This window comes from Drosophila santomea, chromosome 2L (genome assembly GCF_016746245.2).
Source record: "Drosophila santomea strain STO CAGO 1482 chromosome 2L, Prin_Dsan_1.1, whole genome shotgun sequence".
Lineage (NCBI taxonomy): Eukaryota > Metazoa > Arthropoda > Insecta > Diptera > Drosophilidae > Drosophila > Drosophila santomea.
This window is the reverse complement of record NC_053016.2, coordinates 23,170,564-23,239,061: the sequence shown is the minus strand read 5'-3', so window position 1 is coordinate 23,239,061 and position 68,498 is coordinate 23,170,564. Positions and strand designations below refer to the sequence as shown.

Here is a 68,498-nt window from a genome sequence, read left to right as displayed (position 1 = left end):
GCCCCTGATTCCATCTCGGATTCCTATTCTGATAATTACAATATGGTCTTTGATAATTTGGGGTCTCTCCTTGATTGAAGTTACCTGCCCTAAATGGATTTCCCATCATCGGGTATGAGAACCCAAATCCAGGCCAACCATTCATATTTGGCATAGTAAATGGCATCGGAAACGGAGGTTGGTTGTTTCCTCCCCACTGGTGCTGCGACCAAACGCCTGCTTCCCTATGGGTTTCAACTGTCCGGGACCCTTCTTTCCCACTTGTTTCTGAACTTCCTCAGTAGCCTTATCTTTTGACTCCGTTGACTCCTGTGCTTTCTGATCAGAGTTGGTTTCTGCCAAGGCTACCAAGTTATTTTTCCTGCAAGCTTTTTCATAAGCTTTCGCTATGTTTAGCCCCTGCATATTCCTAACGGTCACCCCTATCGGGCCTTTTAACGCGGACACAAAGGCATTTAACACCATTTCCTCATACCATTTAATCTTCTCTTCTTTCAATAGTATATTATGCTCGCTAGACTTAACAAGGCTCACCAGCGCCTTTTTCAATGTCATGACCTTGTTATACAAGGCCTCCACTTCCAACTTCCTTTTCTTAATATGAGGCAACTCCATTATCAGGTCTTGCTCCGACCTCTTGTCTTTAAAATGAGAAACTAATGTCCTCTTAATCTGGTCCCAATTCAATTTCGTTTCATCTAGATCTAAGACCCTATCCGCTGCTCCTATTATCTTGCTCCTAACTGCTCTGAGCGCTATAAGTCTTATATTCGACCTTTCTTCTCCTTTGATCAAGCCTAATACCTGCTCCACCACAGCTATAAATCCGTCTAGCTTACCTCCTTCGCCATCATACTTGGGAATAATCTCTACCAAATAGATCAAGGTGATCGCTTCTAGTACACCAGTAGTTGCCATTTTCTGCTAACCTAGCTACCTTTCTGCCTGCCTATATATTTCTTCGAGTGTGTTTGTTGTGTGTGTGTTACTTAATCTAATATTGTGTCTTATTAATATTTAGTAATAGTAAAAAAAAATGTGTATTTGCCAAAACCGGATCTCCGTGTATATATATGTATGCCAGTTATTGGAATAAATTATATTGTGCGTGTATATTGTGTTCGTGTGCGAAATGGAGTTTCTGTAAATAATTATCATGAAGAACTCCTCAATATTCAACATTACTTTAACAAAATGGGGTTTCAAAATAAGGGTCGCTTCTTTTTTTTTGTTTTATTATTGGGTGTTATTTCACTCTTTGTTATTATTTTCCCTTCCGATACCTTATTCCTTAAAATACCCTGCATGCTGAAGCTAGCTGTTTAGCTGTGCCATACATCTTCACAACCAATTGCGGACAGTCATTGCTAAGGCATCGCCGTTTATCTAGTCCACCTTGCATGCTCAAGCTAGCTCGTCAGCTGTGCGATACAGCCTCGGAACCAAATGCGGACAGTCATTGCACCTTGGTGTTTCTATTTTCTCTCACATACTGCGTAGTTTCTTCAACCCCCCACCTTTTTTTATTAATATTTTTTCTTCTTCATATCCAGTAATTTTTATTTTTTTTTCATTTCGATATTTATTTTCCTCTATTTAAAATTTTAATTTTTCTCTATATACGAATATCCATTCCTATGCTAAGCAGCCGCCCCGTGCGTTACAGCGCGCCGCTTAATACATGTGAATGTCTATCCTATTCCTAATTATCCACTTTTGGTCTCGTCCTCACGCTAAGCAGCCACCCTGTTTGCACAGCGTCCTGCCCAATACATGCGAACGAGCCCCTAATTTATTAATTTCCCTACTTCAGGCCCCGCGGTGTTTTCCGATCCGCCCCTGTACTTGTATGCAACGTTCGCTTCCATGGAACCGTTACCTACCGACCGTTCTCCTACCGCCTCATACCATCGAACTTTTTGTTGCACTGAACCTCGATCTCCGACCGCCCGAACCGACCAGCCTGACGTCGACCGACGACCGTTCGCTCGGCGAACTTCTCGTTGCGTCGAACCGCCGACAACCATTGTCGCTTGCCGACGGTCGTTCGTCTGCTTGAGCCGTTCGACGCGAACCGCCTGCCAACACCAACATCCGCCACCGACCATTCGTTCAATCGAACCGAACTTCTTAACCGTGCATTTTATTTTCGATCGTAACTTTAAATTGATTTATTGTTTTTTTTAACAAATTTTATTTTGTGTTTTTATTTCTTCAACAAAGAATTCTGCTTTTTCCAATTTCTCGTCATATTTAAATTTCTAAATTACTTCGCTTTTACTTGTCATTTTAACTTAATTTTTCCATTACTTCTTATTATTTTTTATAGCGAACTTTTTCTTGCATTTGTCTTTTTTCCTCCTTTCCACATCTATAACATTTGTATTATTTTTATACCCGTTACTCGTAGAGTAAAAGGGTATACTAGATTCGTTGAAAAGTATGTAACAGGCAGAAGGAAGCGTTTCCGACCATATAAAGTATATATATTCTTGATCAGGACCAATAGCCGAGTCGATCTGGCCATGTCCGTCTGTCCGTCTTTTTTTTTTTTGTATTAGTTTTTTTATTTTCTATCGATTTACCAAAAAACTTTTTGCCACGCCCACAAACCGCCCAAAGCTGCTACGCCCACACTTTTGAAAAATGTTTTGATATTTTTTCATTTTTGTGTTGGTCTTGTAAATTTCTATCGATTTGCCAAAAAACTTTCTGCCACGCCCACTATCACGCCCACAAACCGCCAAAAACTGTGTTTAAGACTCTCCTTCTCCCTTCCACTAGCTGAGTAACGGGTATCAGATAGTCGGGGAACTCGACTATAGCGTTCTCTCTTGTTTTTATTTTGATTTTTCTATTTTTTATTTCTCCCTGCATTTGTTTGTTTTCTTCTTTTCATTTGCGTTACTATCTTTTTAATTGCGATTTATTATTTGCTTAAAACCTCCATTTCACTCAGAAAACTCTACTAACGGTTTTTTCCTGTTCTTCCTTACAATGCTATTGTTAAAATAATTTTCCACATCTTTGGTCGTCACGAATCCTTCCTTCCTGTTGAATCCGTCCTTAGGCCAAAGGACTACCGACTGCGCCAGTTATGAATAGTAGGTTTTTGTGGGTTGAGTTTGGATTTTAGTTTTGGATTTTATTTTACAGAAAAACTGAACGTCCGCTCGTTTTGCCTTCGATTTTCAGAATGAATCTTTATTTCTATTCTCTAGTTATTCTCAACTCGGTTTGTATATGTATTTATTTACTTAAAGTGCTGATCTGGCCGAAAATTGGAATTAGAGCGGATGCAGTTCTGTGTGTCGTGGGGTATCGGGGGAACCCCAATGTTTGTAGCGACTCACCATTTCAAGTGCCGTTCGAAACCAAAGACTTGTGGATGTCATCTAAATCTCAATTTGCAAGAGGGGTCTCGGCGGGGACCGCCCAGTGTAATTGTTGAAGTGACACTTAACTCTCTGGCTGACGAGGGGGTTTCGGCGGGGGGCCGCCGAGAGTGTATGCTGAGGCGGTAACTGACTTTAGGGTTTAAAGGTTTATTAAAATAATTTAAAAATTGCCAATATAGGGAAAGCTACAATCTAACATTTACAAATATTATTAAACACGTCCTAAATACAACACATACCTCCACAATTTATTCAAAACAGTACCCACTTGCTTAAATGCATGAAATTGAAGTCGAAAACAAGTTCAGGAATTACTTAATCAGGGATGAGTTAGGGAAAATAATTCACCATACAATAGTCCAACCTGGGTAGTACAAAAAATCGAACGCTTCTCGAAAAATGAAGTATAGAGTAATAATGGATTATTTAAATCTCAATGAAATAACTATTCCCGACAGATATCCAAAACCAAAAATGGACGAAATCCTTGGTAAATTGGAAAAATATTAGTATTTCACAACTATCGATTTCCATCATTTTGAAATGAACACAGAATCAATATCAAAAACTTTATTTTCCACAAAAAGCGGTAATTACGAATATCTTCGAATGTCTTCAGTAATATACTTCGACCGTTGCTTAACAAACACAGTTCTGTGTATCTGGATGATATTACAGTTTTTTTTCTCATCCCTTACACTTAAATGCATTACAACAAGTTATTTAAAAACTTGCAGAAGCAAATCTAAAATTGCAGCTAGTTAAATGTGAATTCCTCAAAAAAGAAGATCGTTTTCTTGGGCCCATCGTAAGCCCTAATGGCATAAAACCAAACCCTCTTAGAGTTAAAGCCATAGATTCATAACTCATTTCGAAAAGGTAAAAGAAATCAGAGCTCTCCTTGGATTAACAGGTTATTATTATAAATTTATACCAAATTGGGCAGACATAGCAAAGCTAACGACCAAATGTTTAACTTAATGAACTCGAGTTAAATTACAGTGCTATTGAAAAAGAAATACTCGACATAGTTTACTAGGATGACAATTTCTAATTTCTAGGGACCATAAACCTCTTAGATGGCTGCATACCTTACAGGAACCGAATGCTGAGTTACCGCAACCATCATACTTTGATTCATGGCTCGGCGAAGCGAGTGTCGACAGGCGTGCTCGACCATTAGTCTCATGCGAGGTATCTATAATTACCCACAATCAACCGCTAGCTCGCAAAGGTCATCACTTTGGTAGCGAGCCTCCCGCAGAAAACAACTTAACGCACAATACCCTGTTGCCAACCATCCTTGCTGACGTCATTGTAATCTGGGGCAATACTACAACCTAAAGGATCAACACTGGATCTACAATAACCTTGGCATCGGAATCATTTGTTCAGCGAGTAGGCGAATTCTCTCACGAATTTCTCTTCTTGGTCTCGCCGGCAACAGCACGGGCGTTACCCGAGGACGCATGTCAAGCTGCGCTTTTGTCATTCGTGTCAAACTATCGAATTGGTCTCGTTTATACTCAACTCGCTGCCGTCATCACTCCCAGCCCAAGTTAGGAAGACATTTTTTGGTAACGACTTTCCCATCGCGCTCAATACTGTTTTTGGTTGGATTATTGCAGGTTCTTTTCTGCCTGCGATGATCATCCTACTACTGCTATTACTCATCGAGCAGACCTAGAACAATGGTTCGTTTTTTCATGGAAATGGACAGCATTCAATCCAACCATGCTCTCTTGGACGCTATCGATCCTACAGAGCGTCATTTTACTGCCACCCATAAGCGCTCGACGGACGGGGCTTATGTCGTCGAATACCCTTTTAAAGAGAAGGCACCGCCTATTGAATCGACCTTGCCACAGGCAAACAATCGCCTGTTCTCGCTGGAATGGAAATTTCGTCGGTCTTGTTACGTCGGCGTAAAAGTGCCCGTGTCTTGGGTAAGGAGTAAGGCCGAGGGAGGGGGTTGCCAGCGTAAGCCCGACGATTTGGGTCGTGGGGTCTTGGTAAGCCCCTCACCTCTCAAACATAACGAGAATACATTTTATGTGCCTGTAAAAGTTCGTACCGTTCGTCAGTCAGCAGTCCTCAGTGCCCCCCAAGCTTTAGCTTGATCGTAAAACGATCGGGAAAATTTTCGGCCACATTCCCACCCCTTCATTCGTCCGCATGCCTGATGGATCGTCGCGGGCCGCGCTATACGATGCGAAGTTGACTATAATTGTTTTTAGCGGAGAGTATTGAATTCTTCACCGGACATCGGTGCGCACGTCAACAAAAATTGTTGGCGATTCACGACTACAAACGTCGCTCTAAGAGCTCTTGTCTTTGCAAATTAAAAACTTTCCGCTGAAAAGTTATTTTTCTTTAAACAATGTTGAACATTGAACATTTAATGTCTACTAATGAAATATATTGCCAGGAAGAGGCTAACCTAAAAAGATTTTTTTTATACCGTCCTTCCGTTATTATTACAAAAACATACATAAATTTTCTAATCGTATAAAAATAATATTGGCACAGGAATGTATGCATATATAAGAATATAGAGAAAACACGAAATCAGTGTTCCGTCAAACTTACCCCACTTCAATCCGGAGCGATAAGATCTCGACACGTTGGATCCTGGCTGCTGCTATATATACTGATGGAATTATATATACATATACATTCGTGCACCAATATTTGTAAACCGAACAGTAACGTAATATACACAAAAAAACAAGAGAGAACGCTATAGTCGAGTTCCCCGACTATCAGATAGCCGTTACTCAGCTAGTGGAAGGGAGAAGGAGAGTCTTAAACACTGGCAGTTTTAGGCGGCTTGTGGGCGTATGAGTGGGAGTGGCAAAAAGTTTTTTGGCAAATAGATAGAAATTTACAAGACTAATACAAAAAAAAAAATATCAAAACATTTTTCAAAAGTGTGGGCGTAGCAGCTTTGGGCGGTTTGTGGGCGTTAGAGTAGGCGTGGTAAAAAGTTTTTTGGCAAATCGATAGAAATTTACAAGACTAATACAAAAATGAAAAATTATCAAAACATTTTTCAAAAGTGTGGGCGTGGCGTTTTGGGCGGTTTGTGGACGTTAGAGTGGGCGTGGCAACATGAATCGACAATCGACAAACATAACCCACCAACACTACCTAAATCCAAATCCAATAATAGTTTGCCCTTTTTGCCAAGGAGATCTTTCAATAGGCCACATAATGAACTCATGTGCATCCCTTATACAAACCAAGCAAGCCATATTTGGCAACGCTAACCCCCTAGACCTTCTTAGTAAGCCCAACCCAGAAAACATACAAAAAATCATACGTTTCCTAAAAAAAACAGAATTATACCACCAAATTAAAAAAAAAAACAAATTTACAACAACAAACACAGTAATCATTTAACCAATTAGCCATTAATTAGATACAAAAAAAAAAATTAAATAAAAGTTTCAAACCAACATAGCCATAGGTCCTGCAACCAGTGCTATATTACTTAAGTTAGTTTAGTTGTGTAAAGTGCTCTATCTATTATAATAAATAAATAAATAATTCAATATATATCATCAGATCAAGAGTTAACCGATTCAGATTCAAGCACTAGCATACCAGAAATAAAACACGACACAATGGAAGATCAAGTAATTGCCCAACGGGCTTACATAAAATACATCTCAAATGCCATTCCAGAATTCAATGGGGAAAAGATCCAATTGAAAAGATTTGTTACTGCGCTAAGACTGGTCAATTCAACAAAAGGACCTTACGAAGCCGTAGCAGTTGAAGTAATAAAATCTAAAGCTGTAAGAGAAACTCAAAATACAAAATGAAACTACAAACGACGCAATAATAAAGAAATTGCAGGATACTGTTGTCGGAGAAACATCAGAACCATCAAAAGCAAAATTACGAAAAATAACCCAGAAGGGAAAAACAGCAGACAAATTCCCATCTGAGATAGATGGCTTAAGAAAATGGCTTGAAGCATCGTACATCGATAAAGGTTTAACAGCCAAACACAAATGCAGTACCAAGGAAGTTATTAACACAATACTAAAAAACAAGAGAGAACGCTATAGTCGAGTTCCCCGACTATCTGATACCCGTTACTCAGCTAGTAGAAGTGCAGGTTTGTGGGCGTTAGAGTGGGCGTGGCAAAAAGTTTTTTGGCAGATCGATAGAAATTTAGACGACTAATACAAAAATGAAAAAATATCTAAACATTTTTCAAAAGTGTGGGCGTGGCAGCTTTGGGCGGTTTGTGGGCGTTAGAGTGGGCGTGGCAAAACGGTTTTTGGCAAATTGATAGAAATTTACAAGACCAATACAAAAATGAAAAAATATCAAAACATTTTTCAAAAGTGTGGGCGTGGCAGTATTGGGCGGTTTGTGGGCGTTAGAGTGGGCGTGGCAACATGAATCGACAAACTTGCGCTGCGTCTATGTCCCTGGAGTCTGTATACTTAATCTCAACTTTCTAGCTTTTGTAGTTCCTGAGATCTCGACGTTCATACGGACAGACGGACAGACGGACAGACGGACAGACAGACGGAAGGACAGACGGACATGGCCAGATCGACTCGGCTACTGATCCTGATCAAGAATATATATACTTTATATGGTCGGAAACGCTTCCTTCTGCCTGTTACATACTTTTCAACGAATCTAGTATACCCTTTTACTCTACGAGTAACGGGTATAAATACTAAAAAGTTATACATATTATTAGTTGATACAGGTGCAGAAATTTCTTTAAAAAGAAAATTCGGATTCATTCAGAAACATAGATAACAGAGAAATTTGTCAAATATATGGCATTGGTGAAGGAACAACAAGTTCAAAAGGATAAGTATCAATATAACTTCTTTCTTTAAGCTATGCACCATTTTCACTTAGTAGAACCAAATTTCCTGCGATGGCATAATAGGCATAGACATCACGAAAAAATATAACTGTCAAATATACTTAAATCCAGAAAACGACGAATAATATCCATCACACAATAAAAATACCAATACACCAAAACCTTCAAAATAATTCAACTGTTCTACCAGAAAGATCCGAAGTTGTGCGAAAAATTTCAATACAATACGACATAAAGTTCATTGTTATGCCAAACCAAGAAATACAAAACTGAATATTCATTGGAAACGCTATTTCAGATTCCAAAAATACCTTCGTCAAAATTCTTAACACAACAAATAAAAACAGAATCATTGAATTAAATAAAATTAAAGTTGAGGGGTTCTAGATTACGAAATTATTATACCCGTTACTCGTAGAGTAAAAGGGTATACTAGATTCGTTGAAAAGTATGTAACAGGCAGAAGGAAGCGTTTCCGACCATATAAAGTATATATATTCTTGATCAGGGTCAATAGCCGAGTCGATCTGGCCATGTCCGTCTGTCCGTCCGTCTGTCCATCCGTCTGTCCGTCCGTATGAACGTCGAGATCTCAGGAATTACGAAAGCTAGAAAGTTGAGATTAAGCATACAGACTCCAGAGACATAGAAGCAGAGCAAGTTTGTCGATTCATGTTGCCACGCCCACTCTAACGCCCACAAACCGCCCAAAACTGCTACGCCCACACTTTTGAAAAAAGTTTTTGATATTTTTTCATAATTTTATTAGGCTTACAAATTTCTCTCGATTTGGCAAAAAACTTTTTGTCACGCCCACTCCAACGCCCACAGACTGCCCACAACTCTATTACATTTAAAGTTTTTAAGAATGTAAGATTTCAACAAGAGAGAACGCTATAGTCGAGTTCCCCGACTATCTGAAACCCGTTACTCAGCTATTGAAAGTGCGAAGGAGAGTTTTCGACACTGACAGTTTTTTCGCGGTTTGTGGGCGTTATAGTGGGCGTGGCAACAATTTTTTTGGCAAATCGATAGAAATTTACAAGACCAATACAAAAATGAAAAAATTTCAGAACATTTTTCAAAAGTGTGGGCGTGGTAGCTTTGGGCGGCTTGTGGGCGTTAGAGTAGGCGTGGGCAAAAGTTTTTTGGCAAATCGATAGAAATTAACAAGACTAATACAAAAATGAAAAAATATCAAAACATTTTTCAAAAGTGTGGGCGTGGCAGTTTTGGGCGGTTTGTGGGCGTTAGAGTGGGCGTGGCACACATGAATCGACAAACTTGCGCTGCGTCTATGTCTCTGGAGTCTGTATGTCGAATCTAAACTTTCTAGCTTTTGTAGTTCCTGAGATCTCAGCGTTCATACGGACGGACAGACGGACGGACATGGCCAGATCGACTCGGCTATTGACCCTGATCAAGAATATATATACTTTATATGGTCGGAAACGCTTCCTTCTGCCTGTTACATTCTTTTCAACGAATCTAGTATACCCTTTTACTCTACGAGTAACGGGTATAATGAGTAGCATCTTCTATGACGTCAGAGACAGCCAGCCGATGACGTAATAGATCGGTGCAGCGACTTTTTGGCAGACGCTAACAATATTTAAAACTGCAAAAATGCTTCAAGCGTTATGTTGTGCACAAATAAAATATTCGTATTATTAAATACACCCTTTGAAATATTATGGTTCTGCCTCCACGAAATAAGCCCAATATCAATATCTGTTCAAATATTATCTTATTATATATTTTGATCGGAGCAATGCTTAATCTGAGTAGCTAATATAATAATTTAATAAATAAATGAAATCATATGTTGTTTTGCTTTTCTTTCCCACTTCTCAATAATTCAATATATAATGATATAGTGTTGAAAAGAATTTTAGTGTTAAATCTCGCTCTTAGCTTCTCTCTCTCTTAGGGCGCTTTTCCACGTTTTTTACAAGTGCGTAGCAGGTGAATGTTAGAGAGAGAGGGATGTCTCTGTTGACACTTCAATATTTAGTGATCTAGTGTTGAAAAGAATTTTAGTGTTAAATCTCGCTCTTAGCTTCTCTCTCTCTTAGGGCGCTTTTCAACGTTATTTACAAGTGCGTGGCAGGTGAATGTTAGAGAGAGAGGGACGTCTCTGTTGACACTTTGAAAATAGAAATGGATGCGCACTCTTTATAAAGAGAGAAACTCGGGTTTTGAACAAACATATTATTATCAATATGTGCAATTTTTCCTTTCTAGCCTTTTATTTATCTTCTTTTACTATATGAAAATATATGTCTAAACTATTTCCTTTTGGTAAGATAAAAGTAAAATTCTAGAAGCTTAAAGTTTGTTTTTCTTATGAGCTGGCAGGCGCTACAATCATTAAGCCTTTAATCATAGGGCTGCAAACATAGTGCGCGCTGAGACGAAGACGAAGATGAAGACGAAGCTGAAGACGAATTGCTTGCGTTGCGAGTAAGCTAATAGGTAGCATAGTGCAAGATGAATTGGATGCGCTTTTGTTGTGTTAGTCCCAATGGATTTCTCATCGGATGATCTGCTAATTGAGCAGAGTTTATTTTTTAAATTAAAATTTAAAAAAGCAAATAAAAAAATGCATCCCATTAATTTGGGAAGAAAAGCATTTGGCGAATTTCATTTGTTCATGATGAGCTGCGCTAAGATGAGAAAAAATTTGTGGAGTACACCAGAATGAAAATGAGCACGTTTGATTATATTTAAAAAAAATTAAACCATTAATCATTAAAAATTGGACGAATTTTAATAAAACCCCAATTATGCCTGCTGAAAGGCTAATTGTGACGTTAAGGTAAACCAACGGTAAAATAGCAAGCGATTCGTCTTCAAAATCAGTACAGCAGCGTTTAAAGCTGATTGCTTGCGTTTCGTCTTCATCTTCGTCTTCGTCTCAGCACGCACTATGCTTGCGGGCGAGCGAATTCATATGATTTGTTCTGCACTGTTTTTCGTCTTCAGCTTCGTCTTCATCTTCGTCTTCGTCTCAGCGCGCACTATGTTTGCAGCCTAGGTTATGGTTACTTGGCTTTTCTCAGGTACTCTTCAATAACTGAATATATATTGATCTAGTGTTGAAAAGAATGCAATTTTAATAAGAGCATAGCTCTTAGAAAATGTTAAATCTAAATGGAAGAACTCGCTCTTAGCTTACGGTGCCTTCCCACGCTTTTCTTGAAAAAGTAAATAGTAAAAGAAAATAAAGAAGAAGGCAATCAGTCGAAGACTAAATTTTGGTATTACAACATCTTTTTAAAGCCGAGTGCGATTTATAATTGATTTTTCCAGTTCTTAACGTTTTTTTGACAACCAATAAGTGTTAAGCTCAACTTTTAACGTAAAGATTAAATTTTTTATTAAAAAGTGGCATACATTAACGTAAAATTATATTTGTTAATTACAACGCGGTCGTGAGTGCTGTTGCTGCTTCGATTGACGTCGCTGCCGTTTGGCCCGCTGCTGTCTCGTCGCTGCGCTCATTGCTAAGTGTCAAATTTGTAGTTGATTTTTATTTATTCTAACATCGCCCACGCTTTTTTACCCATATTAATATGAGAACTGAGCCTTTTTAAAGGCTTATTCTTACATTTTTATCCATATACGTATTCATCGTACGTATATAAACTTAATAGTACTAAAAGTTTAAGTATATTATTAATACTATAATATTTTATTATACTATATAATAACACTATATTGAAAAAATAATTATTTAAGACTTAAGTCTTTTTAAAGACTTCCTAACATATTATTATTTTTTTTTCACATTTAATCTTAATATATTCTTTAAATTTTCCTATTTTTAGAAGCTTACTCTTATATTTTTATTCATATATGTACGTACTCAACGTATATAATCTTAATAGTACTAAGAGTTTAAGTCTTTTTAAAGACTTGTACTTATAATACTATTAATTTAGTTAGGTTGGTTCTAATAATAATAATTTAAGCTTAAGTCTTTTCATAGACTTTTTCCTTATCTTAATATTATTTCGCTTTTTTCACAGTTAATTTTAATCTATTCTACAAATTCTATAAATTAATATAAATATAAGAATTATACTTTTTAAAAGAATAATTTTTATATTTTTATACATACATATTTTACATATTTATACGTATTTGTTTAATAGTGCTGCAAGCGTTAGTCTTTATAACGACTTATACTTCTAATACTATTATTTAAATTATATTGATATTTAAAATAATAAAATAAGCTTGAGTCTTTTTAAATACTCATTCTTATAATATTATTTTTCTGTTAAGTATTTTTTCTGTGTTCCATAAATTATAAGTTCAAAATATATATTTTATAAATATTTTATTAAGTCGTTTATATAATTCTGAGAAATGCCTCGTCTAAATAGACCCACTGCTTCTCAACGTGCAAGAAGGCAAATTTTGAGAAATAGGATAAATAGGGAAAATGAAGGATATGCAGAGGTGGAGAGAGTGGCAAATGCAGTATCTCAGCGTAAGCGTAGGGAAGACTCGTTAGTCAGGAATGCAGAACAGGGTGTCAATACAGTGTCGCAAAGGTTGAGACGCTTGAATCGTCCTGTTCGTGCGATTGAGCAAGAATCTAACTCTCAGTTTTGCTCTCAAAGGCGTCTAGAACCTGTAATTCGTGCAATTGAGCAAGCAGTCGATACTCGACGTCGTTCTGAACGGCGACAAAAAAGCGAGAATCGAGCTGTGGAGCAGGTTCAAAATACTGCAGGCCATAGAGAAAGGCGCTTGGATCCTGCTCTTCGCGCAGTTGAGCAAGCAGCCGATACTCGGCGTCGTTCTGAACGGCGACAAAAAAGCGAGAATCGAGCTGTGGAGCAGGTTCAAAATACTGCAGGCCATAGAGAAAGGCGCTTGGATCCTGCTCTTCGCGCAGTTGAGCAAGCAGCCGATACTCGGCGTCGTTCTGAACGGCGACAAAATAGCGAGAATCGAGCTGTGGAGCAGGTTCAAAATACTGCAGGCCATAGAGAAAGGCGCTTGGATCCTGCTCTTCGAGCAGTTGAGCAAGCAGCCGATACTCGACGTCGTTCTGAAAGGCGACAAAATATCGAGAATCGAGCTGTGGAGCAGGTTCAAAATACTGCTGGCCATAGGGAAAGGCGCTTGGATCCTGCTCTTCGCGCAGTTGAGCAAGCAGCCGATACTCGACGTCGTTCTGAACGGCGACAAAAAAGCGAGAATCGAGCTGTGGAGCAGGTTCAAAATACTGCAGGCCATAGAGAAAGGCGCTTGGATCCTGCTCTTCGAGCAGTTGAGCAAGCAGCCGATACTCGACGTCGTTCTGAAAGGCGACAAAATATCGAGAATCGAGCTGTGGAGCAGGTTCCAAATACTGCTGGCCATAGGGAAAGGCGCTTGGATCCTGCTCTTCGCGCAGTTGAGCAAGCAGCCGATACTCGACGTCGTTCTGAAAGGCGACAAAATAGCGAGAATCGAGCTGTGGAGCAGGTTCAAAATACTGCAGGCCATAGAGAAAGGCGCTTGGATCCTGCTCTTCGCGCAGTTGAGCAAGCAGCCGATACTCGGCGCCGTTCTGTAAGATGGCAAATCAGTGAGAAGCGAGCTGCTGAGCAAGCAGCCGATACTCGACGTCGTTCTGAAAGGCGACAAAATATACAGATTAGGGTTATGGAGCAGGAACAAAACACTGCCAACCGTAGAAGAAGGCGCTTGGATACCGTGTATCGCGCGGGTGAGCAAGAAGCAAATACCCTGCGTCGAGCACTGGCAAGAGATACACAGGAACGCTTATTAGAAAGAGAGCGTGATAGAGCTAACAGAGCTAGGGCTAGGGCCGGTAGGGATCGCAGGGCAGTCGAGCAGGCGAGAAATACGCTTGCTCGACGAAGTCAGTATAGAAGCCTTAGTGCTAATAGGGAATCAGAAAATCTTCGGAATGCACTTCGAAGTCAGGAGATTAGACTTGATATAGCTCAGGAAAATAGGACTATTAGAATCAGACCTATTGAAATAGAAGGTCACATAGCTACATTCAATAGGAATGTTAAGCTTGGCCCAGATCAGATTTGCTTTTGTTGCAAAGGATTGTGGTTCCCCAAGCAAATAAGTAAGCTTTCTAGGTCTTATTTGGAAGAACATTGCGAGTTCAGGGAAGAGATATACCAAAATGCAAGACATCTTGCTTTCAATGGTAATCTTTTCAAGTTTTGCAAAACTTGTCACAGCAACATTAAAGCCGGCCGAACGAAAGCCCAAAGGGGCCATTTCAAATGGCTTAGATTTCCCAGGAATTCATAACTCTTTGAGGGGCCTAACTCCCTTAGAAGAACGACTGATTTCACCTCGCCTTCAATTTATGATTATAAAGTCAATAGGTCATGAGCGTCAAATTGCTATTAAAGGAGCAGTTGTCAATGTCCCTATTCCAGTAAGCAACATCGTGACGTCTCTTCCAAGAGCTTTCAATGAGGCTGAGGTAATTCAGCTCCACCTCAAACGAAGAATGGAATATGGACATGATTTCATGGACATGATTTCATACGGCCTGCCAAAATTGCTGACGCTATTAGGTATTTAGTTAATACAGAGCTTTATAGAAAGCATAATGTGTCAGTTAACGAGCAGTGGATCTCTGACTTCACATCCGAAACTGTTCCATTCATAGCATCTCAAGCTGATGTAGCCTTTGTAGAGGGACAACTAGCCATCCAGCAGGAGGATGAAAACTCGGAGGCGCGTAATTCTGATCAGAATACAGAAGCGGAGAACTAAATCCTGGAGGACAAGAAACTTTGCTTGAGAATATCCAAACACATACTGTAGGAATGACGAGAATTACAATAGCTCCAGGTGAGGGCCAAAACCCTCTCGACGTAATTCTCGATGCTGATTCTGAAGAACTGGCATTCCCTAGCATATATGCTGGAATTAAAAGACCATCTTCAGAAAGTTACACAACCATAGTTAGATCAGACCTTAGGAATGTAGATAGACGAGGTTGTCGAACTGATAAGTTATTCTTTAATTATAAGAAGTTGGAATTAATACAAATTCGAAATAATATTTCAACTTGCTTACGTAAGCGGAGCGCCTCCAGTGCCATCACAGCTGCTAACGTACTTAATGAAGATTTTATGGGCAACCTTATTTGTCATGATGAGGGATATAGGATCCTTAGGGATATTCCCGCTATCAGGTTGTGGATAAGAAATCCTCTAAGCTGTAGACGGGTACAATCCGATTGGGGTACCGCCTCCATGGGGAAAGGAGCACCAAGGGGCACGCCGCAAGGCGGGGTCCTCTCGCCTCTCCTGTGGAATCTGGTGGTAGATGACCTGATCAAGACATTCGAAGGGAAGGCCCCATAGATAACAGCTTATGCTGACGACATAAGCATAATTATTATGGGAGTCTGTCCATCGACACTCAGCTCGATTATGGAATCAACGCTCAGGGAGATATGTGAGTGGGCGAAGAGGGTAGGACTCACCATAAACGCGGACAAGACGGACCTCATTCTCTTCACCAAAAGATACAAGGTGCCGCTATGGGTCCCCCCGAAGATTAACTCATCCATGTTAACCCCGAAGACACAAGACAAGTACCTTGGAATTGTGTTAGACAGCAAGCTGGCATGGAAGCCCAATGTACTAGAGAGAATGAAAAAGGCCACCATAGCGGTATATGCATCCAAGAAGATGCTTAGCAGCACATGGGGCCCCTCACCCGCTCTAATGCACTGGGTTTGCATCTCGGTGGTGCGTCCAATTCTGATGTATGGAGTCTTAGTGTGGTGGCAGGCTATGGAAAAGAAGACATACAACAAGCTCATGGAGAGAACCCAGCGGCAGGCACTGCTCTGCATTACAGGGGCGCTGAGCCCACAAAAGCACTCGAAACTATATTTGGAGTTGATCCCCTAGATATCCACGCGCAAATGATCGCGGGAAAGGCTGTACAACGCCTAGTTGCATCAGGGAATATGTCTCTACAAGGACTCGGGCACAGTTCAATTGGTCGAGACATGAGCAGCATATCTGACTACATAGTCACCAGGACGTGCCCGGATGTAAGAACAACGACATTCATGGGACCAGACGATTGGAAAACAGGTCAGGACCATGCCCAACACCTCAATATATACACGGACGGCTCCAAGATGGAAGGAGGAGTTGGAGCGGGCATATACTGTACAGACCCCGAAATGAGGCTGTCGTATAAGCTACCAAGCCAATGCAGCATATTCCAGGCGGAAGTATTCGCCATAGGGAAAGCAGCAGAGCTTGCGCTGAGCATTGACCGCCCACATGAGGCGGTCAACTTGTTCGTAGACAGTCAAGCGGCGATAAGATCCATGCAATCGTCAGCGGTCAGTTCCAAAAGTGTACTGGCAAGCAGGGAGGCACTAGATATCCTTAGCACGACCACGTCAGTGAGGATCTACTGGGTTCCCAGCCACCAGAGCATCGATGGTAATGAGACGGCAGACGAACTTGCAAAGGAAGGCGTTGGATCAGAAAACGTTCCTGTCTCCCTTAGGACGCGAACTGAAAAGACGGGCAGACGCACGAGCCAAAAGCAGATGGAGAAGAACTTCCACCACCTGCAAAATTTCAAAAATCATGTGCAATACTCAAAACGTAAAACTCAGTCACTACGTGCTGCATCTCCCAAGGAAAGACTGCAGACTGTTAGTGGGAATTCTTACAGGTCACTGCCTAGCTGCGGCACACGCAGTCAAACTGGGCATTACCGACAACGCCAGATGCCGGAAATGTGACGAATCCGAGGCAATTGAAACCTTGGAGCATCTCATTTGCAAGTGTCCGGCCCTAACAAGGGCAAGAATAAACTACCTAGGCGCTCCGGTTCTGGCATCGCTAGAAGATGCCTTAAGGAAGAAGCCAGGCGAATTACTTGCCTTTGCGAAAAATTCCTCGATCCTAGAATATTTCGATAACCGCGAAAACATTCTGTAGGTCTATAAAAGAAACATTCCGACAGCTATGGGCCATATTGGCCTATGCGCGGCCCCGTGAGGGACTTCCGACCTAACCTAACCTAACCTAACCTAATCTAACCTAACCTAACCTAACATAAATTAACCTTAATTAAAAATTATATAGCGGATGGCCTTTTCCGCACAAAAATTGAAGAAACCATGCAGGTAATCTAAAGAATCATTAGTAGTGAACAAAATAAAGAAGATAGATGTACAAGATTTCAAACAATCTTATATATCTATAATCACAAAACCAAACACAACACCACTAAAAGATCTCCGGGTATGAGTGCCCGTGTCCTGGGTAAGGACTAAGGCTTAAGAAGGGAGGGGCATCCGATGTTCAGGCACCAGGTTGCAGCGTAAGCCCGTCAATTTTGGGTCGTGGGTAAGCCCCTCACCTCTCCAACATAACGAGAATAAATATTAGAAGTGCCTGCAAAAGTTCGTACCGTTCGTTAGTCAGCAGTCCTCACTGCCCCCCAAGCAAAGCTGTAGCTTGATCGTAAAATGGTCGGGCAATGTTTCATCCACATTCCCTCCTCTTCATGCGTCCGCATACCTAAAGGATCGTCGCGGGACGCGCAATACGATCCCCTTTTATCAAGGTTGTCCGCCAAACGTTATGTCATCGTTTCTGACCTACTCCACTTCTCGCGTCAGCACCCCTTTTGGAAATGTTTACCAACTCATATTTTTGAAGTTAAATAAAAAACACACCTTTATTAATAAATAAATTGTTGGCTAGTGCAATGTGTAATAGAAAAATTAAAGGCTATCATAAAAAGATTATGCGAAGTTGACTATAATTGTTTTTAGCGGGGAGTATTGAATTCATCGCCGAACATCAGTGCGCACGTCAACAAAAATTTTTGGCTATTTACGACTACAAACGTCGCTCAAAGAGCTCTTGTCTTTGCAAATTAAAAACTTGCCGCAGAAAAGTTATTTTTATTTAAACATTATTGTACGTTGAACATTTAATGTCTACTAATGAAATATATTGCCAGGAAGAGGTTAACCCAAAAAGATTTTTTTTAAACTGTCCTTCGGTTATTATTACAAAAACATACATATCTTTACTAATCGTATAAAAATAATATTGGCACAGGAATGTATGCGTATATAAGAATATAGAGAAAACACGAAACCAGTGTTCCGTCAAACTTACCCCACTTCAATCCGATAAGATCTCGACACGTTGGATCCTGGCTGCTGCTATATATACTGATGGAATTATACATACATATACATTCGTGCACCAATAATTGTAAACCGAACAGTAACGTAATATACACAAAACAAAAAAGAATACACACTTCAGTAAAGGTCGTCTTTCTAAATATATATATAATATATACGTTGGTATGAATGCTTCGGCCGCTACCCTATTCTCAGATTACTTGAGTTATGAACTTGTTTGGAAAGTCACTGCTGTTACTTTTCCTTTTTTCACATCCACTTAAAAAAATGCACCGGTTCACTTATTCTTTGTTTATTTGTTTTGCCGGCTTTTATGTTATGTCCGATATTAGGCAAGTGAGTTTTCATTGACGGATTTTGCTCGATACGCTGCTCATATCTGCTGAGCGGACTCCGTTTCCCGCTCTATGCACTATTGTAGTTGAGGATTACTGGATACGATACTTTCCAGGGTAGTCCTGGTATCCTGGGGTTTGGATAGACCGCCCGAGGATAGACTTGCCGAGAAAAGAATCTCGAGAACGGAATCTTGAGAATTGAACTCCCGAGAATTGAATCTCGAGTATCGACTCTCGATAACTGAATCTTGACTATTTTCGGTGGGCTACGGTCTTTTTATACCGACTTATAGCTTTTTCTGAGCTACTCGAGCATCGGTCTTCTATGCGTCATATTTCTAGATTTCCCCTATTTTGGGAGTCAATATCCCCTTGGTGAACTGTGCCCGTAACTGGAGTAGGATTTCTCTGTGACCTATTGAGGCCGCTGAATTGTCGACTTGCATTTTCTTTGACGCGTTCCGGCTGACTCAACGAGATAGTAGTAGATAGTAGTAGATTCCTGACCGACCGAAGAAAGCAAAACAATGTCACATACTTTCCATATTACTTATCTGTATGATACTTCTTGTCACCATGGTGCAATGCAGTAATATAGAAGTAAGCCCGATCTCTCAAGTAGTTCCTTACCCAGATGAGCATGGTTACATTCCAACTGAGCAAATATTTGATAAGTTATATATTTTTAAAAATCAAGTACACCATATAGATACGGAGAATGTAATATTTGACAAGTGTATAGTTGGATTAATCAAACAAGAGTCGACTTATTGTAATACACAATTAGATAGAACCGAATATACTGATTTCCTGGAATCTACCAGAAACAGTTTTTAATCAGGTTTGCCCCAAACAAATTTTAATATCAGGAAATAACATTGTAAGGATTAAAAACTGTACAATCCAAATTGATGAATTTCTATTTTCAAACAACCTAGCAGATTTTACGCTAACGATTTATATCTCTAATAATGTTAAAAGATTATAACCATTTACAAACAAAAGAAATAATAAGCTCTTATGTAAAGCACTTCACTGTAATTAAATTATTTGCGTTACAACTTTCGTTTTTATGATAATCAGCTTAACTCTGTATCTAGCATATGAGTTCAAGAATATCCCTAAGAAACTTCTTGTTAAATATCCATTGGTTGGGGGAGCTTAGACTTAAGCACATGCGCATTTTTTGCCACCCTAATAACACTCAACAATTTTGAGTGTCGCGTGCCACTCACACCGGTCGTCGCGGGTACTTTCAAACACTTGCAAAAAATATTCGGGTGTCTGCAAACACTCTGGTGTCTGCGCACCCAAATCAATGCGGCACCCTACGTCGCGGGTGCCGATTACACTCGCCACTCATAACGAAGGGTAGAGAAGGCAAACAGGCAGAAAAAGGCAAGTACCTTTTGTCTCGGAAACAACCGGGTGTCTGCCAAAACACCTGGGTGTCTGCCAAAGCACCCGGGTGTCTTGGTAAACACCCGGTTGTCTGTTAGACACTCGACTGCCTGTGGTAACATAATTACTGAAAAACGAAATAGATTATGCCCAAAATCTGTAGACTTATGCATTCTTTTTACAGAAATTTAACCAACGCGAAATATACATTTCTTTTTTATATCTTATACTATTTGCTTTGTTAACATTTTTAGTATTTAATTACCATATTTAACTTTGTAAATGTATAATTTTTCTTTTTAAAATGATAAAAAAAACAAGCAAAAAAACAATATGAATAGAATTGTGTTGATTAAGTATAAATATTATTTAATAATGTATATAATATATTATTTAATAAAACATAAGTTTGTTTTTTGTTAAGGCATCAAAACGCAAAAACATGTGCACGACCTTTTTCTTTGGTGTTTCCATTCCCTCTTCATTTTTCGAACCGTCCCGCTTCCACCCATACAATTTTTATGCATACTGAAAAGTATTTGCGGCCAATCGTTGCTTGCGCGTCACTCACCCTAAACTTCATTGCACAGCAGGCACCCGAGTGTTTTTGTGCAAGTACAGAAAACACCCTGGTGGCAAAACATTGCTTAAAATAGAGTGTCTCCAAACACCCCGGTGCGGAAAGTCCGCATTATGAATATTGCGATCCTGAAATTATATATATATATATATGTTATGACCTTTAAAGCTCTAGGTCCATTCAGATCGACGAGATCTTATCTCCAATAATTAGAAAGGGGAAAGTTTAACGGAATAAGCGGACGGACAGACGGACGGATCAACAGACGGACATGTCCAGATCGACTCGGCTATTCTGATCAAGGATATATATACTTTAAATGGTCGAAACCGCTTTCTGAACTGTTGATGTTTTCAACTATTTCATGGGTCGCATCGAATAGGCGGGTATTGATTCTGTTGATTATTGTTTCTCACCTCTGCATCCTGTTCTTTCAAAATTGCGTTCCAGTCTGCGGCGTCCGGTGATCCAGTCACCCATTTCCAATCAATAGAACGCGGTTTCCTCGGCGACGCACTTGCTAATAATAATAATGAGCAACCAAGGCTTCTGTTTTTTGGTCATATCTCGACAATGGTCTATTGTATTTTATCAAGGTCGATAACGTGGGCCAGTTTGAAGACGCCATTGACGCACCAAATGCTGCTCTGTTGCATTAGTACGTTTATTGCTTGGGCCAGGGCTAAGCTTATAATTTTTGAATAGGGAAAGTTTTTACAATTAGGTTAGAACGAATGCTTAAAATGTCGGTCTGTGAGTACAACACTACAATAGCGTAGCCTGTTTGTTGGTGCTGGTCATACCATTTGAAATGTGTAATTCGTTTGGTACAATGTTTTTACGTGTGTTTATGTGTGGTTGTGAAAATGTTGTATGGATTCCATGTCTCCTTTCACTTTTTTCCTTATGTGGTACTTTTATTTCTATATATTTTTTTAATCTTTTTTTTATGTCTTTTGTTGGTTTTATTTGCTATAACCTTATTATTGTTTTTTCCCTTTTTAGCTGCTAAAATCGGATTTGTGGAATATTTTACCAGACTTGATCTTAACCGTTACTAGTCTGTCTTCGACCTTAAAATGTGGTTTTTCCTTTGTCTTAATCTGCTTGTTCTTTATAATATCTGTTTCCCCTACCCCGTATTCAAGGGACCTTTTCTTGTTAATATTCAAACTGACCAAAATCTTTTTGATTGATCGATCAAGCCCCTTACGTCTTCTACGGTTTTACGTTTGAAATAGGACAAACTCTGATAATTAATTCTTGATGTACGATCAAAGAATATGTATACTGGTATACTGGTTTCTTGTCAGTGACTGAATAAACAGACGTGTTGTACTTGTCTACAGCTATGGGGACCAGCTCTACGATCTTAAACTTGGGGTACTTGCACTTTAAGCAATGGTAAATTTCTAAAAAGGTGAAGTGTAACCTTTCTATCTGGACATTGATTTCGCTTTTCTGAGTCGGGGTGTAGTATAATTCAAAATGATGTTCCCGGAGGTGGTTCGAAACTGTTGGACAGACCCCTATCGTTGTCAGAAACAACAGCCCTTGGCACCGTGAAATAGTGCAGGGCCTCGAGCAATTTCTTATGTAGATGTATTGCAGATTTGGATGCCAACTGAGATACATTTTTTTCTCCAGTTTACACTGGAATGAAGTGTTCGCATAAATAGTTCGGGTCGGTTGGAAGGAAGGCTTATTGGAGTGTCGGTCGTATTTTAAGTTTTTCCACTACGGGCTTTGAGATGTTCATTTACAATAACATTTCATACAGTTTAAAATTCGCTAAGCAGCAGGTTTAAATATCCTGAAGATAAGACTCGGAGATCCTAATCCCGTTCAGGATTGAGGGCTGATAGGTCGGATATTGCCTGCTAGTGGGGATTTTATGCCATATTTTTACTCGGTCAGGCTGGGGTCGAATATTAATGGATTTTTGTAAGCATTGATAGGCGTTTCGACGTGTGGTATTAGTTAAGTAGCGTCTTCCAGGGCGCTATACAACGTCGCCGCGCGACTATCAAGGGCTCAAACAATCGCGAGCATTTCCTTCTCATTGTTGGCATAATTTTCTTCCGTCCTATTTAATGAACGGTCCTCCTGAGAAAGGACAGCCCCAATAGCGTAATTGAATGTGTCTGTTGTCAGGTGAAATGGCTTGGTAAAATCTGGGAAGACAAGCACTTGGGAAGACGAGAGGACCCTTCCTTGACTGATTAGCTTTGACTCTAGCGAATTCGCTTAGCGTCAGGTTCGTCAGGGGTTTTGCTATTTTTGCATAATCGCGAATGAACTTCCTATAATAAGAGGTCATTCCAGGAAACTCTTTAACGCTTTAACATTGGTAGGGGGTTTAATTTTATTTATAGCATCTATGTTTTTCCCATCTGCCTTAATCGCCGTCGGATGTAACCCTGTACCCGAGAAATTCGACTTGGGTGATAAAAACGGTGTTTTTTTTTTAGATTTACTTGGAGCTTTTCCCCCGTTAGCCCATCGAAGACCGTACGCAGATTGGCCCAATGGGTCACATAATCTCCGCTAAACACGATTATGTCGTCTATATAGACATAGCAGATCTTGCCGAGGGTCGTATGAACCCCCCGTCTAGGAGTTCCTCGACCTGACGGGCAAACTTATCTCTCATATTGGCTGCTTAAGGATAAGTTTTCGAATATACATAATCATCAGTAGTGATGCTTTCACGGTCGTTTCGACCGCATCCCCTGGTAACAAAGGTTCGAAGATCCGATCATATTTATTGACCAGTTGATTTAGTATCCGCTTTGCACCCTCTGGGTGCTCGGTGTCAAGGAGGGGGTACATATTCAGTAAACGCTTTGCAAATCGAAATTCTTGGTGTGACTATAAAACAATTATTATATCTATCTACCAAGCCTTTCAGAGATTTAAGGGTGTCGTTTCGACCGCATCCTCTGGTAACAAAGGTTCGAAGATACGATCATATTTATTGACCAGTTGATTTAGTATCCGCTTTGAACCCTCTGGGTGCTCGGCGTCAAGGAGGGGGTACATATTCAGTAAACGCTTTGCAAATCGAAATTCTTGGTGTGACTATAAAACAATTATTATATCTATCTACCAAGGCTTTCAGAGATTTAAGGGTGTCGTCCCCAATGATTCCGAGAAATAAAAGTAAACCGGGAAGCACAAAGGAGGTGAGTGATGAGTCGTTTCCCATGGGTTTAAAGAATTTCCTGGTCACCCGGAACGTGATTTTAGCGCTTCCAGTGGCGGACTGGACAGTGAAAGGATTGGGGAGAGGAGCGGAGCCAGCAGCGATTCTGGGGCTAATGAAGTTCTTATTTGCTCCGATGTCTATAAGAAATTGTAACTTATTAGCGGAAGCAGTGATAAAGAGGCCGGCCCTTTGACAAAAAAATAAAAAAATATCTCGACGTTGATTCGGACGGACGGACATGGCCAGATCGACTCGGCTATTGATCCTGATCAAGACGCTTCCTTCTGAATTCGTTTTACCTTTTACTCTACGAGTAACGGGTATTATTACTCAAAGCGGAACCAAAACAAAAACAATTTCGTGGGCGACTTGACATTCTTATCCGGCCTCACTCATTTATTGGATCGTAGCTCGTTTTTTCCTTTATTGGCACCGTCCTTTAAAAAAAAGGACGGTCCCTGTTTGGACGCCAGTTAAGTCGGTCCATATTGGGCAACTCTTTCTGGATGCCCGCGCCGATATTACCTTAGGGTGTGGAGCATATCCAGCGTTATCCTTGGATATTTCTTCAATTTAATGCCTTCAATACAGAGACTCGGTGAAATAGGTTTTTACAATAAAAAGTTTTATTCAGGTAAATTTCTTTATACGTTCACAGTTCAATCTTACCTACCTCCTGGATATTTGTACTATCCCAGTTGAAGTGGTTCAGCTAGCGCCAAATATGCTGATCAGCGGTTATCTTCTTCCGAGACTCATGAATTTCTGCAAAATATGTTGAGCACGAACTGTCGGAAAATAAAGTAATGGTGTTTAACGATTATAAGTACGATTCGTGTTTCGTATTGATCGGATTATTATGGATGCTATTCTTTGACATGTTGTTTTCCGAACTTAGGATTTTGTCCCAGTCATAATTACCCAGACACCGCAACCCACTTCCAGGCCGATGGATAGTGGACTTCGTGCTGTTTTGCTATCCATATCTTACCTATTAATTTTTCATGACCAGTAAACGGTAACTTATTAACATATTTAGAAAGTCACAAGCAGTCACATTTATTCTCTCAACGCACTCGCATTGCTCTCTTTTGCACTCGTACCGCGTTTACTGTCCAAGGCTCGAACAAATCAATTGTATATAAACACTACTGGCGATTCATTAATCGCCAGTAACGCGTTTGATATTTGAATGTGGGACCTAATTGAGGTTTTTGTAAGCGGTGATGTTTTTGTAAGCGGATGATGTTTGGGGAAACCCTGGCGACTACTTTGATGCTTATGAGAAGAAGCATTATTCTACATATGCCACTTAAGCAGTTCCCTTTTCTAGGAACTATGGGGGTAGGAACAATTTTTCGGACATGTTTACGCCATCGATTATAACCAATGCGAGCCTTGCGGGTTACGGGCACAGGACTGCGAATAACGACGCAGATGATCAGCTGTCATGCACTACGCTGATGCACCGCTAAGGCGGGAAGAGTTAAAATATACTCGTGCACGCAGGATAATCCGTTGGTTAGGTGTCAACAATTGTACCACACCGGGAATTGATGAATTTAAAAAAATCAATTGTCTCAGTCTCACGCATATGCCTGCATAATGTACATCAGAACACAGGTGTCGGACCTGCCGCCATAAGCATGACATGCTTGTTCATGGCTCAGCACAGCCAAGTAAAATTATATTGAAGCATTAAACTTAACATATGTGGATCGCTTTTGCTCCTGAAAATACCTTAAAATAATACACCCTTGAAACTCTTATAGTGGCAGCCTCGCAAGCACTTTTGCCAACATCCTTGCAGACGTCCTCGACGCCAGGGGTAATATTCCGACTTGCAGGATGTTACCAGACACTGAATCTAAAATAACACTGACATTAGAATCATTTGTCCAGGAGATATGCGTGCGTCAAATGCGCGCACGAATTTCCATTCTTGGTCTACCAGCCAACAGCGCTGGCGTTAGCCGGGGACGCGCAAACTTTAAGCTAAATTCTCTCAATTCAAACTTAACCCTCGAATAAAACTGTTTTATTTCGACGTCGATGACGTCATCACTTTCAATTAGCACTTCATTTTTTACGTGGAAGCAAATCTGCCAGTGGTCACAGTCGACAAGCAAGTTCAAAGTGCTTTACGGTATAAGAACCCGCCTTAAGCAAACGTGATTTTAAACGCTGCGTGAAATTTAACTATTTCTAAGGACGAAATAGTCGAAGAGTATGGCAAGTCGCACCGAAGTTGCACCCCGTGTTTGCTGCACGTTCACAGGTGGAAAAACTAGGATTGCACAATTCTTTTTTCGGTCAATTGTAAAATAAAAACAAGAGAGAACGCTATAGTCGAGTTCCCCGACTATCTGATACCCCTTACTCAGCTAGTGGATGTGCGAAGAAGAAATTTCAACACTGACAGTTTTTGGCGGTTTGTGGGCGTTAGAGAGGGCGTGGCAAAAAGTTTTTTTGCAAATTGATAGAAATTTACAATGCTAATACAAAAATGAAAAAATATCAAAACATTTTTCAAAAGTGTGGGCGTGGCAGCTTTGGGCGGTTTGTGGGCGTTATAGTGGGCGTGGCAAAAAGTTTTTTAGCAAATCGATAAAAATTTACAAGACTAATACAAAAATGAAAAAATATCAAAACATTTTTCAAAAGTGTGGGCGTGGCAGTTTTGGGCGGTTTGTGGGCGTTAGAGTGGGCGTGGCAACATGAATCGACAAAATTGCGCTGCTTCTATGTCTCTGGAGTCTGTATGCTCAATCTCAACTTTCTAGCTTTTTTAGTTCCTAGATCACAGCGTTCATACGGACGGACAGACGGACGGACAGACGGACGGACAGACGGACGGACAGACGGACATGGCCAGATCGACTCGGCTATTGATCCTGATCAAGAATATATATACTTTAAATGGTCGGAAACGCTTCCTTCTGCCTGTTACATACTTTTCAACGAATCTAGTATACCCTTTTACTCTACGAGTAACGGGTATAAAAATGAAAAAATATTAAAACATTTTTCAAAAGTGTGGGCGTGGAAGTTTTGGGCGGTTCGTGGGCGTTAGAGTGGGCGTGGCAACCTGAATCGATAAACTTGCGCTGCGTCTATGTCTCTGTAGTCTGTATGCCTAATCTAAACTTTATAGCTTTTGAAGTTCCTGAGATCTCAGCGTTCATACGGACGGACAGACAGACAGACGGACAGACAGACGGACAGACAGACGGACGGACGGACAGACGGACATGGCCAGATCGACTTGGCTATTGATCCTGATCAAGAATATATATACTTTATATGGTCGGAAACGCTTCCTTCTGCCTGTTACATACTTTTCAACGAATCTAGTATACCCTTTTACTCTACGAGTAACGGGTATAACAATATTGGCGAAAGGCCCGGCTGACTTAACAGCTGTAAGTGCTAGCAACCGATCGCGAAAAACGTGGAGGTGGCCTAGCCGATAGTGCCGCCAACCGATCGAACAAATAAAGTGGAGCTGCCAGAGCAACTGTGCTGCCTCACTTGCCCGTTTGGCGGCAAAAAGTGCAAGACGAGCGCCGACTCTTTCTACAATGGAACATTGCATACTTCACCGTCGTACTAGTTCAGTAATCTCGATATCTACTGCAACTGCACCTAAAATAACAACATCAACACTATGCTCAATACCAACAGCGGTCTACATTTCTGCTGAACCATGAAAACCCAAAGCAAGTGCACTCACACCGTCTCTTCAAAGCAAAAACGGACAAGAACCAAAACATTCATTTAGATTGATACACAGGACGTCTTTTCCTGGTTTCCATTGAATACCAAGAATTTTGATTGATGAATCCACGGCTTGTTGAGGAGCTCGAAAAGTTACAAGAATTATATGGACTAAGTCGACAGAAAGTTTCAGAGAATTCCATAATCTGCTGGTCGGCGCAGCAAGTAAGTGGTATTGGCAACTAATGGAGGATCGAGCTGAAGATTACGATTTTGATTTCGCTCACCAGGGAAATGAAACAGGCTTTTCCTACAACTGGAAGTGACTTAATGAAGGTCAAAGAATTAATAAAGACGAAACAAGGGTATAACAAGTCCTTCAGCGATTATGTCTCCGACATGCACAACTTGCACTTTAAGTTGTAACACAAAATCGCCGAAGATGAATTTGTAGAGCTTTTGAAAGGACATGACGTCCCCAATAATATCGCTGGCCGAGCTTGAAATCTGTGGTTAAAAAACCGTGGAAAACCGAAGCGAAGTACACCAGTAAATGAGCTTTAACGCTCAGACGGGAAAGGACGTATTCCTGATGGTGTCCTTGTGGAAGAATTCCAACGCAAGCCGGGAGACAGCCGCAAGTCCCACAGCGCCGAGGAAGAGGATAACATCGCGCAGAACGCACGCAGAACACAAAAACTTTATGAAAACATAACCGAACACCGACGCTTTTGACAAAGAGTCGTGGACACGGAGATCTTGGAAACAGATCAAAACCGTTTTAGTCTGTCTTTACATAAATACACATAGCCTGGCTAGCGCATTAAGCAGAGTATGGTGGGTCGAAGCCACACGTTTATGGGCGCCTGATGAGAACAGGGATGGAAAATCAACTGAAAGAAGGGCGTAAACCATGCGTAAACGCATCGATTAGTTCAAGCCTATTACGTACACTCTTTTTGTAAGATCTTAAGACATTGAAGATTCACAACCAGAATCTAAAGCAGGGTACTACTATCTCGTTGAGTCAGACGGAACGCGACAATGAAAATGCAAGTCGACAATAAACGAGTGTCCGATGACCAGTTCAGCGGCCGCAATAGGTCGCAGAAAAAAACAGTTACTGGCACATTTCACCGAGAGGTATTGACTCCCAAAATAGGGGAAATCTAGAAATATGACTCCTAGGTGGGAACACTTGGCATAGAAGACCGATGACCGCAGTAGTTCAGAAAAAGCTCTAAGCCGTATAAAAGTACCGTGGCCCACCGATAAAGAAGTCAATACCCGGGCGTCAAGACTGGAGATTCAGCTCTTGAGAACCAATACTCGGGAGTCAATACTCAAGAGTCAGTAGTCGGGACTCAATTCTCGAGACACCGTCCCTTTTCGAGATTTCATCCTCGCGATTCTACTCTCGGGAAGTCTATCCTCGGTGGCATCCTTCTCAAGTGAAGACTGTCTTAAACGCTAAGAACTGCAGAAAACTGCAGAGAAGAGCGACCACTCAATCCTACACCAACCCCCAGGGTAACAGGACTTAGACTAGAAAGATCAAGGACCAGCTTAAGGAATACTCTTGAAGAAAATCTCCAATCCTACAGAAGTCTCAAGATGGGTGGCAAGGAGTCCAAGGCATCCGACAACACCGCCGTGATCAACACTGTGAAAGTCATCGACCACAAAGATGAGATATTAGATGTGCAGCATACCCTTGTGTTCATCGCCGTGATGTTAATGTTGCTGGCACTATTGATACTAGTAATTATTTACAAACGATCAGAACAGCGGCGTCGGGATCACCACCACAGTGTGGAACGGATCGTATCCAGTATTCCGCAACACCAATAGTGCATAGCGCGGGAAACGGAGTCCGCTTATATCAGCAGATTATATTGCAAAACAATCCGTCAATGAAAACTCACTCGCTGACTACAAACAAATAATCAAACAATAAGTGAACCGTTGCTTTTTTTATGTGGAGTAATCTGAGAATCGGGTAGCGGCCGAAGCGTGACTCCGAAAACATTCGTACAAACATACATTGATATATGGTATATATACATGTCTAGATCTTTACTTAGTGTATATTCGTTTTTTTTTTGTGTATATTACGTTACTGTTCAGTTTACAAATAATTGGTACACATAGGTGTATGTATAATTGCACGTTCGTGTATGTATAATTCCATCAGTATATCAAGCAACACCCAGGATCTACCGCGTCGAGATATCGCTCCTGATTAAAGTGGGGTAAGTTTGACGGGACGCTGTTTCCGTGTTTTCCCATATTTTTTATATATGCATATATGCTGATGTCAATTTAATTTGTGTACAATGGGTAAATATATGTATATTTTTGTAATAATGATAACCGAAGGCAATATATTCCATTAATAGACATTAAATGTTCAATGTTCAATATTGTTTAATATTGTTCTGATCCAAGAATTGAAGAAGGTCAAAAACGATGACATAACGTTTAACGGACAACCTTGACAAAAGGGGATCGTATGGCGCGGCCCGCGACGATCCATCAGGTATGCGGACGCATGAAGAGGTGGGAATGTGGCCAAAACCTTAACCGACCATTTTACGATCAAGCTACAGCTTAGCTTGTGACGCAGTGAGGACTGGCCCCTGTCGAACGGTACGAAGGTGAGGGGCAAACCAAGATCCCACGACCCAAAATCGACGAGCTTACTCTGGCAACCTGGTGCCTAAACATCGGATGCCCCTCCCTCGGCCTTAGTCCTTACCAGGACAAAAAGAAAAATATTTGAAAATGAATATAAGTAGTACATCGAGAAATGAAATCAATTGATATTTATTTCAAAAGACGGTTGCGAAAAATTCAACGAAGGCAATCGTAAAAGTGTCCTGAAAGGTAAAATGAATAATGGGCAAGACGGAGAACACAAGACAACGAGAGTGGCAACGAAGCTGGAGAGAGTGACGAAGATGGCGATTAGAACAGTACCGAGCGCAGCAACAAAAGTAACGGCGAAAATAACGGCGTGCGCATCCACAACGACGACAACGGAAATAGCGACGAAAATGAAATGAGCAACAGGAAAGACAGCGACGAGAAAAGCAATAGAAACGACGAAGCTGGAAGGAACGATGGAATTAGCTGCGCTGGCAACGAAGTTGACAAAGCTGGAAATAAAAAATGCGGCGAGGGAAAACGAAATACAGTGGAACAAGCTGAGCAAAATATGGATTTATTATTACGCGTGGGAACCGATGTATAAAACAAATTTTCGGGAGATACATAAGCACGCAAATGGACCACATAAGTCAAGAATATAGCCAGCATTTATGTAGTAAATGAACCGTTTATGAAGATGTTGATTGTCAGTAAGATAAAAGGCAATGCAGATCCGTCGCGTGTATTGCTAATAACGGAGCAGTTGGTGGCTAAGCTGATATCGATGTTTGGTGAGAAAAGGTCAAAATTAAAAGCAAGGCGAAAATTTGAGGATCGAATATGCACGGCGGGCAAAACTTTGTTTCTTATGCAGACGATAAGGTGATGATTGCACATGGCATAAATATGGACGAAGAAGAATTGTAGGGGCTCCTCATTGAAGGCATTCCAAATCAAATGCTCGTATTCAATGCGTTGCAGATGTTCGGCACATAAAGCGAGTATTTGCGGAAGTGAAGCTACCGAAAGTATATGAAGCAGAAAACAGGCGGCGCCGGTGGAAAAGAATAGCAGCACACTCTCGCGCTGTTTTAATTGCAACTCAAAGGGATACTGAGCCAAGGAGTGTAAGAAGCCAAAGCGCGAAAAAGGATCGTGTTACGCCTGTGGTGAGATGGGGCACTTTGAAGCAGCGTGCCCGAAAAACAAGAATAGAGAGGACAGCAATTACGTAAGATATTTTGAAATTCATTTTTTTAACTATTCTAAGACAACATTTATTACAGCATGCCTCATAGACACTGGAAGCCATATTTTCCTTAATAAAAATTAGTAAAGTACGAAAAGATATTACTGAATTACCAGTTTTAAATTCATTTCATAAATTAAATAATAGTTCCTTAAAAATATATGTAACAATATTGTGTTACGTTAGGAAAAACTGCACTTCAATTTAATAATTGTGGCCAACTAGTCTATGAATTATGATGTGGTTTTGGGAAAAGATTTTATGGAAGCATGCAATTTAAATTTGAGTTTGGACACCTTGAAAACAGTGCATAAAATAAAAAAACGAAGTTATACTAAAGCCGATAAAATGTTAGAAGAAGCAAATATTTACAATAATAATTAAACAGTTAGCGATAGTGTTCGTCAGGGTAGTAGTGAAAATCAAATGCGGAGACCAGTCACCAATTTCACCCCGAGTTAGATCGTAGTCTAATGTTTCAAGCTTCCGTACCAAAGGGTATTCGGCTAGATAAATGGAACTTAAAATTTGACGGAACCGGCCGCGGTATGACAGTTGAGTTTTTTATTCCGTGTGGAAAAGTTACAACAATTACATGGACTAAGTCGACAGAAAGTTTCAGAGAATTCCATAATCTGCTGGTCGGCGCAGCAAGTAAGTGGTATTGGCAACTAATGGAGGATCGAGCTGAAGATTACGATTTTGATTTCGCTTACCAGGGAAATGAAACGGTCTTTTCCTACAACTGGAAGTAACTTAATGAAGGTCAAAGAATTAATGGAGAGAAAACAAGGGTATGACGAGTCCTTCAGCGATTATGTCTCCGACATGCACAGCTTGCACTTTAAGTTGAAACACAAAATCGCCAAGGATGAATTTGTAGAGCTTTTGAAAGGACATGACGTCCCCAATAATATCGCTGGCAGAGCTTAAAATCTGTGGTTAAAAAACCGTGGAAAACCGAAGCGAAGTACACCAGTAAATGAGATCCAACGCTCAGATGGGCAAGGACGTATTCTAGGTGGTGTCCTTGTGGAAGAATTCCAACGCAAGCCGGAAGACAGCTGCAAGTCCCACAGAACAGCGCATAGTTGTAGAAACTCTTTGTACTATATGCATTGGCATGATAGCGCATTTTCAACAGCGCCGAGGAAGAGGATAACATCACGCAGAACGCTCGCAGAACACAAAAACTTTTTGAAAACATAACCGAACACCGACGCTTTTGACAAAAAGTAGTGGACACGGAGATCTTGGAAAAAGATCCAAACCGATTAAGTCTGTCTTTACATAAATACACATAGCCTGGCTAGCGCAGTCAGCAGGGTATGGTGGGTCGAAGCCACACGTCTATGACTCCTAGGTGAAAACACTTCGCATAGAAGACCGATGCCCGGAGTTGTTCAGAAAAAGCTCTAAGCCGGTATAAAAAGACCGTAGCCCACCGATAAAGAAGTCAAAATTCAGTTATCGAGAGTCAATATTCAAGATTCAATTCTCTGGAGTTCAATTCTCGGGAAGCAATTCTCGGAAAACAATCCGTCAATAAAAACTCACTTGCCTAATACCGAACATAACATAAAAGCCGACAAAACAAATAAACAAAGAATAAGTGAACCGGTACATATTTTTGAGTGGATATGACCAAAGACAAAGTAACAGCAGGGACTTTCCAAACAAGTGCAAAATTCAAGTAATCTGAGAACCGGGTAGCGGCCGAAGCGTGACTCCGAAAACATTCGTACAAACATACATTTATATATGGTATATATACATGTCTAGATCTTTACTTAGTGTATATTCGTTTTTTTTTGTGTATATTACGTTACTGTTCAGTTTACAAATAATTGGTACACGTAGGTGATGTATAATTGCACGTTGGTGTATGTATAATTCCATCAGTATATAAAGCAACACCCAGGATCTAACGCGTCGAGATATCGCTCCGGATTAAAGTGTGGTAAGTTTGACGAAACGCTGTTTCCGTGTTTTCCTATATTTTGTATATATGCATATATGCTGGTGCCAATTTAATTTGTGTACAATGGGTAAATATATGTATATTTTTGTAATAATGATAACCGAAGGCAATATATTCCATTAATAGACATTAAATGTTCAATGTTCAATATTGTTTAATATTGTTCTGACGCAAGAAGTGGAGAAGGTCAAAAACGATGACATAACGTTTAACGGACATCCTTGACAAAAGATGATCGTATTGATCAGGTATGCGGACGCATGAAGAGGTGGGAATGTGGCTGACACATTGCCCGACCATTTTACGATCAAGCTACAGCTTAGCTTGTGAGGCAGTGAGGACTGGCCCGTGACGAACGGTACGAAGGTGAGAAGCTTACCAAGATCCCACGACCCAAAATCGACGAGCTTACGCTGGCAACCTGGTGCCTGAACATCGGATGCCCCTCCATCGGCCTTAGTCCTTACCCAGGACATGGGCACTAATACGCAGACGTAACAGTATTGGCGGCCAGCGAAAGGATTTGTTGTATTTATTAAATTTTATAGTGTTATTAGGTTCCACAAAGTAGATTTATGTATTGGGAGATTAGGGCACCTAAATAGGCATAACTTCCATCTTTTAATGTCATTATTTAAATGACTATTTATAGAATATTGAACTTAAGTAGAGTCAGCGCGCGCTTATTAATTTCTTTTACTATTGACACGCGTAATTACTTTAGAAGATCACTTTTTGTAGCAGACTAGGTTATGTAGATAGTATGCTTACACATTGTATATAACTTTGTTTTGCAGCATCGGCTCTCTAGCAACATGCGAAGAAGCAGATCGCAAACGGAGAGAGAGTCAGTCAAACCCTTAAGCTTCTAACGTCAAGTGCGAATAAATTAAAGCGAGGAAATGAGTTGTGCGTTTTAATCAAAAATAAGGGAGATTTCCTTGTTATGATATCAACCAACTAAGTTCCGATTGATGTTTTTTGTAAGTAACGTAAATATAATTTGTGGGTGGCTCACGTTTTCAACGTATTAGGACAAGTAGCCATGCTGTTCGAGAAGGTAGAGTCCAAAGAAAATAGGAGTGCAAATATAATAGTAACGCATTTAGCGATGCGCTGCGGGTATATCGTTTGTTTGACAGAGGGGGTGGGGGAACTGACCAGAAATCGTAAAATCGACGCTGCCAACGTACTAAGCTAAGGAGCCAGGTCGTTTGAGAGGCTCGAGTCTTTACGGCTTTCTATGCTAAAGTACTAGCTAACTGTTGTGGATTCCATGCGCATAGCTACCGCGGGTGGTGGATTCCAAACGTATCGGTCAAATAGCAGCAGGCTATCGGTCAAACAGCCTGGTTTTCCAACGACTGGCGGGAGGGGCTTCTCGGACATACACTGTCCACCAGTTCACATATGGAACCAAGTAAAAGCTCCCCAGGAAAAGGTGGCCCAGTTCAAGTAGAAGCTCCCCAGGAACTCACATTTGGAGCCACGTAAAAGCTCCCCAGGAAAAGGTGGACCAGTTCACGTACGGAACCTAGTAAAAATTCCCTAAACATAGGAAGACGGAGGCAGGTTAGCCGGATGTTACCATGTCAGGGCAACGACCAACAGCTACGGGTAATTATTTGTTTTTATTTTTGGGCTTAGATACCGGACGAGTTTTTGACTGAGGAAAGACTTATTAATGGCGTAACAGCACCCCAACTTACTTATCTATTATAAGAAGTTGTTGTCAGCAACGTTCCCTGTAGATCGTGTCATATATTTAACTGGATACCAGGCAGAACACCGAAAACGATTCTTAAATAGAGAAACCCAAATACATAAATACAGGGGGCAAAAAAGAAAGTGTCGTTTCAACCCTCCTATATAAGGCACTTAATCAAGAAAGTCTTGAAAACTTCGGAAACCAGCCGGAGGAGGTAGGACACTTGACCGATCAGATTGGAAACACAATGGATGAAGCAGCCGGAGGGATGGATCACCTAGGACCACCTAGGGGTCGCTCCAGCATGCTTCCGCGGTACCAGGCAAGCTCAGAAGAACGGTCGGATGCTGCCGATAGGCGGGAAAAAGTACTGATGGATTTGGTGAGACAAATAGAGATAAGCAATGGGAAATGAGCGCTCAAATAACCGCTCTAAAGAAGAACGTCGCAGAGTAACAAGCCGCATAAACGTTTTCGGAAAAACCAAGAACGGCACCACCACCTAGACTACCCAGAAACCCCACGGATAGCTTGCTAAGGTATCAAGACACCCCGACACCAGAACAAGTGGCGCAAGAGTGTTTTAACAGCCAGATGCATCGATTGAGGAAGCTCAGACGAACGGCCAGGGTATACCTCAACAGTGCGTAGCAGCGGAGACCAGTCATCAATTTCACCCCGAGTTAGATCGAAGTCTAACGTTTCAAGCTACCGTACCAAAGAAGGTTCGGCTAAATAAATAGTGTTGGAGCAGTAATTTATGTTAAAAAGAAATACTTGTAATTTGTAAGCTTAGATATGAAACATAGCAGAACAGCTTACATGAGAGCTTAATTGTAGTTGTGCTCACTGGATTACTCTTCTACTGAGAAGCTTTATGGTCAGAGAAAAATTTGGTATGGCCCGTGTGATCAGTCGTTTCATGAGCATAACCGTAAAGCTTAGACAGTCATAAAATTGAAGTCGAAGCCGCTAGCTGCGCCCGCGCAAATAAACATATTAAAATCGAACCTTTCGTCTCTTTTTGCTAGCCGCCAGTCCAAATTTCGTAATAAATTTTCTTCGGGAAAACTCTTCCGATTTTTCATGGCGCCCGAACAGGGACTACGGCTAACATTTGTTTAATTTTTGCGTGCGAAAAAACGAACAAAATAGTGAATTTTTCGTCGTCTCGGCACTTGTTCTGTTTTTTCTCTATTGTTGGCGAAATAACCTAGCTGGTAAAACTCGGCGATTATTCTGGATTTGGCAGACATTTGGATTGGAAAGGAAAGTCATTGGAAATTATGCCAGATAATAACCAGGTATTCAGTGCCAAAAATTAAAAATAATAAGCACTCCACTTTTTTGTGTGTATTGTGTGCATTTCTTGGCATATGTGGTAAATTGGAAAACCAATTTAAATCCCAAACAAACCACCACCCCCAAATAAAAATATAATAAAAAGTGAACTGCCTTTGATAAAACTTATGGTGTTAATTGCTGTGGAAATTTGGAGAAATTTATGTGCGTTAAATACATACGGTCAAACTGCAAAAGTTCAGTAAACCTACATACATACAAATACATAACGCCAGGAGGACTCGTTGCATTTGCTAGAATCGGACGTGTTTCTGATACGCTGCGCGGAAAAACCTATTATCACGAAGACGGCTTGGCGAGTTAGGCGGAATAACTGCCCAAAGCCACTCGGTGCTAATGTGCATCATTTCGGCACGATTAAAAGTGAAAAACGCGAGCGATTGGTAAATTGCCAATATTTATGACATTGCAATTCGGTGCAGCTGAGAACAACAGCTGACAGCGCTGCCAACTTACGTCGGCAAGTGATCGGAGCTTAGTGGCGTTGCCAAACCATCGGCACTGCCAGGACTGCTCCAACAGCCGAATCGTGTACCGGTACCTAAACAATAATATTCAAACAATATCTAATTTGAATTTCGTTTAGAAGTGGACATTTGATAGAAATTTCGAAAAACCAACAAATATATACTTATAACGGGTGTTTTTTTTAGAGGTATAGAACTTTAAGTTGGCATTACTGTTCAAGATGGCGACCGATTTAACAGCTGTCAAGTGATTTATTCTCAGTTTGGTTTGGCAATTCGTCATGCGTGCTTACAAAATCCAACTCGTGCAAGAATTGAAACCAAACGATCATCAAGCAAGGCGTAGATTCGTCGAATGGGCCCAAAACGAGATTGCTGTTGTTCCCGATTTTTCATAAGCCTCCAAGATCTTGTGATTTAACACCGCTAGACTACTTTTTGTGGGGCTATGTAAAGTCATTGGTCTATGCGGATAAGCCACAAACGCTAAACCATTTGGAAGACAACATTCGCCGTGTTATTGCCGATATACGGCCAAATATTGGAAAAAGTCATTGCAAATTGGACGTCCAGATTGGACTACATCCGAGCCAGCCGTGGCGGTCATATGCCAGAAATCATATTTAAAATGTAATGCCACAAGATTATCTTTCATGTCAATAAAATTCATGTCAATCGAATAATCCATCGTTGTTTTATTGCAATTTAAAGTTCTATACCTCTAAAAAAAACACCCTATATATAAATTTGTGTGGAGTTGACCAATATTTAGCAAGGGAATCGACATAAAGGTCGCGTGCAGACCAATTATCAACCTCTCACCATCTCGGTGCCCAAGTAGAGGCTCTGGTGTCCGAGAAGAGGCGGAATAACCTCCATCAGCCAACGCCTAGGAGAAATCCGTGGTCTACGTGGGACCCCTGCTAAATTTGGTGCTCCACGTTCGCAAAGGGTAAACTAGGGTTGACACCCGTCAATTAATGGACGGTCCAGCGGGGGGCACTGCCCCCGACGACGTGGTGGATCCATTCAAACGAAGCGCCAGAATGTCCAGGTTCCCTTCCAAAGGAGTGGGAATCACGGAGATAACGGAGCGAGCTGTAATGCCAGTTCCAGCGGCTGTGAGCGTAGCGCAAGCCGTCCCTCAGACGCTTACGTCAATACCCAGCATCGGTGGAGCTACTGCAGCAGAGGACTTGGCCCCCTCAACATCCCTCATGAATAGGAAGAAGATCTCCGACCTCATCAGTGTGCCGTCCCAATATGCACCAGCAAGAACGCCGCCTGTTTCGCCGTCTAGGCCACTAGACCTGTCGGCCTACAAAAACGAGGATTTGAGCAGCATCCTGGGCATGATGAACTCGAAAATAGCGGTATTGCTATCAGCTTTCGAGACGCAGCGCCACGTTACCCGGGAAACCAAGGGTGTGATCTCGGAGTTGGCAGCTCTAAATGCCAGAGCTATACAGCTGCAGGAGGCCAAAGCCAAGGAGGCCCCCGCAAAGAGTACGGCAACCCAGACGGAAGCGCAACCCAAGCCTGCGAGCGCCCCGGCAGCCAGCAAAAGGAGCGCCCCGGCGAAGCCTCCCCAGAAGAAGCTTCCGGTTAGCAAGGACGCGATTTTGCAGACGCATAAGGTGAACGAGCCTGTTCCGCCCAGCTTTGCGTCCGTTGCCAAAGAGGGTAACAAAAATTCGGAGTGGACCAAGGTGGCACCTAAGCGACTACGGAAAAAACCGGAGGCCATCATAATTAAGAAGACTGGAGAAGCCTCGTACACGGACATGCTCCGTAAACTTAAAGCAGACTCGTGCCTGTCAGAACTGGGCAGCCACGTTAAAAAAATCAGGAGGACCCAACAAGGAGAGCTGTTGCTCGAAGTGGAGAGGAAAGCTGCTGCAAGCATGTCCGAATACAGGGGAGCTATCGAAGAATCCCTTCGGGAAATGGCTGCGGTCCGCACGGGCGCGCGGAGAATGGCGTTAACCTGCAGTGGCATGGATGAGGCGACGACTGCAATGGAGCTTTATAGCTGTATGGCCTCCCAATTCGAAGGGATCCAGCTGAAACCAGAAGATGTGCGTGGGTCGCGCAAAATGAGAGATGGGACCCAAGTGGCGACGGTTACGCTCAGTGTTAACGACGCAATTGGCGTCCTGAATAAGGGGTCAGTAAATGTTGGCTGGTCTCGCTGTCGCATCATTCAGGACACACGCCCCATAAGATGCTATAAGTGCCTGGGCTACGGCCACAGGGCACTCAACTGCAAGGAGCCTGATCGCTCGGACTGCTGTCTCCGGTGCGGCGAACAAGGCCACAAAGCGAAAGGCTGTGTCAACCCGCCGAATTGCCTGATCTGCAACAGCGACACAGACAGGAATCACCCGACAGGTAGCTTTACATGCCCTACCTTTAAAGCGAGCACAACAAAAGGAGCCTTAAGACGCCGCATCCATGATTAACATACTACAGCTTAATGTTAATCACTGCGCAGCTGCACAGAGCATTCTGTCCCAAACAGCGATAGAGCGCAATGCTGACGTCATGTTACTAAGTGAACCGTACGTCCCTGGAGTGGAAAATGCAGAAGCTCTTTTCGACTCGTAAGGCGGCAGTCATATGCTGCAGAAATCTCTACATAGAGGACCAGGAAAGTGTGCCAATGCGCGGCATTGCGTACGCTAAAGTGAAGGGTGTCCACTTATATAGCTGCTATGCCCCGCCTAGTGACAGCCCGGACCTTTTCGAGGACTTTTTAGACAACCTTATACACCACGCTAGAGGGCGCAAGCCGGCAGTCTTTGCAGGTGACTTCAACGCCTGGGCAATAGAATGGGGAAGCCGGACATCTAACCTCCGAGGTAGGGCCGTTATCGATGCCATGAACCAGCTGGATCTGGTGCTGCTGAACGATGGTGGCAAGCCCACGTTTAACAACGACAGAGGTACATCATTCATCGACGTCACTTTTGTTAACCGAAGTCTAGCCTCCACTGCAAATTGGATGGTTCAGGAGGACGTAACTCTGAGCGATCATGCCCTAATCACATTCAGCGCCCGCTCGTCGTGCATCACACAACGACAGGCAAGGAGCACCCTTGGGCAAGCATGGGACATCAGAAAGCTGCACAAGGACATGCTGGCCTTTAGCATCGAGCAAATGGAGCAAACAATGGCATGCGGAATCCATGGTGGCGTCGCTCATGAAGATGCTGGAAGCTGCATGCGATGCAGCGATGCCGCGAAAGAAGAAAAATTGCAAACGCAAACCTCCGGTCTACTGGTGTAACGGCTCCCTCAACCACCTACGCTCAGAATGCTTCAGGGCAAGGAGACAGGCGCAACGAGCCAGAGGACTTTCTTAGCACGCGAAACTTCACGAGGCTTTTAGATCGAAACGTGCAGATCTTAGAAACGGCATAGCTGCTGCGAAAGCAAATGCTTTTAAAGAATTGCTGGCAAGTGTCGACGAAGACCCCTGGGGTATCGCCTACAAAATGGTTAGCAACAAGCTGAAAGCCGCTGAAGGTGGTACTCCACAGGACCCAGTCCTACTGTCAATCATCGTGCAAGAGCTATTTCCAAATCAGGATACCCTATGGCAACCCGCGCAAGAATTCTCTGCCCCGGTTTTCCCGGGTGTCACTGCAAGTGAGGTCATCGAAGCGGCAAAAAGAATAAGCCCAACAAAGCCCCTGGTCTCGAAGGCATCCCAGGTGTCGTAGTTATGGCTGCCGCAAATGCAAGGCCAGAAATCTTCAGGGACACCTTCCAACAGTGCCTGATTGATGGTGTCTTCCCATCCCGCTGGAAGAACATGAAGCTGGTACTGCTGCCGAAAGGAAAGGGTCCAACGAACGCTGCAGGCAGTTTCCGCCCACTTTGCCTGCTGGACATCGTGGGAAAGCTCTTCGAACGCATCATATACGCACGCATTGAGGTGTTCACTGAGAGCCCCGACGGCCTACAAAGGCACCAGTATGGTTTCCGGAAAGGTAAAAGCACCCTCGACGCTCTCACTGCCTTAAGAGATCTGGCCAAGTCCGCCCTTGATGGAGACCGATGGCTAGGTGGCACCAAGAAGTATTGCGCCATCATCACGCTTGATGTAAAAAATGCGTTTAACACGGCTGGATGGCCAAAAATCCTCGGGGCCATGCGCAACATGGGTATTCCTCGATACCTCAGGATCATCATTGGCAGCTACTTCAGGGACCGTATACTTTGGTACGATACAGACGCCGGGCCAAGAAATCACCACGTCTCCGCAGGTGTCCCACAAGGGTCGGTTCTTGGACCAATCCTGTGGAACATAATGTACGACGGGTTATTGTCCATTAGCAAGCCCACAGGAGTGGAGCTACTCTGCTTTGCAGACGACGTGGCAGTAGCAGCGGTTGCCAAAACAATACCGGAGTTACAGGACAGGAGCAATGCAGCGATTAGCACAACTATTAGCTGGCTGGAAAACGCCGGTCTAAGTATCGCTGCGCACGAAGTGGTGTTGTTGAGCAGCAGAAAAGCCGTCGAGAGTATGCGGGTCTCGGTCAAAGACGCCCAAATACAGTCAGCTGGATTCCTTAAGTACCTGGGAGTTCTTGTAGACCACAGACTGTCATTCAAGGAGCATGCGAGATATGCCAGCAGAAAGGCAGCGATGACAGCAGCAGCACTGGCAAGACTCATGCCAAATAAAGGCGGACCCAGGATGCCGGCCAGAAGGCTGCTCGTGGCGGTCGCAAAATCTTCGCTTCTATACGCAGCCCCCATCTGGAGGAGTGTCACAAATAAAGTGACGTACTTGGACAACGCGCGTGCAGTATCACGGACTCTGGCCCTTAGACTGATCAGAGGATTCAGAACAATCTCGGAAGATGCGGCCCATGTTCTTGCGGGCATCCCCCCGATCGATCTAGAGATAGAGGCTCAATACCTAAAGCGAGAAGGTATTTCCGGAGAAGAGATCACAGACTGGCTGCATGGAGTGTGGCAGACTAGGTGGCATGATTCGCAACAAGGGAGATGGACCTACCAACTGATCCCAGATCTAGTTGAGTGGGCAGGATGCGAACACAAGGAGGTGGACTACCACTTGACGCAATTTCTCACCGATCACGGCTGCTTCCGGGGTTACCTCTTCAGGTTTCGCCATGTGGACTCAACCCTGTGCCTGTTCTGCAGCGACTCAGCCGAAACAGCGGAACATATCCTTCTGCACTGTGTAAGGTTCCGTACAGAGAGAGAGATACTGGAGACTCTTGCTGGATCTCCGCTCAGCCCGAGGAACTTAATGCGCACAATGCTGGCGGACAAAACCGTGTGGGTAAGGGCCCATGGCATTATCATCGGCATGATGAAACGAGTTCGCATCGATGAGACGGCCAGCAGACCCGTTGGATAAAGAGCACCCCCGTGTGGTGGCGGGGCAAGAATACCACCTCAGCGGGCTCGGCTTGTCGTAAAAGGCGACTAAAGAGTTAGCGAAGGAGCGTTTCGCTGCAACGCAACAAAAGAGGGGTTGCGATCTGGCACCACATCCTGCTCACCGAAGTAATACCTTGACTGGAAGTCCCGGTGAGCGTAGCAAGGACTGGAGATCGTTCGGAGGTTTTTGTTTAGTACGTAGGCGTAACTCTACTTGGAGAGTTATGAATCGTGCATGCCATTCACGGACGGTGGATGGTATCTTTTGAAGATTTTATTTTCCTGCCGTATTTGTAATAAAAAAAAAAAAAAATAACGCCAGTTTGCCGCCAATTTCGTTTCTCTTTTGTGCAATTGCAGAACAGTTATCTGTCGCACATTGGTTATTTTCAGCAGTACATACTGTGGCAGTGGCTCTCAAACCGTACATAGTGGAAAGTTCCTGATAAACTCGGCAGTGAACTTAAGCCCTGCTCACATTTGTATGTACACATCTATGCATTTGCGTGAACATTAATTCGATTTATAGTGAGATATTTGGCCTTATAAAATTGTATTACATTTTTTGAATTTCTCTTAAATATTAAATATATCGGACAGTTTATCTGTCATAAAATTTCAATTTTGTGCATTTTCGGCTTTGGTTTTACCCATCAACGGTACATACACATACAAACTACATATTTTGTGCATTTCTGTGGTTCTTCGGCACAGTTAACCCTCATATAACCCAATAAAATTTATTGTTGAATTTGAAGTTGGAAATCAAGTTTTTTATATTTGGGCATCGGAAAAAATTGGTTTCGCGCGCATTTACGTGTGTGATTTAACCCTTGTTTCGGAAATTTACTAGTATTTGGACTATTTTTATTTATTCCAATTCATTCAAAAATGGAAAAAGAAAAGGAAGTATCGGCAAAGCTTAATTCTAAATTAATAGTGGCTATGCAAAAACACGATAGGGCTATGAGCGATATTGGACGTATGAAAACTGCATTCGAGGGAAAAACTATTTCGTTCGATAGTTTTCAACTGGAATACCGAATGCAACTTCTCGAAACATATTGGGAAAAATTAATGGATATTCAGTCAGACATTGATGTGCTAAACCCAGGAAATGATTTAAGAGCGTCTGTCGAGGATATGTGCATAATCACAAAGGCTTTATATCGGTCGGCAATGAGTCGAGTCGAGGCTCCGAGACTTAGTCACGGGGATAACAGTGGGTTTCGTCATTCGTCCTATTTACCAAAAATGAATTTGCCCAAATTCAGTGGAAAACATTCCGACTTTAAAAATTTTATAAGTCTTTTCGAGAGCTTAGTGCATAATGACCCGTCTCTAACAAATATCGAAAAATTCAACCATTTGCTGACATGTCTAACAGACGATGCATTGGGAACTGTCAAGGCGTTTCAAATTTCGGATTTAAATTATGAGAAAGCATTGGCTAGTCTGAAAAACGTTTACGACAATAAATGCTTGATTTTTTTTGACACAATTTCTCAATTGTTTGACCTCCCTCAAGTATCGAAACCATCTGCATCAGGCTTGAGGTCCCTTATTGACGAAATATCGGCCCTTTATTCGTCATTACAGTCGTTGGGTAGTGAAAAGGACATAAATAACGCAATTTTTATTCACATTGCAATGTCCAAGGTAGATCACACTACAAAATCCCGATTTGAAGAACAGCTTGATTATAACACGCTACCGACATGGTCCGATTGTGCGATTCAATTGAATCGAAGATATCAACATCTAGCTGCTGAGGAGTCAACCAAAAGTAAAGGGAAGCCTAACCAAGCTTCCAATAAGGGATATTCCAAATCCTCCTTCTCATGCACACAGACAGACCGCAGACCGGATTCAAAGTGTCGATATTGCTCAGCCACAAATCACAGCTTAGGCAGTTGTCAACCTTTCACGGCTTTATCGGTGATTCAGCGGTTCGATTTTACAAAACACAATCGGTTGTGCATAAATTGTTTAAATCCAGGTCATCCAGTGAAAAAGTGCAAAGCAACAAAGTGTCGTGTTTGCTCTAAGCCTCACAACACACTTCTTCACAGATACGGGGTGGAGCAGCAACCTTTTTCGTCGGGATCAGTTCCTCAAGTGCATGTCCAGGCACCTTCAGTAGCAGTTGATCATAATAATCAAGCCCATTCTTGTCATGTTGCTAGTACTGACCAAGTTATTCTTGCTACTGCTGTCGTTAAAGTACGGGATAGATTTGGACAGTTTCAATTAGCACGAGCGCTGTTAGATTCAGGATCTCAAACCAATTTTATGGCAGAGGACTTAGCACAGCGTTTGCGGTTAAACAGGCAAGAATCATATCTAAATATCACTACTGTAGGGAAAAACGACTCGGTAGTACGGCACAAAGTCCACACTTCAATTCATTCTCGCGTCAATGCTCATAATTTCGCTACCAATTTTTGGGTGCTAAGGTCAATTTCATCTTATCAACCCGATCACGAAGTCAATTGTGCCCAATGGAAAATTCCGGCAAACATTGAACTGGCAGACCCTCGTTTTCACAAGCCCGCAAAAGTGGACATACTGATTGGCGCAGAATCCTTTTTCGATCTTTTGAGCGTAGGCCAAATAAAATTGGGTTCTGAACATGGATGGATTGTTTCGGGAAAGTTCACGCGCATCGAAGAACGCTCAGGTATGCAGCGTCTTTGTCAATGAAAATGTAAGTTCTCCCGACTCTCTTGTGGAACGATTTTGGGAATTGGAACACGTTCCTGAGAGATCGAAGGCTGTTTATACAGCTGAACAACTTGCTTGCGAGCAGCATTTTGAGCAAACCGTACATAGGCTTTCGTCTGGTCGTTTTGAGGTGAAGTTGCCATTTAAGAAAGATCCGAGTGTCTTAGGCTTATCCTTCGAATCGACAAAGCGCAGATTTCTTGCATTGGAACGCAAGCTTGCAAATAATCGCGAGTTACATGACATGTATCAGGAGTTTATGAGAGAGTATCCTAACCTCGGGCACATGTCACTGCTTCCAACACCTCCTCCAGAGAAACACTATTACATTCCACATTAATGTGTCCTGAGACCTGATAGTAGCACCACAAAGTTGCGAGTTGTTTTTGACGCTTCAAGTAAAACGTCAACCTCGATCTCATTAAATGAGACTCTAATGGTGGGTGCAACTATTCAGAGGGAGCTTTACGCCATTCTGGCAAGATTTCGTTTGCACAAATATGCCTTGACGGCGGATATCTCAAAGATGTATAGGCAAGTTAACATTGCAAACGAAGATAGAGATTTCCAACTTATCGTGTGGAGGGAAAAATCAACGCAAGCTCTCCAAACCTATCGCCTCAACACTGTCACTTATGGGACAGCCTCTGCTCCGTTTCTGGCCATCCGCTGCCTCTTTGAGCTATCAAAAATTTACGCTGAGTCACATCCTGTTGCATCAGAGGTGATTTCAAGCGACTTTTATGTCGACGATATGCTCACCGGAGCGAACAGTATTGAAGAGTTGGAGGTAATTCGCAAAGAAGTGACGAAGGTTTTGGAGTTAGGGGGTTTTCATCTAGCCAAATGGGCAACAAATCACCCAAGTTTGATGAACAACCAGGGATCAGAAAAATCTCTTATATTTAACACTTCTGAATCCGTTAAAACGCTTGGGATGAGATGGAACCCTCAAAATTATGCATTTCATTATTGCTTGGAGGATTCGTTTCAGTACTTACCACCACCACAGCTTGTTTGTTTGACCCTTTGGGATTATTATGTCCATTGATTACACGAGCAAAAATCTTGCTTCAGGAACTGTGGCGACAGAAATTAGATTGGGACGAATCGGTTCTTATGAACTTGCATACCAGTTGGAACGAATTAAGGCAGAATTTACTAGCAATTAACAAGATCTCCATTGCTCTATATATCTGTCTGTCTGGCAATGACACTGTTCAAATCCACGGATTTGCTGATGCATCGAGCCACGCCTACGGCTGTTGCATTTATATTCGTACCGTGGCTGGGACAAATAGGTTATCAAGACTTCTAACCGCAAAGTCTAGAGTGTCCCCACTAAAAACAAAGTCAATTCCAAGGCTCGAGCTGTGTGCAGCTCATCTGCTGGCCAAATTATGGTCTCAAGTATCTCCTTTGCTTACCAAATTGGAGCTTGAAAGCATTAACTTCTGGTCGGATTCACAAGTCACATTATACTGGTTAAAGAGGGATCCATCAACTCTAGCAACATTTGTCGCAAATAGAGTCTCTGAAATTCAAGAACTCACAGAGAATGTAGATTGGCGTCATGTGCCCACGGAAGAAAATCCGGCTGATTTAGTAATTACGTGGAACTGACTTAGAAGGTTTGAGGTGTACTCTATGGGAAAATGGACCGGAGTTCTTACTCCGAAATCCAAGAGAGTGGCCTCGGTCCCATCACATTGAAGTTTCAACGGAGTTACAGTTTTCTGAGAACAAAAAAAGCGTGGCAGTATGTTCCGTCACAAAAAACCAACCGAATGTCTTTATTGAGCTTGTTGGAAGATGTTCATCATTTAGTAAACTCTTACGGATCATGGCCTACGTAAATCGCTTCATTCAAAGGAAGAAGCGTCAACGCGAGGTCGTCATTTCGGCTAACGAACTGAAGTTGTCGTTTCTTAGGATGGTCAAAATATTTCAAAAGGCGGAATTCAGTTCAGAATACGCCAAGTTGGAGAAGTCCACATCTACATCTACTAAGCCCACATCTACAACGTTTAAGTCCTTTTATACATACCAGCGATTTAGAAGGTGTGACGTTCAACTTAATCCGAGTTGGGGGAGATTGCTAAATGCACCAATTCCGTATGATGCCAAGTTTCCACTATTACTGTCCTCAAAGTCAGAATTTGTTTCGCTATTTCTTCGCAACCTGCATCGGACTCATTACCATGCTGGTGTCAAGGTGATGGTTTCACTTTTGAGGCAACAGATATGGCTGATCAATGCGCGAGAAGCATGTACGAAAATTGTCCGTAGCTGCGTTCACTGTTTCCGGTATAAACCAGTGCTGATGAGCCAGATAATGGGCAATTTGCCAGCCGATAGGGTCCGAATAGAGCGCCCCTTTCTAGTTTGCGGAGTAGATTTTTGTGGTCCATTTTATGTGTCCTTAAAGGTCCGCGGTAGACCTCCTATTAAAACTTATGTGGCCGTTTTTGTGTGCTTTTCGTCAAAGGCTGTTCACCTTGAACTTGTCGTCGACCTATCCACTGACAGCTTCTTATCCGTCTTTAAAAGGTTCGTTGGGAGGAGAGGGCTGCCGGAGAAAGTGTACAGCGACAACGCCACGAATTTCGTAGGAGCGTGCAACGTGCTGAAGGAGCTGAGCGAAGCATTTCACCGCAGTCGGGACGAGCTGAGCGGATACGCGGCTCAGAGAGGCGTCGAGTGGTGTTTAATACCGCCGAGGTCACCACACTTCGGAGGACTTTGGGAAGCAGCCGTCAAGTCCGCCAAAACACGGTTGCTGCGAGGAGTCGGCAACGCCAAGCTCACAACGGACGAGTTGAGCACCCACCTGGTCGAGGTAGAGGCGCTGCTCAATTCGCGTCCAACCGCGTCGCCGGGCAACGATCCCAACGATGGAAAGGCCCTAACACCATGACACCTACTAATCGGGCAGCCTCTGATCACGCTGCCGCAAGAATCCGGCACAGGAGGAGTTTGCAGCAAGGCCAGTTGCGCGTATTGCGCGAATGCTGTCCGCTCTCAAGCAGCAGTTTTGGGACAGCTGGTCCAAGGACTACATCGCCAGCCTGCAGCAGCGCAACAAATGGAGCGTCGGATGCCGCGATTTGGAGGTCGGTTGCCTAGTGGTCGTCCACGAGGACAACGTGCCCCCGCAGCGGTGGCTAACAGGCCGCGTGGTGGCAACAACAGCAGGCGAGGACGGTAGAGTGCGTGTGGCGGAAGTTCGGATGTCAGGAGGCGTCATCAAGCGCGCCATCCACAAGCTGGCATTGCTGCCAGTGCATACTGCTCCTGTTGAGGAGATCAAAGAGCCGGCTACCTTTAACGGGGCCGGAATGTTGGAGCAGTAATTTATGTTAAAAAGAAATACTTGTAATTTGTAAACTTAGATATGAAATGTAAACATAGCAGAACAGCTTACATGAGAGCTTAAATGTAGTTGTGCTCACTGGATTACTCTTCTACTGAGAAGCTTTATGGTCAGAGAAAAATTTGGTATGGCCCGTGTGATCAGTCGTTTCGTGAGCATAACCGTGAAGCTTAGACAGTCATAAAATTGAAGTCGAAGCCGCTAGCTGCGCCCGCGCAAATAAACATATTAAAATCGAACCTTTCGTCTCTTTTTGCTAGCCGCCAGTCCAAATTTCGTAATGCATTTTCTTCGGAAAAATTCTTCCGGTTTTTCAAAATAGAACTTAAAATTTGACGGAACCGGCCGCGGTATGACCGTTGAGTTTTTTATTCCGTGTGGAAAAGTTACAAGAATTATATGGAATAAGTCGACAGCAAGTTTTTAGAGAATTCCATAATCTGCTGGTCGGCGCAGAAAGTAAGTGGCAACTAATGGAGGATCGAGCTGAAGATTACGATTTTGATTTCGCTCACCAGGGAAATAAAACGGGCTTTTCTACAACTGGAAGTGACATAATGAAGGTCAAAGAATTAATGGAGAGGAAACAAGGGTATAACAAGTCCTTCAGTGATTATGTCTCCGACATGCACAACTTGCACTTTAAGTTGAAACACAAAATCGCCGAGAATGAATTTGTAGAGCTTTTGAAAGGACATGACGTCCCCAATAATATCGCTGTCAGAGCTTGATATATGTGGTTAAAAAACCGTGGAAAACCGAAGCGAGTACACCAGTAAATGAGATCCAACGCTCAGACGGGCAAGGACGTATTCCTGATGGTGTCCTCTCGGAAGAATTCCAACGCAAGCCGGGAGACAGCCGCAAGTCCCACAGAACAGCGCATGGTTGTAGAAACTCTTTGCACTATATGCATTGGCATGATAGCGCATTTTCAACAGCGCCGAGGAAGAGGATAACATCACGCAGAACGCTCGCAGAACACAAAAACTTTATGAAAACATAACCGAACACCGACGCTTTTGACGCTATGGTGGGTCGAAGCCACCCGTTTATGGGCGCCTGATGAGAACAGGGATGGAAAATCAACTGAAAGAAAGGCGTAAACCATGCGTAAACGCATCGATTAGTTCGAGCCTGTTACGTACACTATTTTTGTAAGATCCTAAGACTTTGAAGATTCACAACCAGAATCTAAAGCAGGGGAAGGGGTAATACCACCTCGTTGAGTCAGACGGAACTCGACAAAGAAAATGCAAGTCGACCATAAACGAGTGTCCGATGACCAGTTCAATAGGTCGAAGAAAAAAACAGTTACGGGCACAGTTCACCAAAATAGGGGAAGTCTGGAAATATAAATCCTAGGTGGGAACACTTCGCATAGAAGACCGATGCCCGGAGTTGTTCAGAAAAAGCTCTAAGCCGGTATAAAAAGACCGTAGCGAAACAAGATTCCGTTATCGAAAGTCAATACTCAAGATTCAATTCTCGGGAGTTCAATTCTCGGGAAGCAATTCTCGGAAAACAATCCGTCAATGAAAACTCACTTACCTCGTACCGAACATAACATAAAGGCGGCAAAACAAATAAAAAAAAATAAGTGAACCGGTGCATATTTTTAAGTGGATATGACCAAAGACAAAGTAACAGCAGTGACTTTCCAAACAAGTGCATTATTCAATCTAAGAACCGGGAAGCGGCCGAAGCGTGCCTCCGAAAACATTCGTACAAACATACATATATATATATAAAACAACACCCAGGATCTAACGCGTCGAGATATCGCTCCGGATTAAAGTGGGGTAAGTTTGACGGAACGCGGTTTTCGTGTTTTCCTATATTTTGTATATATGCATATGTGCTGGTGCAATTTAATTTGTATACAATGGGTAAATATATGTATATTTTTGTAATAATGATAACCGAAGAAAATATATTTTATTAATAGACATTAAATGTTCAATGTTCAATGTTTTTTAATATTGTTCTGACGCAAGAAGTGGAGAAGGTCAAAAACGATGACATAACGTTTAACGGACAACCTTGACAAAAGATGATCGTATTGCGCGGCCCGCGACGATCCATCAGGTATGCGGACGCATGAAGAGGTGGGAATGTGGCTGACACATTGCCCAACCATTTTACGATCAAGCTACAGCGTAGCTTGTGAGGCAGTGAGGACTGGCCCCTGACGAACGGTACGAAGGTGAGGAGCTTACCAAGATCCCACGACCCAAAATCGACGAGCTTACGCTGGCAACCTGGTGCCTGAACATCGGATGCTCCTCCCTCGGCCTTATTCCTTACCCAGGACATGGGCACTAATACGCAGACGTAACAGTATTGACGGCCAGCGAAAGGATTTGTTGTATTTATTTAATTTTATCGTGTTATTAGGTTCCACAAAGTAGATTTATGTATTGGGAGATTAGGGCACCTAAATAGGCATAACTTCCATCTTTTAATGTCATTATTTAAATGACTATTTATAGAATATTGGACTTAAGTAGAGTCAGCGCGCGCTTATTAATTTCTTTTACTATTGACACGCGTAATTACTTTAGAAGATCACTTTTTGTAGCAGACTAGGTTATGTAGATAGTATGCTTACACATTGTATATAACTTTGTTTTGCAACATCGGCTCTCTAGCAACATGCGAAGAAGCAGATCGCAAACGGAGAGAGAGTCAGTCAAACCCTTTCGCTACTAACGTCAAGTGTGAATAAATTAAACTGAGTTGTGCGTTTGCGTTTTACTCAAGGGGGGATATACATATACAATATATTCTCATCTCTACAATATGAGAAGTGGGCCGATCACGACAATATAAAAATAAAAACAAAAAGACAAACATTTGAAAATGAATATAAGCAGTACATCGACGGCGCAATTAAAAGGGTGGTTGAGCCCGTCAAAGGAGCCAACCACAGGAACAAAGAGAGAATTGATTTTGCGTTTAAATAAATTAACAAACGAGAAATGAAATCAATCGATTTTCATTTCAAAAGACGATTGCGAAAAATTCAACGAAGGCAATCGTGAAAGTGTCCTAAAAGGCAAAATGACGGAGAACACAAGACAACGAGTGTGGCAGCGAAGCTGGAGAGAGCGACGAAGATGCCGCGATTTGGAGGTCGGTTGCCTAGTGGTCGTCCACGAGGACAACGTGCCCCCGCAGCGGTGGCTAACAGGCCGCGTGGTGGCAACAACAGCAGGCGAGGACGGTAGAGTGCGTGTGGCGGAAGTTCGGACGTCAGGAGGCGTCATCAAGCGCGCCATCCACAAGCTGGCATTGCTGCCAGTGCATACTGCTCCTGTTGAGGAGATCAAAGAGCCGGCTACCTTTAACGGGGCCGGAATGTTGGAGCAGTAATTTATGTTAAAAAGAAATACTTGTAATTTGTAAACTTAGATATGAAATGTAAACATAGCAGAACAGCTTACATGAGAGCTTAAATGTAGTTGTGCTCACTGGATTACTCTTCTACTGAGAAGCTTTATGGTCAGAGAAAAATTTGGTATGGCCCGTGTGATCAGTCGTTTCGTGAGCATAACCGTGAAGCTTAGACAGTCATAAAATTGAAGTCGAAGCCGCTAGCTGCGCCCGCGCAAATAAACATATTAAAATCGAACCTTTCGTCTCTTTTTGCTAGCCGCCAGTCCAAATTTCGTAATGCATTTTCTTCGGAAAAATTCTTCCGGTTTTTCAAAATAGAACTTAAAATTTGACGGAACCGGCCGCGGTATGACCGTTGAGTTTTTTATTCCGTGTGGAAAAGTTACAAGAATTATATGGAATAAGTCGACAGCAAGTTTTTAGAGAATTCCATAATCTGCTGGTCGGCGCAGAAAGTAAGTGGCAACTAATGGAGGATCGAGCTGAAGATTACGATTTTGATTTCGCTCACCAGGGAAATAAAACGGGCTTTTCTACAACTGGAAGGGACATAATGAAGGTCAAAGAATTAATGGAGAGGAAACAAGGGTATAACAAGTCCTTCAGTGATTATGTCTCCGACATGCACAACTTGCACTTTAAGTTGAAACACAAAATCGCCGAGAATGAATTTGTAGAGCTTTTGAAAGGACATGACGTCCCCAATAATATCGCTGTCAGAGCTTGATATATGTGGTTAAAAAACCGTGGAAAACCGAAGCGAGTACACCAGTAAATGAGATCCAACGCTCAGACGGGCAAGGACGTATTCCTGATGGTGTCCTCTCGGAAGAATTCCAACGCAAGCCGGGAGACAGCCGCAAGTCCCACAGAACAGCGCATGGTTGTAGAAACTCTTTGCACTATATGCATTGGCATGATAGCGCATTTTCAACAGCGCCGAGGAAGAGGATAACATCACGCAGAACGCTCGCAGAACACAAAAACTTTATGAAAACATAACCGAACACCGACGCTTTTGACGCTATGGTGGGTCGAAGCCACCCGTTTATGGGCGCCTGATGAGAACAGGGATGGAGAATCAACTGAAAGAAAGGCGTAAACCATGCGTAAACGCATCGATTAGTTCGAGCCTGTTACGTACACTATTTTTGTAAGATCCTAAGACTTTGAAGATTCACAACCAGAATCTAAAGCAGGGGAAGGGGTAATACCACCTCGTTGAGTCAGACGGAACTCGACAAAGAAAATGCAAGTCGACCATAAACGAGTGTCCGATGACCAGTTCAATAGGTCGAAGAAAAAAACAGTTACGGGCACAGTTCACCAAAATAGGGGAAGTCTGGAAATATAAATCCTAGGTGGGAACACTTCGCATAGAAGACCGATGCCCGGAGTTGTTCAGAAAAAGCTCTAAGCCGGTATAAAAAGACCGTAGCGAAACAAGATTCCGTTATCGAAAGTCAATACTCAAGATTCAATTCTCGGGAGTTCAATTCTCGGGAAGCAATTCTCGGAAAACAATCCGTCAATGAAAACTCACTTACCTCGTACCGAACATAACATAAAGGCGGCAAAACAAATAAAAAAAAATAAGTGAACCGGTGCATATTTTTAAGTGGATATGACCAAAGACAAAGTAACAGCAGTGACTTTCCAAACAAGTGCATTATTCAATCTAAGAACCGGGAAGCGGCCGAAGCGTGCCTCCGAAAACATTCGTACAAACATACATATATATATATAAAACAACACCCAGGATCTAACGCGTCGAGATATCGCTCCGGATTAAAGTGGGGTAAGTTTGACGGAACGCGGTTTTCGTGTTTTCCTATATTTTGTATATATGCATATGTGCTGGTGCAATTTAATTTGTATACAATGGGTAAATATATGTATATTTTTGTAATAATGATAACCGAAGAAAATATATTTTATTAATAGACATTAAATGTTCAATGTTCAATGTTTTTTAATATTTTTCTGACGCAAGAAGTGGAGAAGGTCAAAAACGATGACATAACGTTTAACGGACAACCTTGACAAAAGATGATCGTATTGCGCGGCCCGCGACGATCCATCAGGTATGCGGACGCATGAAGAGGTGGGAATGTGGCTGACACATTGCCCAACCATTTTACGATCAAGCTACAGCGTAGCTTGTGAGGCAGTGAGGACTGGCCCCTGACGAACGGTACGAAGGTGAGGAGCTTACCAAGATCCCACGACCCAAAATCGACGAGCTTACGCTGGCAACCTGGTGCCTGAACATCGGATGCTCCTCCCTCGGCCTTATTCCTTACCCAGGACATGGGCACTAATACGCAGACGTAACAGTATTGACGGCCAGCGAAAGGATTTGTTGTATTTATTTAATTTTATCGTGTTATTAGGTTCCACAAAGTAGATTTATGTATTGGGAGATTAGGGCACCTAAATAGGCATAACTTCCATCTTTTAATGTCATTATTTAAATGACTATTTATAGAATATTGGACTTAAGTAGAGTCAGCGCGCGCTTATTAATTTCTTTTACTATTGACACGCGTAATTACTTTAGAAGATCACTTTTTGTAGCAGACTAGGTTATGTAGATAGTATGCTTACACATTGTATATAACTTTGTTTTGCAACATCGGCTCTCTAGCAACATGCGAAGAAGCAGATCGCAAACGGAGAGAGAGTCAGTCAAACCCTTTCGCTACTAACGTCAAGTGTGAATAAATTAAACTGAGTTGTGCGTTTGCGTTTTACTCAAGGGGGGATATATACAATATATTCTCATCTCTACAATATGAGAAGTGGGCCGATCACGACAATATAAAAATAAAAACAAAAAGACAAACATTTGAAAATGAATATAAGCAGTACATCGACGGCGCAATTAAAAGGGTGGTTGAGCCCGTCAAAGGAGCCAACCACAGGAACAAAGAGAGAATTGATTTTGCGTTTAAATAAATTAACAAACGAGAAATGAAATCAATCGATTTTCATTTCAAAAGACGATTGCGAAAAATTCAACGAAGGCAATCGTGAAAGTGTCCTAAAAGGCAAAATGACGGAGAACACAAGACAACGAGTGTGGCAGCGAAGCTGGAGAGAGCGACGAAGATGGCGATTAGAACAGTACCGAGCGCAGCAACAAAAGTAACGGCGAAATTAACGGCGTGCGCATCCACAACGACGACAACGGAAATAGCGACGAAAATGAAATGAGCAACAGGGAAGACAGCGACGAGGAAGGCAATAGAAACTAGAGGGCTGCATAACACCATTCTTTTTGTTTGCATTTAGAGTACTCATTCGTTTTAGTATGTATTCAGAATACATACCATTCAGTTGTCGCGATCTCTTTGCGTTCAATTCGTATGCGTTCGGAGTTTTGGGCACCCGAGCGAAATGAAGTCAATGAATGCGCGCGAAAACTAAATGAAGCCAATGAATTTTCAATAGAAATTCAGAGTACTCTGAATACTTTATGTTGTCATTGTGTAAAATGAGTTCGGACAGCGCGGAGGTCAGTCTAAGTTTTCTGTGTTTCGAATTCGACGAAGATGGCGATGAGAACAGTACCGAGCGCAGCAACAAAAGTAACGGCGACAATAACGGCGTGAGTTAAGTCGTGGTCCGGTTTAAGTTGTGATATATTCCTGAAGTTTAAGTTTTGATGTAAAGAATAATAACAACCATCTGGTTCTGCTTCTCGATCAAGAGTGATTTTGTATTTCATTTCAGTTTTATATGTTGGCTACAATTCGAGTGCTGTTTTGTTTACGCTGCATTCTTGGGCGGATGCCCCGACTCCAGTCCGCGGGTTCGGCGGAATCCTCTGTTGGCGATCTGCTGCTGCCCCGGTGCTGACGCTGCTGGTTCTGTTCCGGGTTGAGTGCCTTTAGTTTAGGCTTTTACCCGTGGGGGTTTCGGGGGAGGTGAGGGCAAGCTTATGCCGTCACCGATAACTCCTCCCCCCTCAAGACGGAACGAAGGCCACAACGAAGGTATGGCTGGAGTTCCGGTGGCTGGCAGGGAAGTAGTTGCGTAGATAATCTTGTCTTTCCTCCAGATCCATGCGGCGATTGCTAGTACGATAGAGCTTGCGATCAATATATATATCGTTGTTAAGTGGTCCGCCGCTTTGCTCTGCATGGTGTTGATGGCCCACTTGGTTTTGAGCGTACTGAGGTGCAGTTGTTGAAGGTTGATGGGTTCTATGGCTGGCATGGTTTTAACGTCGTTGGTTTTCGTTATATCCATCTGCCATCTATCGGTCATTGTGACGGTGGCGTCGGCATATTTCGTACCGTTGATGGTGATGGAGAAACTGTCGTGATTTATAATAAACGACCCGCTCAAACTTTTGCTCGGTATACAATCGGAGGTCATATTAACGTCTCTTGCGTTGAGGATAACCAGGAGTCCTTCTATGGGGCTGTAGATCCGTGTCTGGGTTATGGTTTCCACTACGGTACATGTCGCTGTCTTGTTGGCTAGCAGGTTATGGATGCATTCCGGGTTGTCGGGGTCGGTGGGGGTTTCGCAAATTGATAAATCATTAACTCTAATACAATTTGTGTTTAGTGTTTTAAGTTCTATTCTATCCTCTAAAATAAATTTTGGTAGGTTTACAATTTCCGTCCCGTTGAACGGTATGGTTACAATTTGGTACAGTGTGTAATTATTTGGAGACAAAATTGGTATTTTAATTTCAAAAACAATTGTTTTCTTTTCTGTGCTAGTTTCGAGTGATAGTAGGTTGTAAACTTCGTAGTCTGCCTTTATCTTAACGTTTTGATCTGTTAATGACATTTTGATTTTTTGTATCTCAGCATTATCTAAGATGTATTTGGGAACAATATTGAGTTTTGCGAATAATAGGCTTTCTGCTATACCTGCCAAATGTGTGTAGACAAGATCTAAGTTAATATTGATTCTAGTCAAAAATATATTCAATTCTGCATTTTGGCATCCTGTATCTATTTCCTTAGATATCCTATTCTGATTAAAATTGATGAAATTGATGACCTCCTGCTCTTTGTTTATGTGGTCTGTGATTTCCATGAACCTTATTAATGTTTCGTTCTGAAATTGCGCGGTATTTTCCGCGTTCCTCCCCAATTGTTTTAATTCGGAATTAATTTTTTCCTCGTCAGTGGCACCCATGTTGCCGCTGATCGTTTTGATTATTGTCCCTAGTCCGTTAATGAGTCCTCTCCTAGGTCTGCTATTACTTTCGCTAGGTAGTAGTGAAGTTAATTTCTGTTCTGTCTGATTAAGTTTCCTAAGTAATAGTGTTCTTATTTCGACGATGTTCGGTAGGTCCGGCAGGTTCGTAATTAATTCGTGTAATTTGTCGGTAGTAACTTCGTATTCTTCCAGGTGGATCAGGTGTTTGATTGTCATAAATGATGTTATTGTCCGGGCCGTTCCCATGTTGAGCTTAATGAGGGTTTGCTCCTCACCTAGTCTATTTATTTCTAGTCGCTGGCTGTTGACTAACGTCAGCCTGTAAAGAGGAGAATTCCGAGGTGGTCAGTTTTTAATTTTATGGGTTTGTAGGTAACGAGATTTTCCTAATTTTCTGTTTATGTATTTTCTGCTTTTTAATTGTTCGCACGGTGACCCCATTATCTCGAGAAATTTTATGTTTGCTAAACCTGGGAGTAATTTTGTTCCTTCTGTTTTCCTTACGGAAGACCGAGCTTCCGACAGGCAGAGTAAGGGTGTCTTCCCTAGCTTCATTTAGTTTGTTTATTCGTTTACCGGCTGTTTCTTCTAGGTGTGTTTTGACGACTGGATAGAGCTTACTCTGATACTCATGAAGCCTGCTTAAGAAGTCATGTTCGTTGTTGAACTTGACTGTTTTTTCGAACACATGGGTGCGGCCACTAAAGAGTTCGAACGGTGTTAGGTTCGTGCTCGAGTGTATAGCGTTATTGTATGTTATTATTGCCTCCGACATAATTTCCTCGTGATCTAGATCTAGGTTCATTTCCCTCCTCTTCGTGAGGATGATTCGATAGATTTCTGTTAAGGTCGAATGGAGCCTTTCAACTATCGAGTTACTACTAGACTGCTGGAAGGAAGTCACATGCACTTCAATGTCATATTGTCTTAGGAAGTCGGTAAAAACGGTACCCGCAAATTCGGCTCCTTGGTCAAAGATTACCTTTTTAGGTACGCCGAATTGGCAGAAGAAATTTTTGAATGCCTTGGTGACACTTATGGAGTTCCTATTAGGTAATGGAAACGCCTGTGCGAATCTGGAAAATTTGTCTATGATTGTCAGGTTGTAGGTCTTGTTGATAGTATAGATGTCTGTATGTAGGATGTTTAGTGGTCTGCTTGGGATTTCGGGCAATTGGTAAGGCGGTTTCTGCGGGTGCCTATCATATTTGAGGGTGAGGCAGATCTCGCAATTCCGAATTGCTTGTGTGATGAGGCTTTTCAGATGGGGTGCGTAAATTTCCCTTTTTAGGTGGGTGTACATCTCGTCCACCCCCCGATGGTTATTATTTGTGTGGCCTGTCTTAATAATCGATTCTATTTCGTTGCTTGAGGGTTCCTTAAGGAACGTTAAGCACCTGAGGATTTTATAAAGGTTGGTTCCCGTGAAATATTTGGAATAAGATTCTTGTATTACTCCGAAAATTTCGTCGGTTGCGAACACGGCTACGGTTTTATTGGGTTTTAGCAAAGTTTTTAAGATATCCGTAACAATCTCTAAGTTAAAGAGAGGTTCGGATATCTGTCTCCTAATTTTGTTTCTGCATGGGGCACAGGTTGTGCGTGATGGGTCTGGTGAGATTGTAAAGGTGGCCTGTAATCTAAAGACGTTAAGTGGACTCGGGGATATCGGGATTGCTCCCGGGTCGGTTGGTACCGAGACATTCACATGGGTATTCGGTTCTATTCGGTCTTCTGCGACGACGTTTTGGGAACCCTTTTCGTGTTCCAATTCGTAATCGTATTCGCTTAAGGCATCCCTCCAGCGAATGAGTTTTGCGTTCTGGCCATTAAAATTTTTGAGGCCTAATAATTTCCGGCCGTAGAGGTACGGTCGGAAGTACTTTACTGCCCAGACGATTCCCAGCATTTCTTTTTCTACCGTTGAGTAACGGGTTTCGGCTTCGTTAAGGGTCCTGCTCGCGAAGCAGATTGGTCTGTCGCAGGATTTTGGTCCTTGTGACAGCACTGCTCCCAATGCGACGTTACTCGCGTCTGTTGTTAAGGTGAAGGGCATGGTGAAGTCTGGGTGCTTTAAAATGGGGTCGTTTATAAGGAGAGTTTTGCAAAATTCGAAGGCTCCGCGGAATTCGTTGTCGATTATTACCGACTTCCCTCCTTTTAGTTGTCTGGTTAGTGGTTTAGTAATTCGCGCGAAGTCTTTTACAAATTTCCTGTAATAGCCTATAAGTCCCAGGAAAGACTTAATTTGCCGACGGGTCTTGGGACAGGGAAATCCTTTTATAGCTATTATTTTATTAGGGTTTGGTTTGATACCCTCCTGGGTGACCACGTGACCCAGGAAGTCTATTTCTTTTCGTAGGAAGTTCGACTTGGTGATTTGAATTTTTAGATTGGCCTTACGGAGTTTTGTGAAGACTAATTCGATATCCCCCAAATGTTTTTGTAATGAAGTGGAGAATATTATTATGTCGTGAACCTAGGACATTGTCCATAACACGCTGAAATGTGGCGGGGGCGTTCTTTAGACCGAAGGGCATTCTAGTAAATTCGTAATGGCCGTTTTCGACCGAGAATGCTGTTTTAGCCTTGTCTTCGGGGTTCATCTGGATTTGATGGAACCCACTTGCCAGGTCCAAGGTAGTGAAATACGTGGCACGGCCTAAACTATCGAGAATTTCGTTGATGTTGGGAATGGGGTATCGATCGGCGATGGTTTTTTCATTCAGTTTCCTGAAATCTATGACCAGTCGCCATTTATTATTGCCATCCGAGTCGGTTTTCTTGGGTACTACCCAGACAGGTGCGCCCCAAGGTGAGTGGCTATTTCGGATTATATCCTGTTCTAGCATCTTTTTTATTTGGCTCCGTACCTCCTCTTTATGGATGTAAGGATACCTGTATGTTTTCACGTATACCGGTATATCGTCTGTTGTTGGTATAGAGTGTTTGACGGCATTTGAAAAGGTGAGAGTCTCCTTCTCATCGTAGAACAGCTCCTGGAACTTTTTGCAGACGAGGAGGAGTCCCTTTTTCTCTTCCGAGTTTAGGTGTTCCGTCCGGATGTGGTCGATTGGTTGTTTGCATTTTTCATTGGGGTTGGGCCCCAGTGTCATGCTGTAGATTTGGTTGTATTGGTCTTCATTATACGGTGTAACTTCTATTGGTTGGTCTAAGCAGAGTGTCCGTTCATCGTGAGAGTTGTTAGTTACCTCAAAGTAACTGTGTCCGTCGATAGCTGTGTAGAGGCCCCCCGTGATGGTAAGGTTGTTACTAATACCCACTGCATTGACGGAAAAATGTCCCTTGTTAATGTCTACAGGCAGTCTGACGCGAGATCTGCTGTGGGGTGGAATGTGCAATTCCTGTGTACCCCTGTTAGTTCGTGTTTTTATTGGAATTGAGGCAGATTGTGTCTTGAGGGTTAAATTCTCAATATCAATCTTTACTTTATTTTGAGTTAGGAAGTCTATACCGAGGAACCCGTTGAAAAAGGGGTGGAATTTGAAGAGCAGGAGGTTCATGACTCCTTGCTCCTCGAACTCCCTCGGTATAGGTAGTGTCGTTGCTTTTCTTAGTGTATAACTGTCCAAGACAGTGGTTATTTTTACGTCCTGGTCAAGTGTCCGCGTCAATTCTTGGGGAATAATGTCCGGATCGATAAATGAGTAAGATGACCCGGTGTCAATAAGGAATTTTAGGAGTTTGGGGTGGTCAAAAAGAGTTAGCCGTACATAGGGAAGGGCAGAGCCAGGAGTTTTGTTACTTAAGTAACCGACTTGTCGGTCGAGGCTCCTTGTTGAAAATTTACGCTGTCATCAATGTTATTGAAGTTGGCGGGGGACCTTCGGGGGGATCTGTTACGCCGACTCGAGTTATTTGATTGCGGGTCGCGTGATCCATCCCTGGAGTTGTTACGCCCCCTATTACTGTAGTTCCGGGACTCCTCTTGTCGGAAAGGGTTATTACTCCTATAGTCCTGTCTATAATTGTTCGAGGGGTAATTGCGGTTACGCTCAAAGCGTCCGCCTGATCTATTTTGATAAGACCTGTTACGGTCGAAGCTGTTACTATAGTTGTTATCCCTATTTTGTCTTTGGTACATGAAACTTTGTTCCACCTGGCACCATTCGTGGGCTTGCTCAATGGTCGACGGCCCTTTAGCCCTGACTGTCCTGAGAGGGTCGCGGAGCCCGACTAAAAAGGCATTTAGGCAAATGCCATCATAGAGGGCTCTTTTTGATTCCGCACTGACCCCCTGTTCTGAATTAGTTGGCAGTGTAAGTAGTACGCTCCTGAGCCTGGTAATTTCGTAAAAAAGCTTCCCGAAGGAGAGACTGTTTGGTTGGTTCTGTATTTCAGATATTAGTATGGGTTCCGTCTTTTTGCATGCGTACATGCGTTTTAGGTTGTCGCGAATACTATCCCATTCCAGCTTAGTATCCAGCATATTTAAAGTTTCGTCCGCTTTCCCTATTATCTTGTTCCTCAACGTACGCAGCAATAGCTGCCCGTAAGGTGTTTGGTCAGTTCCTCTAATTAACATAATGACCTCCTCCACGCTTACAATGAACTTATGTAGGGTCCCTGGGGTCCCATCGAAAGTCGGTAGTTGTTTAACAAATGCTAAAATATCTTTCGGATTCAATGTAGTGGTCAGAGTAGTATTAATTGAAGTATTCAGGACAGTGCTCATATTCCCTATACTATTCGAACCGCCGGGGATCGGGCTGGTGGTTCTAGAACCCCCGGTGGCGTGTCCCGAATCCATGGCTATTAATTCTTCCTCCCTAATCTCTGGTAGGCTACCGCTACTCCTGAGACCTAGCCTGGACCTCGTTTTGTCCACTATTGTCCTCTTTGACATTTAGGTTACGGAACCCCTTTTATTCGCAAGTGAAAATTCGCGTAAGTATAACGTTAAGATATTCGGCCTATTTCTTTTTTTTATTTTCCCTTTTTTTTTTTCCCTATCTATATTTGACGATATTTGGTTATCTGTATATTGATATATTATATTATTATAGTATAAAAAATGTGTATGTGTAATAGTATGAGGAAAAATATATATATATGTATTTGTGTGCTAATGTAAGATTTTATATATTACGATGTTTTATTTAAGTTTTTCTTTGTTAGTTTGTACTTATCATTCGTAAAAAATTTTTTTTATTGTGTAGTGTATGGGTTGATCCGTAGGGATCTGTAAGTGGATGTCATTAATAATTGTTTACTCAATCGATAAAAAGTAATCTAATAAAGCCGCCGAGCCAAGTGCTTCGAATACAATGTTTCCAAGTGCTTTTTGTTTAGTTTTCATCTCCTTTTGACTTTAAGATTTGATTGTTTGTTTAATTTTTATGTGGTCCGATGCGCAAAAGAATTTAACTCCAGCATAATTCAAGGGGTCGGCCGTCAATTGTGGTTGTTAAGGCCCAGGAGGGGAATGGGGGGTGCCCCCATCATTCGCCGTCAAGAACCGCGGCTGGCTTGAGCGGCACCACTTCCCCCCTCCTTGGCTGGCACAAAACGGAATGATCGGCCGTGATTATAAACACACATACACATTAATTCGGTGGCGGGGCATTTGCCTTTGCCTATCCGCAGTATGACAATTTAGATATTTTGTGCACGATGCACCAGCGGTCATCAGCGATTGATGCCCGCTTAAATATGTTTTGTCTGGTATATATTCGTTTCAATTGTAATATTTGGGGTTTATTTCCCTTACTTTTTGTTGCACTGTATACAACCTAACGTACATATTTAAATGCGCGATGCATCTAAGCGGCAATCAGCGATTGAAGCCGTTTAATATGTTTCGTTTGGTGATGCACAACTTTAGTTGTAATATATGGATTTATTCCCCTAATTTTTTATTTTTGCACTGTATGTGACGTTTACATATTTAAATGCGCGATGCATTCAAGCGGCAATCAGCGATTGAAGCCGTTTAATATGTTTCGCCTGGTGGTGCACACTTTTAGTTGTAATATATGGGTTTATTCCCCTAATTTTTTGCACCGTATGTGACGTTTACATATTTAAATGCGCGATGCATTCGAGCGGCAATCCGTTTGATTGAAGCCGTTTAATATGTTTCGCCTTTCATTTCTTTTTGTGGTTTTTATGCCTTGGTGTCGGGTTGTCCTATGCGCATGGAATTGTTAATTTCGATAGTTGCACTGTTACATCTCATTTAAGACTTCTTTAAATATTTCGCACTCATTTATTCGGGGGAGGTGAGGGCAAGCTTATGCCGTCACCGATAACTCGTGCGCATCCACAACGACGACAACGGAAATAGCGACGAAAATAAAATGAGCAACAGGGAAGACAGCGACGAGGAAGGCAATAGAAACGACGAAGCTGGAAGGAACGATGGAAATAGCTGCGCTGGCAACGAAGTTGCCAAAGCTGGAAATTAAGAATGCGGCGAGGGAAAACGAAATACAGTGGGACAAGCTGAGCAAAATATGGATTTATTATTATGATTGTCAGTAAGGTAAAAGGCAATACAGATCCGGCGCGTGTATTGCTAATAACGAAGCAGTTGGTGGATAAAATTTGAGGATTAAAAATGCACGGCGGGCGAAAACTTTGTTATGTAGCAGCGTGCCCGAAAACATGAATAGAGAGGACAGCAATTACGTAAGATATTTTGAAATTAATTTTTTTAACTATTCTAAGACAACATTTATTTGCATGCCTCATAGACACTGGAAGCCATATTTTCGTTAATAAAAATTAGTAAAGTACCAAATGATATTATTGAATTACCAGTTTTAAATTTATTTTATAAATTTAATAATAGTTCTTTAAAAATATATGGAAAAATATTGTGTTACGTTAGAAAAATTTTGATAAAATGCACTTCAATTTAATAATTGTGGCCAACTAGTCTTTGAATTATGATGTGGTTTTGGGGAGAGATTTTATGGAAGCATGCAATTTAAATTTGAGTTTGGACACCTTGAAAACAGTGGATAAAATAAAAAAACAAAGTAATACTAGAGCCGATAAAATGTTAGAAGAAGCAAATATTTACAATAATAATAAAACAGTTAGCGATAGTGTTCGTCAGGGTAGTAGTGAAAATCAAATGATTAGTATTATGATTAGGAAAATCTGCACATTTTGAAATAAGCACATTGGAAAGGAAACTGTTTGAAATTAATGAAATAGATGTAATCAATTGATTACAAATAGGCGACCAGATAGATCATAATGAGAGATGTCAATTCACTAAGTTGGTAGAAAGTTGTTATGCTAATAAAGTAACACCGAAAGAACCGAAGTTATTCGCCGGGAAGATTAGCATATAAATAGAAAAGTTGCAGTTTATTTTAGATGAGTATTTAGAAAACGAAATCATTAAACCGAGTGAATCAGAGTATGCATCTCCAATAGTGTTAGTAAAAAAGAAAACAGGAGATCTAAGGTTATGTGTTGATTAAACAAAACTTAATAAAACGATTGTTGATGATTTGTATGATAAGTTATTAAATAAAACGATATTTTCGAAGTTAGATCTTAAACATCTCTACTTTCATGTCTTTGTTGAAGAGGAATCATTTAAATGCACTTCGTTGATGACGCCTTTAGGACAGTTCGAATTTTTAAGGATGCCGATGGGGTTGAAAAATGCACCGGCGGTTTTTCAAAGATTTATTAATAGAATTTTCGAGAATATGATAAGGCAGAATAAAGTAATTATATATATGGATGAATTTAACAATAGCTAGCAAAGGAATTAAAAAACATATGATAGTACATGCTATATACCTCAACAGTGCGTAGCATCGAAGTCTTAAGTTTCAAGCTCCCGTACCAAAGGGGGTTCGGCCAAATAAATGGAACTTAAAATTTGTCGGAACCGGCCGCGGTATGACCGTTGAGTTTTTTATTCCGTGTGGAAAACTTACAAAAATTATATGTAATAAGTTGACAGCAAGTTTTCAGAGAATTCCATAATCTGATGGTCGGCGCAGCAAGTAAGTGGTATTGGCAACTAATGGAGGATCGAGCTGAAGATTACGATTTTGATTTCGCTTACCACGGAAATGAAACGGGCTTTTCCTACAACTGGAAGTGACTTAATGAAGGTGAAAGAATTAATGGAGAGGAAACAAGGGTATGACGAATACTTCAGCGATTATGTCTCCGACATGCACAACTTGCACTTTAAGTTGAAACACAAAATCGCCAAGGATGAATTTGTAGTGCTTTTGAAAGGACATGACGTCCCCAATAATATCGCTGGCAGAGCTTAAAATCTGTGGTTAAAAAACCATGGAAAACCGAAGCGAAGTACACCAGTAAATGAGCTTTACGGCTCAGACGGGAAAGAACGTATTCCTGATGGTGTCCTCGCGGAAGAATTCCAACGCAAGCCGGGAGACAGCCGCAAGTCCCACAGAACAGCGCATGGTTGTAGAAACTCTTTGCACTATATGAATTGGAACGATAGCGCATTTTCAACAGCGCCGAGGAAGAGGATAACATCGCGCAGAACGCTCGCAGAACACATAAACTTTATGAAAACATAACCGAACACCGACGCTTTTGACAAAGAGTCGTGGACACGGAGATCTTGGAAACAGATCAAAACCGTTTTAGTCTGTCTTTACATAAATACACATAGCCTGGCTAGCGCATTCAGCAGAGTATGGTGGGTCGAAGCCACACGTTTATGGGCGCCTGATGAGAACAGGGACGGAAAATCAACTGAAAGAAAGCGTAAACCATGCGTAAACGCATCGATTAGTTCGAGCCTGTTACGTTCACTCATTCTGTAAGATCCCAAGACTTTGAAGATTCACAACCAGAATCTAAAGCAGGGGATGGGGTAATACCACCTCGTTGAGTCAGACGGAACGCGACAAAGAAAATGCAAGTCGACTATAAACGAGTGTCCGATAACCAGTTCAATAGGTCGGAGAAAAAAACAGTTACGGGCACAGTTCACCGAGAGGGTATTGACTTCCAAAATAGGGGAAATCTGGAAATATGACTCCTAGGTGGGAACACTTGGTATAGAACACCGATGCCCGAAGTAGTTCAGAAAAAGCTCTAAGCCGGTATAAAAAGACCGTAGCCCACCGATAAAGAAGTCAAGATTCCGTTATCGAGAGTCAATACTCGAGATTCAATTCTCGGGAGTTCACTTCTCGGAAAACAATCCGTCAATGAAAACTCACTTGCCTAATACCGTCCATAACATTAAAGCCGGCAAAATAAATAAACAAAAAATAAGTGAACCGGTGCATATTTATACCCGTTACTCGTAAAGTAAAAGGGTATACTAGATTCGTTAAAAGTATGTAACAGGCAGAAGGAAGCGTTTCCGACCATATAAAGTATATATATTCTTAATCAGGATCAATAGTCGAGTCGATCTGGCCATGTCCGTCTGTCCGTCCGTCTGTCTGTCCGTCTGTCTGTCTGTCTTTCCGTATGAACGCTGATATCTCAGGAACTACAAAAGCTAGAAAGTTTAGATTAGGCATACAGACTCCAGAGACATAGACGCAGCGCAAGTTTGTCGATTCACTGTAACGCCCACAAACCGCCCAAAACTGCCACGCCCACACTTTTGAAAAATGTTTTGATATTTTTTCATTTTTGTATTAGTCTTGTAAATTTCTATCGATTTGCAAAAAACTTTTTGCCACGCCCACTTTAACGCCCACAAACCGCCAAAAACTGTCAGTGTTGAAGACTCTCCTTCGGACTTCCACTATCTGAGTAACGGGTATCAGATAGTCGGGGAACTCGACTATAGCGTTCTCTCTTGTTTAAAGTGGATATGATCAAAGACAAAGTAACAGCAGTGACTTTCCAAACAAGTGCATAATTCAAGTAATCTGAGAATCGGGTAGCGGCCGAAGCATGCATACCAACGAATATATATATATATATTTAGAAATACGACCTTTACTTAGTGTGTATTCTTTTTTTTTGTGTATATTACGTTACTGTTTGGTTTACATTTATTGGTGCACGAAAGTATATGTATGTATAATTCCATCAGTATATATAGCAGCAGACACTATTGATACTGGCACTATTGATGCTAGTAAGGATTTACAAACGATCAGAACAGCGGCGTCGGGATCACCACCACAGTGTGGAACGGATCGTATATCAGCAGTGTATATTGCAAAACAATCCGTCAATGAAAACTCACTCGCTTACTACAAACAAATAATCAAAGAATAAGTGAACCGGTGCTTTTTTATGTGGATATCAAGAAAGACAAAATAACTTTCCCAAACAAGTGCACCATTCAAGTAATCTGAGAAGTTAGCGGCCGCAGGGTGCCGCCGAAAACATTCATACAAACATACACATATATATATATAATTAAATAATCGCTTACTCATATGTAAAAAAAATATAATTTTATTTTACTGAGTAATTACAATATTTTTTAGTTGAGAAGAACACCGACCGATTATAATTATGCCTCAAACTGAACTCTGTTGGGTTGTAGGGGCTGCTGTTCTGGAATTTTCCAAATATGCTGAAATAGAAACACTCGAAGAAAAGCGAACCCTAGACTTTTCGTAATTGCGCGGGCGCGACCGGGCGTTTGTTTATTCGGCGAAATTAGTTTTTACACTGGTGCTTATTCTAATTAGTTAGGTATTCCCAATCGCAGCGGAGACTCCTTGGGGACTCTGTGGTGAAGAGCGGGAGAGCGTAAGAGGGAGCGGAGAGCGGGTGACAGTCCAAGCCCCATAACTTGGACATTCCGTCCCCCTTGCAATCACTGGGGTTGCAACATAGCCATCCTATGGCAGGCTGCAGGCACCGGACACGATCCACCCAAAAACCGTTTTCTGAGCGACCGGCATTCCCTCGTCGAAGGTCAGGAATCCGGATTGGATAACCTTTGGATAAATATCTGCTCCTAAGACCATGGAGACGGTAGCAGGCCGATGGAACTGGTCATCAGCCAGCATGATGTCCCGGAACTTGGACACCACTGTGTCGCTCAATGCCCGGACAGGTGTGCGGATCCGCACACTGGGCTCGATCTTGAGCACGACCTCCAGCTTAGTGTTCGCGTCGACCCTGGAGCGAATCGTCGTCGTGCAAACCTTCTCGTCGCCAACATTGGTCATCGGAAGCGTAAAGGCTGACGCCAAAAAGCACCACTTTTGCCACTGGACGTTTTACAACTCCACGTGCAGTACGGATAACAGTACTGGGAAAACAGACTGAATTCTGCCGAGCCGCCACTCATTAGAGGGTAAGTTGTCGTCCTTG

The 68,498-nt window shown here is 42.1% G+C and overlaps 2 protein-coding genes across 2 annotated transcripts; both read left to right on the top strand.

Annotated features, from left to right (window-relative positions):
- Window positions 1–16,237: 16,237 nt before the first annotated feature.
- On the top strand, window positions 16,238–29,555 carry LOC122756485. The gene is made up of 3 exons (XM_044006302.1): window positions 16,238–16,895; window positions 16,966–17,230; window positions 29,309–29,555. Exons 1-3 carry the CDS (start codon window positions 16,238–16,240, stop codon window positions 29,553–29,555), a joined length of 1,170 nt encoding a protein of 389 aa, XP_043862237.1.
- Window positions 29,556–47,111: 17,556 nt separating this feature from the next.
- On the top strand, window positions 47,112–48,185 carry LOC122756484. The gene has a single exon (XM_044006301.1). The coding sequence runs from the start codon at window positions 47,112–47,114 to the stop codon at window positions 48,183–48,185; it is 1,074 nt and encodes a 357-aa protein (XP_043862236.1).
- Window positions 48,186–68,498: the final 20,313 nt, after the last annotated feature.

Excerpts from the sequence above, each read along its gene's own strand:
- LOC122756485 (XM_044006302.1), top strand. The coding sequence starts at position 16,238 with ATGTCTCTACAAGGACTCGGGCACAGTTCAATTGGTCGAGACATGAGC. Across the intron at positions 16,896-16,965 it reads TCATGTGCAATACTCAAAAC|GTCACTGCCTAGCTGCGGCA; the intron begins GTAAAACTCAGT and ends GAATTCTTACAG. Across the intron at positions 17,231-29,308 it reads GATAACCGCGAAAACATTCT|AAGTCTCAAGATGGGTGGCA; the intron begins GTAGGTCTATAA and ends CCAATCCTACAG.
- LOC122756484 (XM_044006301.1), top strand. The coding sequence starts at position 47,112 with ATGGCCTACGTAAATCGCTTCATTCAAAGGAAGAAGCGTCAACGCGAG.